Source organism: Leguminivora glycinivorella, chromosome 12, assembly GCF_023078275.1.
Source record: "Leguminivora glycinivorella isolate SPB_JAAS2020 chromosome 12, LegGlyc_1.1, whole genome shotgun sequence".
Taxonomy (NCBI): domain Eukaryota; kingdom Metazoa; phylum Arthropoda; class Insecta; order Lepidoptera; family Tortricidae; genus Leguminivora; species Leguminivora glycinivorella.
In genome coordinates this window covers 22327235-22399323 of record NC_062982.1, presented here as the reverse complement: position 1 = coordinate 22399323, position 72089 = coordinate 22327235, and the positions used below count along the sequence as shown (strand labels likewise).

Sequence of the window (72089 nt, the reverse complement as noted above, 5' to 3'; positions counted from 1 at the left end):
ATGTGGTGGCAGTGGACGGAAACCTCACGCCGCTCTCCTTGGCGAAAGAGAACTGGCGCAAACCTGTGGTACTAAGTACTGCGGACCGCAGGGCGGTATGGGAGAGCAAGCAGTTACACGGGCGGTTCTACAAGGCCCTCACGGGACCCGATGTAGACCTGCTCGCATCGGTGAACTGGTTACGATTCGGGGACCTCTTCGGAGAAACCGAGGGTTTTGCCTGTGCAATTGCCGACGAAGTTATGATGACGAACAACTACCGGAAATATATCCTGAAGGACGGTACGGTCGACATTTGTCGGGCATGCCGCCGTCCCGGAGAGTCACTCAGGCATATCATCTCCGGTTGTTCTCATCTAGCTAACGGTGAGTACTTGCACAGGCATAATCTCGTAGCCAGGATCATTCACCAGCAGCTTGCTCTTCAATACGGCCTTGTGGAACGCGAAGTACCGTACTACAAGTACATACCTGCGCCAGTTCTCGAAAATGGTCGTGCCACGCTCTATTGGGATCGATCTATTATCACTGACAGGACTATTGTAGCCAATAAGCCTGACATTGTCATAATAGATCGATCGCAACGCCGGGCCGTGCTCGTCGACATCACCATCCCCCATGATGAGAATCTCGTGAAAGCCGAGAAGGACAAGTTCAGTAAGTACCTAGACTTGGCTTACGAGATAACCGCCATGTGGGATGTTGATTCGACGATCATTGTCCCGATAGTCGTTTCAGCGAACGGTCTCATAGCGAAGAGTCTCGACCAACATCTCGAGAGACTCTCGCTAGGTGGATGGATCAAGGGCCAGATGCAGAAGGCAGTGATCTTGGACACAGCGCGGATAGTCCGACGATTCCTCTCTCTGCAGCCCTAACCACCGGCAGCTTGGGCCCTGCCCCGCTGCTGGAGGCACCCTAGGTTAGGTTTTTTATAATGTGTTTATACATTTTGTATTGTTTTGTATGTGGTTTTGTATTTTACTTTTATAATCATATTATAAGTAGCCTAACTTAAGAAGAAAGATAAATAAAGAGAATAATAATAATAAATCATTTTTTTCTCCACAACCGTGAGGTGTACAATCTCAGGAATTACTTCCTTAACAACGAGTGCGGGATGCATCGTGATGTGGTGGCAGTGGACGGAAACCTCACGCCGCTCTCCTTGGCGAAACAGAACTGGCGCAAACCTGTGGTACTAAGTACTGAGGACCGCAAGGCGGTATGGGAGAGCAAGCAGCTACACGGGCGGTTCTACAAGGCCCTCACGGGACCCGATGTAGATCTGCTCGCATCGGTGAACTGGTTACGATTCGGGGACCTCTTCGGAGAAACCGAGGGTTTTGCCTGTGCAATTGCGGACGAAGTTATGATGACGAACAACTACCGGAAATATATCCTGAAGGACGGTACGGTCGACATTTGTCGGGCATGCCGCCGTCCCGGAGAGTCACTCAGGCATATCATTTCCGGTTGTTCTCATCTTGCTAACGGCGAGTACTTGCACAGACATAATCTCGTAGCCAGGATTATTCACCAGCAACTTGCTCTTCAATATGGCCTTGTGGACCGCGAAGTACCGTACTACAAGTACTTACCTGCGCCGGTTCTCGAAAATGGTCGTGCCACGCTCTATTGGGATCGATCTATTATCACTGACAGGACTATTGTAGCCAATAAGCCTGACATTGTGATAATAGATCGACTGCAACGCCGGGCAGTGCTCGTTGACATCACCATCCCCCATGATGAGAATCTCGTGAAAGCCGAGAAGGACAAGTCCAGTAAGTACCTAGACTTGGCTCACGAGATAACCGCCATGTGGGATGTTGAATCAACGATCATTGTTCCGATAGTCGTTTCAGCGAACGGTCTCATAGCAAAGAGTCTCGACCAACATCTTAAGAGACTCTCGCTAGGTGGCTGGATCAAGGGCCAGATGCAGAAGGCGGTGATCTTGGACACAGCGCGGATAGTCCGACGGTTCCTCTCTCTGTAGCCCTAACCACCGGCAGCTTGGGCCCTGCCCCGCTGCTGGCGGCACCCTAGGTTAGGTTTTTTATAATGTGTTTATATATTTTGTATTGTTTTGTATGTGGTTTTGTATTTTACTTTTATAATCATATTATAAAACCTAGCCTAAGAATTAAAATGAATAAAGAGGAATAAATCATTTTATTGATCAAAAGGTACATGGTACATGGTACAATGGCGCCCTGGAGACTGCGTTAGTTTACACTGTGTTGCAGTCCCAGTGGATGCCCGAATTACATGCTCGATTAGATAGGTATTGAAAAGAACAATTAGACTTCATTTGTAACACAGAAACAGAAATTAACATATATTACTAGGTTGGTACAACAGCATGCATAATTGTGTGAGTGTGTGTGTGTGAGTGTGTGTGTGTGTGTGTGTGTGTGTGTGTGTGTGTGTGTGTGTGTGTGTGTTTGTGTGTGTATGTATGTATGTGTGTTGTGAGTACGTTTTTGCTTAATATCTAGTAGTTGTGTGCCTATAATCGTACTAATCCTAACACCCGAATAAACCTTCACTCAATAGTTTTTCAGTCTCATCGTAGTTCATACTACATATCCATGTCCAGATCGTCTTTTTAAAATCGTAGCCAGTTAATGTTTTTATACTCTTGTGTTTTAATTTTAGTTTATTATAAATTAACGGTGCGTTATAATTAATGTTCCGTCTTGCAAATTTAGTTTTGCATTTCGGCATGGGAACGCGTTCAATGCGCTTGTTTGATGTTGGTAACAACGGGACTATTTTATGGTGGTATCTTTTTAGGCATTGCATGATATATAATTTACGGACGGAGGGAACCATAGCTATGTTATATAATTCAGTAGTGGGATATCGAAAGGGTAGATATAGCATGACTTTTAAAAGTGCACGTGAGTAACCCGCTTATTTTTTTTTTTAAATATGTCTGAGTCTCATGGGAGTTCTATAGTTAAAATTTGGGGTTACCTTGATAGCATTTGAATGGATTTAAAATAACATTATTCATTATTTACTGAAACTGTTCATGTAACTAGTTAGATCAATAAATATTCTTGTAAATCTACCATAGAAAATCGCGAATTTACTTACAGTATGACTTTAACACTGATTTAAACTTTCACGATTATTACACATCTTTATTTTTAAAATCGGGACGTAATCGCGTAAGACTACATATTAAACTTACCCCCAACGTTTCAGGGACGGCGTTGTCCCCGTGGTCTCGGAGAAAATAAGCGAAGAAAATGAGCGAAGGTCGCGATTAAGTCCCGATTTGAAAAATAATTAGTATGACTTTAACACTAAATGTTCAAAGTCGCCCCTGCGTTTTAAAGCCACCCCTGTTGACCGAACCGTGACGTTTACAGTATCTAAATAATTATTTTGAACATATTTTGTATTTTCATATCTCGTATATATATTCGTTAAAATATTAAAATCTCTCTTGGTGATTTGTACGAGTATAATCTACCTAAGTGTCAATCACCAACCGTCAATATCGCATCAAAACTAATCAATAACGCTAAATTTGAATCGGTCTGTATAAGTTGTTAATCCAATTCGAAACAGAATACTCTTCAAGCTTAGTGAGGCTGAGTTTAGTTTGTGGTTCCGGAACCTTTGTAAGGGATCTTATTACAACACAGACCACCAGACCTCAACTACTAGACGGAGCATTCAAATTCACTACACACATATAGGTACACCTATGTTCTCCCCAGTCTCGACAGTCGATAAATCAAATATCGTTAGTAGCAAACTGCAAAAAATAATGGTTTTCTACGAAGAAAAAAAAATCCTATTTCATAACCCAGTTAGTTAAGAAGAATTATTTTTCCTCATACAAAACCAGTTATCAAACTTGGTTATCTACGAGGAACAAGGGGAAATGTGATGTATACTATTATCCAATTCTTCTATATTAAAATCGACAATATTAGTATTCTGCTATCCAGAATTCTGCCAAATGAATGATATGCGATGTGACAGTTATGCCAGTTGTACAATTATGCAAAAGTATAATTCGGGTAAAAATGTTTCTGCGAAAGCTGTTATAACAAATGTATTTCGGACAATCGATATTCTGCAAGATAAAGGGGAACCCCTTACAAAGTTTACGCGATTGTTTCGTGGTATTTGCCTGGGACTTACGTAGCGGCTTCATAACCTAGAAAATTTCAATTTATTCAATTCCTACCAGCAGCACCCTATGTAGGATGTCCCGTAAACCAACGCCAAAATTAAAAGGGGCGATAGGACATATCATTACTCATCAGGCCCCGTAGCCGAATGGTATTTCTGAAAGGTTGTCTGGCTCTGTCGCGCCAATTCGCAAGAGCGATAGAGATAGATGTCTATGTACTACCTTTTCGTTTCGTGAGCGTTTCGTGAGCGTTTGTGCCATTCGGCTACGCACGCTCATGTGAAGCGAAAATGACGTTTTTCGAGATATTAGCACTTGTTTAACTTTTTTTATTCACGTTTTATGAATCAAACGGCCTATAATTATCTCAAAACCCATGAAATTTTCATTAAGAGGGGGTCGTACGAAATCCTCGAAAAGTGCATTCGGCGTTTAACAAATGCTGCTCACATTTCTAAATTAAATGAAATAAAATAAATAGAGTTATTATCTTAAAGAGTGTGTCTACAACTTTTGACTATTCAGAATCTCTAATTATTAAAGGTGTAATAAATAAACACACGCAAAGTTGACCTAAAATGAGAAAAACGTATGTTGCCGTTTAGTAAACTTTGTTAAAAAAATTCAATACTTTAGTTATAACATTAAGTGATTCTAAAAGCCAGATAAATGGACTAGAAGTTTTGAGGTTTTTTATATTTTTCCTCTCAAAGGCAACAAAGAAATTTTACCTTAAATTTAAACTATCGTAAAATTTCCATACATTCGCCATTGCTGTCAGAATTCTCCTTTCGATTAGATGCCGTGAGCGGCTCATCGGAGGCAGACGTGTCGCCGGTCGCTCCGCGTTGACAATTAAATTTGACAAATATTTTGACAGAAAATGGTGTACGTACACGAAAAACCATACCAGTGTAAAACTGTGCTTAAAATAAATAGGGTAAATCAAATATGTCAGGTGGAGATCCAATCTCATTTAAAATTTAAAGGTGCATGGCTTGTGCATAAAAAATAAATAAAAATATATCACATTATTAAAGAAAATAACGAACACAACCGAATGAGTATAAATGATTTCATTCTAGTTCGGTTAAATTGAAAAAAAGTTTCATGTTTTGTTTTACTCATTGGAATACATTTTCATTACGCTGGTATTAACAGTACGTCATTTTAAATATATATATGACAGTACCTACGTCAAATTTTGTCAACCAAACTTCACAGGTTGTATGTAAACAATTACAATTTAATTTATTCATACATATTCATACATATTAATCGATTCTTACTTAGAAGAGAAAAAAGGGGAATGCGAGCGGGTATAGGTATAGTGCTTCTGGTTCAAATTTAATTGTGTATATAAAAAAATGACTCAATTTCATTAAAGATTTACTTTGTGCATACCGCGAACACGTAACCGTAAGTTGAAAACAATAATAATTATAAATCACCTAAATACATCGTTGTTTACAAAGCGCTTGTTTTGAATGGCACTTCTCGACTCAACTAGACCAAATATTCATGGAACACCAGCTGGTGACCAGCATAAATGACTATGAACAGCCGTGCAAAAATATCTGATTTTCTATAGGGGGCCATAAGTATATGACGACATGTTCCCGGCAAAAATTTGTGATGCTCCGTGACCGGCAAAAACATCGTCTCTCTTTCTAGCGTCTCGCGAGCGTATAGCGTCGGGCCAACTGTATGGAAAAAGACGCCGCGTCAGCGCGGCCATACAGTTGGCCCGACGCTACGATCGCAAGACGGTAGATGTGGGAGGGTCCTTATCCGCATACATATCTGATCGGGTCGCTTAAAAATATTTGATTCTTTATAAAAACCTAAATTACACTCTCACCCGCATAAATATCTATCCATTGTTAAAGCAAATATATATCTTACGGGCTAGAAATCATTAATATGTAATTAAAGTGCAATAATAAACCCTACCTGGTTGCCTTACAGCCGTAAATTGTATGAGGTGATTTGACAGTTCACAAAAACGGTATAGACTTGTGTCATTGGATATGTCTGTCTCATCTGTTCTTAAATTATGACAAGTAAACTTATTGCAAATCTAGTATCAGAAGCCTTTATAGGTACAAGCTTTTATTCAACTTGCCTTGTTAGTAGGTATGTTAGTTTGAGTCAAAACGTAGAAGCTAAATACTTTCCGGTTTCCAATTGAGCTGAAATTTTGCACACATATGTAAATCAAGTGACAATGCAATATTATGGTATCATGGAGCTAATCTGATGATGGAGCAGAAAGATGATCATAGGAACTCTGTTATGAAACGTCGTATCCTCATTGAGTCAGGGGTTTTTAGAAATGTCTCGGAGAGCAATAAATATTTTTTTTGCAAAAAAACATTATAAATTGGGAGGTGTAATTTTTTATTATCTCTTACATAGCATTAAGAAGAAAAACCGACCAAGAGCGCGTCAGTGTAGGGTTCCGTAGTTTCCGACATTTTACATTCCGTAGTTTCCGACATTTTACATAATGACAATTTAATAAATACCGTAATTTGGGGTGAAAAGGGTTCCGGGGGTATATAATGTTATTATATTTCTTGACATATTCCTTCTATTTTCCGCAATCAAAGTAGGAAAATAATATATTAGGTTTTTTTATTATTATTATTGGTATTTAGGACAACAGCCGTAAATATTCAACTTACATGGGTATTTTTACATAGTCTTAGGCCAATAACAGTTATCTGTTGAGTGAAAAGTATTATACACAATATGTTACTAAAAAAAATGTGTGAATATTTAAAATAACAGTGAAAATGTGCAAGCCACACATTTTTATTTACAGTTTCATGTCTGTCAAAGTTGACGTTAAAATTTATTGGATTTTTACTCATTTTAATCGTTCATTATCCTTTTGAATGTGTATACACTTCTAAAGTTTATGTATAACAGAAAATCATAAGACATACTCGTATTTTCATTTTTATAATGGTTTTCATGAAGAAAGCGATGCAACTGTGTTGGGGAATTTTTACGGGATGAATAAATATCCGCGGCCTGAGGGGTGAATGGGATCAGGAATGGGGGGAATCGGGTCGCAAAGGGGGTGAATAGGTTTACGAAGGGGCTGATTAGGGTCGGAAGAGGGGTGAATTGGGATGTGTGGTCAATGCTTGTCACATTGTATAAAATATATATAACTTACCTAAAGTGGTATTTTTATGAATGACCTCTCTGTATATGGACGCAATTTATACGTCAATGTATTGCTTCGTAGTTAGACTAGATACAAGAAATTAACACTTAGAAATGTTAATCACACTTCTGTCTACCTCCACGTTTCTAATTAAGTCCGCAAAAATCACCCATGGTTGCTATAATATAGACGGATTACTTTAAAATAAAAATCTTGAGTATGAAACTATACAACTAGGGAAGAAAGTCAGTCAGTTTATGTTTGATCACATCGTTTTTTTTCTGCGTACATTATTTTATTTATTTATTCCTTATTGCACATAAAAAAATAAGTACAAATGGTGGACATAATGCCTTAAGGCATTCTCTACCAGTCAACCACTGGGTTAAAAAGAAACATTTCATACTTACGCGCAGGCATCGTGACAGAAAACAATAATCCTGATATCAATTTTTTTCTTCCTTAGTTACGTTACTTTGACCAATTTTGGAATTTATACTTCTCTAACTCCTACATTTAATGGGTAAAAATACCCATTAAATGTAGAAGCTAGAGAAGTTTAAATTCCCAAATTGGTCAATGTAACCCCGGTTTACGGTAGACACCGTCAACCTATTCTAATGATTCTCTTTTTATTTGAAAGAAAATTCGTTACGACAATATGCATATAAAATATGCAATCTAAGATAAAAAATACTTTTCATATAGTTACAAACTTAGTTCAGATTTTTTTTGTACAACTTTTAAAAATTGTTCTACCTATCAAGTTCAAAATAATTTTCCTAGAAAGTCTTTTTTCTACTCCCGAACTACATATTATTCGTCATTTACAGGGTCGTGCATAGATCTTTAAAACCCTACATAAAAGTCTATTCCCCAAAGCCAGTGTCCGCCGGCTGTCCGCGCATGCGCCCAGTATCGAAAAAACTGAAAACGCATTGTTTGGCTCTGTAACCATGGCAACGCCTTATAACGATACGGCGCGCGTGCGCGGGAAGGCTTTGGGCAGCTGAGCTGACAGTGCAAACCTTTGCGTCAAAATACAGGAAACAGTGTGAATTTCACGAAAGTTATTCAAGAAACCTATTAAAAACTAAGTGCATGGTCGTAAAAAAGTATTGTATGCAACGGTGTTTAACGCCCTTATGGCCTGAAATACGGCATACGGCAGTGATATTGACATTGACATATGCTTTTTCGTATTTTGATGGTATTTTGACTGCACTGTATTTTTTGCCATGCTAATTTGAACCTTATCTCTGAGCGATGTTTTTTAATTTTCAATTACATCACAGATGTGTATGACATGACATCTAGGTATTTAGCCATTTAAAAGAAACTACAAAGGGCTTTACAGACGTAGCGACTGCAACTGGTACAGGGCCCAAGCCATAATTTAAAATTATATTGTGATTTTTATATGTATTTGTGGTTTATTTAATACTAAGTATGAGTTTCAACATTTTCAACTCAAGGAACTGAAATTAAGAGAAGGGACTCGGAAATTGGGTAAGATCAAGAGTCTGATGCAGATGCCGATGGCAGTATTGGATAAGATATGCGTCGATATTCCCTGTCTTTCTTTGTGTCTCTGACATGACTGCTGCTAGCTGTACTCTATTCATTAGGTTTTTATTTTATACACATACTTTATTTTTGTATCAAAATAAATGATAAATTGATAAAAAACCTAACGACCAAAAAGAATAAAGTACCTATCTGTTAGTCTTTAATACACCCCGCATATACGTAATGCACAGCACAGGCCTCCGAAGACCAGCAGGGCAATCATGGTCGCGCGATAAATGGTATAACATCGGGCCGTCCCTATCGCACTTACAAATAGTGTGATAGGGCTGATGTTTTATCATTTATCATGCGACCATAATAATTGTCTGCCTGGAGGTATCGGCCTTTAGCCCTTCACACACGTCTTTGAATAATGTTTGCGGGGATAGGCAGGCTGACGATTTTTAATCTAAGTACCTATAGAAAAGTAACGCAAAATGTAGTGTAAATTAATTTGAAATACACCTAGATAAACAATCAATTTAATAAGGAACGTTATCTACATATTTAGGTAAATTTAAGTCACATGAGACATGAACAGAGAAGGAAAGCTAGATGATGCGTATTTTTTCTCTGTCTTCTTGTATGCTACCTTTTTTACAGTTTTAATTTCTCAAAGGAGGTCAGTAGTTGACTACGAACTCAAAATAACACTCTTGAAAAAAATTAAGGGTCACTGACCTTTTACAGTAAATTGAGGTAGTGTGAGTGAAGGGTGTTTGTGTGTGTAATGGGGTAATTTGACAGATTCTGAAAATTCTCCCTGCTCTACCCCCTCTTAAAGAGTTAATGAGATGTGCGTCGTATCTTTTAAACTTTGGCGTTAGTTTACGGGACATCACCCTGTATGATTCCACAACAAAAAGTACAATCCATTTCACCCCCCCATTTTTTCAGTGGCAAAGTGTATACATACATATTTTTGGTGGACTTGTCTGAACGTAATGGGTTGGGTCATTAGCCTCCGGGCGATCACAGGCGATCATCAGATGACAACTGTATAAACAAATGACAAACGAGCGTTGGTTTGTCGACAAATGGATGTATACCAGTCAATGAGTGCTTTAGAAAGAATATTTGTAAGTACATAATAAAATCAAAACAAAATAAATACATACAAAAACTCACGCCTATAATCCCAATAAGTAGTTCATTTGGGTAAAAAATTCATTTTTGGCACAAGCTTATATCACCGACTGTGCCTTTCTTTCAACAGTCATCTACTGCTCTCCGAGACATTTCTAAAAACTCCTTACTCGATGGGGATACGACGTTTCATAACAGAGTTCCTATGACCACCTTTCTGCTCCATCACCAGATCAGCTCCGTGATAATATTGCATTGTCACGTGATTTACATAATTATGTGTGCAAAATTTTAGCTCAATCGGAAACCGGGAAGTTGGTCAAATTTAGCTTCTACGTTTTGATCCAAACTAACATACTAACAAGACAAGTTGAATAAAAGCTTGTAAAAACGGTTGATGAGGGTAGGTGGTGATTGATAAAACTGCTTGAATTCTGTTCACTCTTAGCAATTGAGGAGCTGCAACAAGACGAAATGTTGATATTGCTCGGCCACATTACAAATTGAACCATTATCCTACAGTGGACTTTACAACACAACACCCACGGGAAAAAAGGTGGTGGTGAAATTGTTAGTCCGTCATCACATGGCATGGGTTCACTTCCATTTTGATTTGTTTTTTTTTTTGTAATGGACGGCATTGCCTATTTAATAGTTATTTGTTATACAAGGGGGCAAAGTTGTATTTTAACGCAGAGTGTGGAATTGAAAAACGAGCAAGTGAAAGGATCCTATAGTTGAACCACGAGCGAAGCGAGTGGTTCGAGAATAGAATCCTGAACTTGCGAGTTTTTTAACACACGAGAAGTAAAATATATACATTTGCACCCGAGTGTAACACAAAACTTTTCCCCTTACTACAGCGAGGAAACTACAACGCAAAAAATGCGTTTATAACTGCTTTCAGTAGTTCCACAGGTGGTAAATCATCTTTATTACTAGATTCACCTACTTTTATCAATTTTAAAGCAGTTAATTTGACTTTATTCAAGGTCAAATTACTTTACCCACTAGTGGATAAAATGCGTTTTTACCCGCTGGTATTAAAGGACAAAACACGTGTTTCCGAGCGAGTGAGGGGAAAAATCATTTAATTTAGGTCGATGTTGCTCAAAATTGTACTTTTCGAGTAAATCAATATTCTAATCTATCGTTTGCTCGGTTATTAATTAGCAGGAGCGATTAAACAATAATTCCGTCGCCTTGTAATACAAATAATTCTCAGAACGTCTTTAGGCATTCAGTCCGCCATTTCTACTTTATTTGTTATATTGTGCAATAAAGTTTAAATAAATAAACAATTATTAACCTTTTTTCCTAGAGTATCAAACCAATAGCACTGTTTGCGAGGCGAGGCTTCGTTTATACAGGGCACTAATGGACAGGGGCATTATACGTAAATATGTCTGAGTGTGCCCTTACCTGATATGTGACATATTGCGTGTCTCGTGAGCAAATATCACATATTTTACCTCAAACAAAGATACTTTTTAGTGACAACTAGGGAACAAATCAAATTATTTTATATTTTTTGATTTGTTCTTTTTTCAAGTAGTCACACTACTATATATAATTTATAAATTGAAATAGATATCATACACGAAAGAAAAAACGACAAGGCCCACTGGTGGCCGAGCCGGGAATCGAACCCGGGTTTTCAGCTTACGCGGCTAACGTCTTTACCACTAGACCACCCGCCCGCCGTGGTACCCGACGAAATTTCTCTAGTGTATGTTATCTCTGATAAGGCTAGGCGCCTTTTGACCAACTCCAAGGGCGAGCAATTAGTGCTTGCACCTCCTATATGAATCCTTTGCATGATTACGATATAGCGAGAGAGATGATGCTGCCATCTATACAACTAGGGAACAAATCAAATTATTTTATTGAATAACTTTTCAGTAACTTAAAAAAATTTTTTTTTAGCGTTCCGTACCTCAAAAAGGAAAAACGGAACCCTTATAGGATCACTCGTGTGTCTGTCTGTCCGGTCACAGCTAATTTTCTCCGAAACTACCGAACCGATTAACTTGAAATTTGGCACACATATGTAAACCTGTGACCCAAAGACGGACATGTAATTTAAATTAAGAAAATTCAATATAAGGGCCACTTTTGGGGGGTAAAGGTGAAAATTAAAAATCAAAGTTTCTAGAACTAAGTATATTGTGTTACATATCAAATGAAAGAGCTTTTTATAAGTATTTCAATTATATTTTTTTTTTAATAATTTTTAGTGAAGTAGTTTCCAAGTAATTTAAGAAAATAGGCAAAAAATGACCCCCTTCCCCCTTATCTCCGAAACTACTAAGCGTAAAATTTTCAAAAAAATACACGAGATAGTTTTCAATCTATACAGGGTGTAACAAAAATAGTGGTGATCCCTTTAAGGGCGTATTCAGTATCGTATTCTCATCAGGAAAAAGTAGAAGAAAATTTTTTTTCGCGAAAAAAATTTTTACCTTTTTATGGCGGTTCGGCCGATTCTCGCGGCCCGGCCCATACAAAAATGAAAATTTTTTTCGCGAAAAAAAATTTTTCTTCTACTTTTTCCTGATCAGAATACGATACTGAATACGCCCTTAAACGGATCACCACCATTTTTGTTACACTCTGTAGATTACAGGAAAACGTATTAGAAATCTACAGTAAAGCGTAAGTCGGACTTAAAAGAAAAAAACTCAAATTACAAATTTCACTCACTGCCGCTGCAAGGAGTTACCAAATCTCTTGAAATTGTGTGAGCGCGTTTGAATATTATATTACATATAAACTCATTTCTGTTTCGTTTTGTCCAAAATATCGATTATTCGCAAAATATACTAAAGTTCCTACTAAAAAGGAGGCGCTTAAGCCCTTCTTGTAGTGTACGGAACCCTTGCAACTCGAGTACAACTCGCACTTGGCCGGTTTTTTTAAATTATAAATGGGTTTACTCTTGACCACAGACTAGCCAAAGGCGAAGTCGTGGCCTACGATGGACTGAACTCGCCTCGAAAATGCCTGTTCACAGTGTTCACTCTTGATGCCGCTGTAGATTTGTTTACAATTTTTCATACAATTAAATATTGGCTCCTCAAAGCTGCTCGGATTCAACTGGCTTATGGTATTTCACGCCAAGCGGACAGCGAAAATAATGTCATGTCATAGAATTTGCTGATATTTGGAAAGTTATACTACTTGATGTCAGGGTGGCTATGGCTAGCCGAATGGCACAAACGCTCACGAAACGCTCACGAAACGAAGCGCTAGTAGATATCTATCTCTATCGCGCCAATACGCAAGCGCGATAGAGATAGATATCTACTAGCGCTTCGTTTCGTGAGCGTTTCGTGAGCGATTGTGCCATTCGGCTAGCCACCCTGGAGTTTACGTATATTTTTATTTTATTTTTATTTGGCTCCGTTTCCGGTTTGGACGCATTTAAATAATGTTTTAATGTTTTAATGTTTATTTGGGCACAGACGGTACATGTTTCTTATAGCTAAAGTAAATACATAATTTATGGACCAATACAGTTGCCACCACTTAATATATCATTAAAGACTAACTAATACGGAATAACTAAATTTAAAATTAACAACAACAGTCAAATTAGGACAATGGCTTCATTAATGAGAAATAAATTAATAGTTTAAAAAACACTATAAAACACGCTTTTATAAATGCACGTAAAAGCCAAAAATAAATTATGGATCGTTCAAGTTGTCTCTATTTGTGAGCTGAAGTTTAAAAACTATGTGCTTTTAATTATAATATTTGATTGTAAAAGCGTGGGGCGCTGGAACAGGAAAGACTTTTTGTATAACCACAGAATATATAAGTATAACTTGCTGATAAATCAAATTATGCTATGTTACGGGAAGGAGGTTACACAGATTGACGCGCTAACTGGAGTTGCAGCATGACTAGTAGGTTCTACATTAAACAGTCAAATCAATTAAAAGTCAGTGTTCAAAGTAGGTACCAGTTTGTCGAACTCAGACAAAATATGCGCTAGTAGCGAGGAGAGTCGACAGTCACCGACACTTAGAACGCCGCTTTTTTCCGGTAATCAAAGTACAAAAGGGGAAAGTGTCTACACTGACAGGATGCAGAGTTCTTGTTCGTGGACGAGATATCTTTGGTTCTCTTTGGTAACCCTTAGGCGGCATATGTAAACGTTATGTTCCTATGCAACTTCATTCGCCAGGAAGTTCGAATTAGTATTTGTTTACAAGAAAGTCTTTCCTGTTCCAGCGCCCCACGCTTTTACAATCAAATATTATAATTAAAAGCACATAGTTTTTAAACTTCAGCTCACAAATAGAGACAACTTGAACGATCCATAATTTATTTTTGGCTTTTACGTGCATTTATAAAAGCGTGTTTTATAGTGTTTTTTAAACTATTAATTTATTTTATACTTTTTAGTCATTAATAATGAAATAAATACCTTTTAACATTTATACACAAAATTATTTCAAGTAGGCGGATTTTACATGCCATTTGTGGCTTAACGTGTACTTATTGCTAATTGCTACTTAATAATAACTAGCGGCTACCTTCTTATTACGGTATTATCATAAAAATGTTTATACCTAGTAAGTTATCCGTAAAAGATAGACAATATAGACATGTGCCATCGCGGACTTTTTGAAGACATTAGAGAGACATACTTTCCCCATACATTGTTTTGAAGCTCTCAGCTAGTGGGATTTTGTTTGACTTAATTAGAAAATATTGTCACATTTCAACTAATTCAAACAAAATTTAAGTATTTCTTTTTTGCCGAGCCCCCCTTTATTTGCACTTAAGGGTCACAGGAAAACCATTACCCAACATATTTTAAATACAACGTTGATCTTTCTTTTATGCGGGGGGCTTTGCCCCCCGAGCCCCCCTTTGTTTGCTCTGAAAGGTCACAAGAAAACGCTAACCCAACTTATTTTAAATACTACGTTAATCTTTCTTTTATGCTGGGGGCTTCGCCCCCCGAGCCCCCCTTTTCGTTACTCTTAAGGATCACAAGAAAACCCTAACCCAACTTATTTTAAATACTACGTTGATCTTTCTTTCATGCGGGGGCTTCGCCCCCCGAGCCCCCCTTTGTTTGCTCTTAAAGGTCACAAGAAAACGCTAACCCAACTTATTTTAAAAACAACGTTGATCTTTCTTTTATGCGGGGGGCTTCGCCCCCGAGCCCCCCTTTGTTTGCTCTTAAAGGTCACAAGAAAACGCTAACCCAACTTATTTTAAATACTACGTTAATCTTTCTTTTATGCTGGGGCTTCGCCCCCCGAGCCCCCTTTTCGTTACTCTTAAGGATCACAAGAAAACCCTAACCCAACTTATTTTAAATACTACGTTGATCTTTCTTTCATGCGGGGGGCTTCGCCCCCCGAGCCCCCCTTTGTTTGCTCTTAAAGGTCACAAGAAAACGCTAACCCAACTTATTTTAAAAACAACGTTGATCTTTCTTTTATGCGGGGGGCTTCGCCCCCCGATCCCCCCTTTTCGTTACTCTTAAGGGTCACAAGAAAACCCTAAACCAACTTATTTAAAATACAACGTTGATCTTTCTTTTATGCGGGGGCTTTGCCCCCGAGCCCCCCTTTGTTTGCTCTGAAAGGTCACAAGAAAACGCTAACCCAACTTATTTTAAATACTACGTTAATCTTTCTTTTATGCGGGGGGCTTCGCCCCCCGAGCCCCCCTTTTCGTTACTCTTAAGGGTAACAAGAAAACCCTAACCCAACTTATTTTGAATACAACGTTTATCTTTCTTTTATGCGGGGGCTTCGCCCCCGAGCCCCCTTTGTTTGCTCTTAAAGGTCACAAGAAAACACTAACCCAACTTATCTTAAATACTACGTTGATCTTTCTTTCATGCGGGGGGCTTCGCCCCCGAGCCCCCCTTTGTTTGCTCTTAAAGGTCACAAGAAAACCCTAACCCAACTTATCTTAAATACTACGTTGATCTTTCTTTCATGCGGGGGGCTTCGCCCCCCGAGCCCCCCCTTTGTTTGCTCTTAAAGGTCACAAGAAAACGCTAACCCAACTTATCTTAAATACTACGTTGATCTTTCTTTCATGCGGGGGCTTCGCCCCCGAGCCCCCTTTGTTTGCTCTTAAAGGTCACAAGAAAACGCTAACCCAACTTATTCTAAATACTACGTTGATCTTTCTTTGATGCGGGGGCTTCGCCCCCGAGCCCCCCCTTTGTTTGCTCTTAAAGGTCACAAGAAAACGCTAACCCAACTTATTCTAAATACTACGTTGATCTTTCTTTCATGCGGGGGCCTTTTCTTTACTCTTAAGGATCACAAGAAAACCCTAAACCATCTTATTTTAAATACAACGTTGATCTTTCTTTTATGCGGGGGCTTCGCCCCCGAGCCCCCTTTGTTTGCTCTAAAAGGTCACAAGAAAACGCTAACCCAACTTATTTTAAATACTACGTTAATCTTTCTTTTATGCGGGGGGCGAAGCCCCCCGAGCCCCCCTTTGTTTACTCTTAAAGGTCACAAGAAAACGCTAACCCAACTTATCTTAAATACTACGTTGATCTTTCTTTCATGCGGGGGCTTCGCCCCCGAGCCCCCTTTTCTTTACTCTTAAGGATCACAAGAAAACCCTAAACCAAGTTATTTTAAATACAACGTTGATCTTTCTTTCATGCGGGGGCTTCGCCCCCCGAGCCCCCCTTTGTTTGCTCTTAAATGTCACAAGAAAACGCTAACCCAACTTATCTTAAATACTACGTTGATCTTTCTTTCATGCGGGGGGCTTCTCCCCCCGAGCCCCCCTTTGTTTGCTCTTAAGGATCACAAGAAAACCCTAAACCAACTTATTTTAAATACAACGTTGATCTTTCTTTCATGCGGGGGCTTCGCCCCCCGAGCCCCCCTTTGTTTGCTCTTAAATGTCACAAGAAAACGCTAACCCAACTTATCTTAAATACTACGTAGATCTTTCTTTCATGCGGGGGGCTTCGCCCCAGAGCCCCCCTTTGTTTGCTCTTAAAGGTCACAAGAAAACGCTAACCCAACTTATTCTAAATACAACGTTGATCTTTCTTTCATGCGGGGGGCTTCGCCCCCCGAGCCCCCCTTTGTTTGCTCTTAAAGGTCACAAGAAAACGCTTACCCAACTTATCTTAACTACTACGTTGATCTTTCTTTCATGCGGGGGGCTTCGCCCCGCGAGCCCCCATTTGTTTGCTCTTAAAGGTCACAAGAAAACGCTAACCCAACTTATTATAAATACTACGTTGATCTTTCTTTCATGCGGGGGCTTCGCCCCCCGAGCCCCCCTTTGTTTGCTCTTAAAGGTCACAAGAAAACGCTAACCCAACTTATTCTAAATACTACGTTGATCTTTCTTTCATGCGGGGGCCTTTTCTTTACTCTTAAGGATCACAAGAAAACCTTAACCCAACTTATTTTAAATACAACGTTGATCTTTCTTTTATGCGGGGGGCTTCGCCCCCCGAGCCCCCCTTTGTTTGCTCTGAAAGGTCACAAGAAAATGCTAACCCAACTTATTTTAAATACTACGTTAATCTTTCTTTTATGCGGATGGCTTCGCCCCCCGAGCCCCCCTTTGTTTACTCTTAAAGGTCACAAGAAAACGCTAACCCAACTTATCTTAAATACTACGTTGATCTTTCTTTAATGCGGGGGGCTTCGCCCCCCGAGCCCCCCTTTTCTTTACTCTTAAGGATCACAAGAAAACCCTAAACCAACTTATTTTAAATACAACGTTGATCTTTCTTTCATGCGGGGGCTTCGCCCCCGAGCCCCCTTTGTTTGCTCTGAAAGGTCACAAGAAAACGCTAACCCAACTTATTATAAATGCTACGTTGATCTTTCTTTCATGCGGGGGGCTTCGCCCCCCGAGCCCCCCTTTGTTTGCTCTTAAAGGTCACAAGAAAACGCTAACCCAACTTATTCTAAATACTACGTTGATCTTTCTTTCATGCGGGGGCCTTTTCTTTACTCTTAAGGATCACAAGAAAACCTTAACCCAACTTATTTTAAATACAACGTTGATCTTTCTTTTATGCGGGGGCTTCGCCCCCGAGCCCCCCTTTGTTTGCTCTTAAAGGTCACAAGAAAACGCTAACCCAACTTATTCTAAATACTACGTTGATCTTTCTTTCATGCGGGGGGCTTCGCCCCCCTAGCCCCCTTTTCTTTACTCTTAAGGATCACAAGAAAACCTTAACCAAACTTATTTTAAATACAACGTTGATCTTTCTTTTATGCGGGGGGCTTCGCCCCCGAGCCCCCTTTGTTTGCTCTGAAAGGTCACAAGAAAACGCTAACCCAACTTATTTTAAATACTACGTTGATCTTTCTTTCATGCTTCCCCCTCGAGCCCCCCCCCTTTTTTCTGTTCTTATCTTCCGGCACCATCATCAGGCCTTGAAACCTAATCGTAGTCATAGTTCATTACAAGACTTTTCTAAGAAGCCCAAAAACAGCTTTGATACGATGTTCCATCATGTAGTTCCAGTTCATATCTTCCGGCTCCATCATCAGACCTTGAATTCTAATCGTAGTCAAAGTTCATTACAAGACTTTTCTAAGAAGCCCAAAAACAGCTATGATACGATGTTCTATCATGTAGTTTTAGTTCATATCTTCCGGCTCCATCATCAGACCTTGAATTCTAATCGTAGTCAAAGTTCATTACAAGACTTTTCTAAGAAGCCCAAAAACAGCTATGATACGATGTTCCATCATGTAGTTCCAGCTCATATCTTCCGGCTCCATCATCAGACCTTGAAACCTAATTGTAGTCAAAGTTCATTACAAGACTTTCCTAAGAAGCCCAAAAACAGCTATGATACGATGTTCCATGATGTAGTTCCAGTTCATATCTTCCGGCTCCATCATCAGACCTTGAAACCTAATCGTAGTCAAAGTTCATTACATGACTTTTCTAAGAAACCCAAAAACGGCTATGATACGAGGTTCCATCATGTAGTTCCAGTTCACATCTTCCGACTCCATCATCAGATCAGCTCAACAGTACCATATTATTGTATTGTCATCGGAACTACATATAGCTGCCAATTTTCATTACGCTACGACTCCTGGAAGATGGTTAAATTAGCCTCCGCAGATTCCATTACATACATAGTTACATACACGACGACCTAATAAAAGCGTGTTAAAAAAGATAACTAACTATTTCTACACACTACTTAATTACACAATAAAAGTTATAAAGGGGTTACAGCACAAATTATAAAGGTGCAATCTTAAAATTAAAATCTTATTTTATTTGTTCATTTAAAACCAAAAGTACATGATGTTTAAATTTAGTTATGGACGAAATCGGAGGAGAGGTTTTTTAAAACGCTGATAAAGGTGTCGTCGTGTAACGCCGTCGCGTCTCATACTTCCATATCGATAAGGTTTGATTTCGTATGCGTCGCATCGCCGTCGCGCGACCATCGCGCGACCGTCGCCCACGCAAGCCACGGCGTAAGAAATTGAAAATTAAGTTGAATATTGATTTTTGTAGAATTTCAATGGGGTTTTTTTATAGTTTTAATCATTCATTTTTTTTTAATTTTTTTCATACAAAAAAACCGAAAATAAAATTTTCAAATAATTTTTATATGAAGTTTGACCATTTTTAGGGTTCCGTAGTCAACTAGGAACCCTTATAGTTTCGCCATGTCTGTCTGTCCGTCCGTCCGTCCGTCCGGCCGTCCGCGGATAATCTCAGTAACCGTAAGCACTAGAAAGCTGAAATTTGGTACCAATATGTATATCAATCACGCCAACAAAGTGCAAAAATAAAAAATGGAAAAAAATGTTTTATTGGGGTACCCCCCTATGTAAAGTGGGGGCTGATATTTTTTTCATTCCAACCCCAACGTGTGATATATTGTTGGATAGGTATTTAAAAATGAAGAAGGGTTTACTAAGATCGTTTTTGATAATATTAATAGATTCGGAAATAATCGCTTCTAAAGTAAAAAAAAGTGCTTCCCCCCCCTCTAACTTTTGAACCCTATGTTCAAAAAATATGAAAAAAATCACAATAGTAGAACTTTATAAAAACTTTCTAGGAAAATTATTTTGAACTTGATAGGTTCAGTAGTTTTTAAGAAAAATACGGAAAACTACGGAACCCTACACTGAGCGTGGCCGGACACGCTCTTGGCTGGTTTTTTTTAAATTTTTACTTTTACTTTAAAATGTAGCTTATTATTAACTAAAATCACCAAAAAAGTTTGAGAATAGGATTTGCATTAGTTTCGGCGATACGTGAATTTAAGTGACAAAGTGCCGCTCCTAGCGTAGTACTAGGGATATTGGGGATTCATTAGAAACTCAGTCAAGTAAACGTTTTTACTTAGAAATGAGAAATAATAAGCTCGAAATTAATATATAACTACAGCTTGGTTACGTTGGCCTGTACATAACCTTAAGTCTCAGGAAATCTCGTGTCTGCGTCAGAAATTATTCAAGGTCAAAGTCCCCAAAATCGGTTTATGTCCTGTACAGAGTGATAAAGTTATGTTACGTACAACTAATGTGTTTCGAGTGTCGATTTTGTAGTTTTTGCGGTGGTTTGTTATACAGGGCGTCCCATATAACACACGCCAATGACACTGGAGGTAGACCGCCCATAAATGACATAAATATCTCTTCCCTAAGAGCCATTATTTTTTGCAGTTTTCTACGAAGAATATTTTTTCTTCTTTGCTTACCCGGTTATGAAATGGGATTTTTTTTCCTCATAGAAAACCATTATTGTATCCAGTTTTCTATGAAGAACTTTTCTTCTTCCTGATTTTTTTTTCCTTAGAGAAAACCGTTATTGTATGCAGTTTTCTACGAAGATTTTGTAGAGTTATGAAAACTGCAAAAAATAATGGTTTTCTACGAGGAAAAAAATCCCATTTCATAACCGGGTAAGCAAAGAAGAAAAAATATTCTTCGTAGAAAACTGCAAAAAATAATGGCTTCCTACGAAGAAAAAAAAATCCTATTTCATAACCCAGTTAGTTAAGAAGAATTATTTTTCCTCATACAAAACCAGTTATCATACTTGGTTATCTACGAGGAACGAGGGAAAAAATTATGCAAGATAATGGTAATCCCTTTGTAAGCGCTGGTGGCCTAGCGGTAAGAGCGTGCGACTTACGATCCGAAGGTCTCGGGTTCGAACCCCGGCTCGTACCAATGAGTTTTTCGAAACTTATGTGCGAAATGTCACTTGATATTTGCCAGTCGCTTTTCGGTGAATCTGGTGAAGGAAAACATCGTGAGGAAACCGGACTAAATCCAATAAGGCCTAATTACCCTTCGGGTTGGAACGTCAGATGGCAGTCGCTTTCGTAAAAACTAGGGCCAACGCCAAATCTTGGGATTAGTTGTAAAAGCGGACCCCAGGCTCCCATGAGCCATGGCAAATGCCGGGATTACGCAAGGAGGCTGATGACACTTCGTAAGCGTATCGTAGCTAGCTTTCCCCGCTCTTCTGCATGCGCGGATCCAGGGGGGGAGGGGGATCATGGGGGTCATACACCCTCGGTTGGCCATACTAATAGACCCCCCTCCCCTCGGGGCCTGGGCCTTTACCACGTGACCCGCCCCCCTTCCTGGGCACGAAGCTGGATTCGCGCTTGCTCTTCTGTCGGCTCTTTGTCTGTAGGGCACGTCAGAGCCAGACTGCGCTTCGATCGCCACGTAGCATCAACGTTTGCCACTGCGGTTAGGCCGAGTTCAGGGTCGATTGGTCCCCCGTGACATCAGTAGAGGCGTGGTAGGGCACAGCACAGCGGATATCATCTCGCTCGAATCTAAAGCAGAGCCCAACTGGGGAAGTACCTCCACCTTACAGAAGACCGCAGCGAAATAGCACTAGACCCTACTCATAGTGTTGTGTTCCTGCCGGTGAGTAAGGCTGCCAGAGCGCAACGAGGGTGCGGTGTGCTTGTGACGGAAGGACCTACCTACGGAACTAATTTATAATTTGTTTCGTCTATTTGCGGGCCCCCGCGTTTGGCCCCCATGGCTCCACGTTTCGAATCCAACTGCCGCAAAAATACATAAATATAAACCTAACATTACATACATTTTCCAAGTCGTTTATTCTATCGAGTAGTAACGTATTAAAGTGTCATAGAAGCCACACTAATCATATTTACCTTTTTGAAATGACACTCGCTTGTTCTACAAAAGTTTTGATGAATGTTTCATTTGAGTTTGAAATTTATTCATAACACTGTTGTTTTCAACAATAATAATATAGTAGGTATAACCACTCAATTGCTCTAAAATTTTCAATGGCCTCTATTGTCAAGTAAAATAAAGTTGACAGCAAAAGTCATTAGTGCGCAAAGGTCATTAAATTTTTGAAATGTCACATTACCTTTATATATATATGTATAGTCTACGGTTGTACTCACGTTATAAATGGCCACTGCTGCTGCATGTTTGATGCTCGGAGTTTAGCCGTCGCGTGAACTCCTATATGCCTGAAGAGTGGCCTCCAAAATTGGCCCGAAACATGTCGCAGCAGTAGCGATATAATAACGTGAGTACAACCGTAGTTTCATTAAATATTTGAATATGACTCACGAAAGTCTATTAGTCACATTACTTCCTATATTTTTGGGTTCTTGTATCTAAAACATCGTTTAATGAAGCAAAATACTTACTTGTTTAAGGGCGCAACATTGTTAAATAACAACAGCGCCTTTTTCAAGCGTCGTAACGAATAGCTGCGAAGTTTCAGGCGCCCATAGGCAACGGCAACTGTTTAAGTTACGGCAGTATGCTTGTTTGTCAGCGGCGTGGTAAAGGTAAAATAAAAAATTGAGTAGTTCGAAAAATAGAATCTTGATCATTGTGAGGGTTTGAAGCCACAAGGGTTGACCAATTTTATTATGCACCCGAGTGATTTTTTTTTACAACACAGGCCAAAAAATAACTGTAAGGTACACAAGATTGTATCCACGTGGATAGGGATAAGTGAAGCCGTCATGTCCTTTTCTCAAACATGCATATGTTATAAGAAAAAAATATGATGATGAAATGAAATTTCTTTATTATCAATATCAGAACGGGTTTCAAAATCAGAATAATGTCTTCTGGGATTCATTACTCTAAGGTGAACAATAAATAATCCTTAGCAAGGGCCGATCCTAAACACATAAATTAATTAAAGTATAGGATTTGCTAAAAAGGGTCGCATAAACAAATCCTTATTGGGATAATGAACAAAACACATTTATATGGTAAGTAGCCTCTGGAAAAGATAGACATAGAAAAAGAATAGATGGATATTTTTAATCACAATAGCATGGAGTGCAGAAAAGGAGAAACAACTTTATAAATGAGAAGTGACTTATATAAAACTACCAGCTTTTGCCCGCGGCTTCACTCGCATTAATTACGACGGAATACTCCATACAAACTTCCAATCCCCATTCTAGGTAAGTGGGGGGTTAAAAGATACAAAATGTATCCTATAACACTCTCCATCCATAGAAATGAGTGGCATCATGAATTCATGACAATCAAAATGTATGAAACTGCCAATTTTTTTTGTGATTTAAGCTTCTTCTTCTTCTTCTTCTTCCTCCTACCCTTATCCCACGTTATGTGGGGTCGGTACAACACGTCTTCCTCTTCCATTCTCCTCTATCTTTCGTCATCTCAACACTCACATCTTTCTTCCTCATATCCTCTTTCACACAATCCATCCAGCGTTGTTTGGGTTTACCCCTCCCTCTCCATCCATCAACCTTCATCTCCAACATTCTTTTGCCTATATGACATTCATCCCTCCTCATTACATGGCCGTACCACGCCAACCTGCCACTCCTCATCTTTTCCGTTATAGGCGCAACTTTCAAACTTCCCCTAATATACTCATTCCTGATTCGATCCATTCTGGTCACTCCACACATCCATCTCAACATTCTCATTTCCGCTACGTGCACTCTCCTTTCATCCTCCACCTTTGTCGCCCAGCATTCAGATTTAAGGGGCATCCGTCGATCGCATGTTGTCCCTGAGACCTGTCGCCATTTCATCCATCCCGCATTTATTCTGTTTTTCACGTCACGGTCGATGCTTCCGTCATTTTGGAATAATGACCCAAGGTACCGGAAGTCGGAGCAGACTGGTAGGTATACACCATCTAAGGCAATAGGGGAAAAACTGGATAGACCACCGAAATCGCAGAACATATGTTCAGTTTTGGTTCTACTGATTTTCAGTCCCACACTTTCCAGTATTTCTTGCCATTTTCCCAGTCTGCTCTGGACCTCAAGAGCATTTTCCCCAACAAGAACAATGTCATCGGCGAACAGCATACATCAGGGTGCTTCCTCCTGTATGTCCAATGTCAGAGCATCCATAATCAGGAGGAACAAATAAGGACTTAAAGCCGACCCCTGGTGTAGGCCTACCGCCACATTGAACTTGTCGGTGACTCCAGCTTCAGACCTGACGTGAGTACTAGCTCTATCATACATCGCCTGAACAAGCCGCACATACTTCTCTGGACTCCCTCCTCTCTCATACACCACCACAGAACCTTACGCGGAACTCTATCGTATGCCTTTTCCAGATCCACGAACACCATGTGCCTTTGCCATGTGCCATGTGTCTTTTTTGCTCTTCTGTATTTTTCGCATAGTTGGAGAAGTGCGAATATGGCGTCCGTGGTTCCCCGGCCCGGCATAAACCCAAATTGGTTCTGTGTTACCTCACTCTCTTCTCTTATCCGTCTCGCTACCACTCTTTCCCATATTTTCATACTATGTGACATGAGCTTTATTCCTCGGTAGTTGTTGCAATCCTGTACATCACCCTTATTCTTAAAAATGGGCACCAAAGCACTGTTACACCATTCATCAGGGATCGCCTCTTATTGCAACTACTTATTGAAGAATAAAGTCAGCCACTTCCAACCATCCGCTTTCAGAATCATCCATACTTCCACAGATATATCGTCTGGCCCAACCGCTTTTCCATTCTTCATACCTTGCATTGGTACCATAATAAAGATTGTTCATTATGACCTCAAAAGTCAAGTGTAGAGAAAAGTGGTGTCAGGATGACGACATATTTGACATCTAGGACACAGTATAATAAAGAGTACTATCGTACATTATGGCCACTGCCGCTCCCCGCTGATAGTGCCGCCCACCCCCTCTCGGTTACCTCACAGTTACCGCCTGTCAAAAACGCGAACAGTCAACCTGTCATATTTCACTCATACACGCATGGTACGCGTTCACCTACACGAGCTTAGACTGTGTGCTAGGAACGCGCCTCTTTCATATATTTGATCGCCAGTGTCCGAGGTGTGCCTAGGAGTTTATACACTCTGTGTTGGAAGGGTATGGTTGCTTAAATTTTGGTTGCGCTTGAATAAGAATGGATGCCTAAAGATAACTTATTCAGAAAGTCAGCCAATATTGGTTTTTAGAAACGGAATTTAATTTGCGATTTTAAGAAATAAACTGAGGTTTTTGAACTCTTTTCTTTTTATACCTACTTACTCACTCAAATTCAATTTATGTATAGGGCAGTCGATCTGCATAAATATTTATCTGTGTATTTAGTGGATAAAACTACACACCAAAATAATCTGATGTCCTGAATAACTTTTCTAAATATGACTAGTTATCTCTGTACAGTTTATTCCTTTTAGTTGATTTCAAACCGAGTTAATATATACATACAAATACCATATTCTGCACTTGTATCGAAGAATATGAAGTCCTGAAGACCTACACACGTGTATAGTAGTATTTTTTCAGTTGATATGGCCCTTTGAAAATAAAGCACTATAATAGAATAGAATAAACATTTGTGAACACAGGCAAGAAAAAATACACATAATAACAATAAGACAGAAAGGAATAAAGTGCCACGAAATGGCCTAATGTAGTGAATACCTATTTTATACATGCGTCAATTGCTTATAATTGTCTAGTATTTAAAGTTTTATCCAGTTCCAAATCGATATCCGTGAACCCAATTACGGATAAATATCGCTTTTGCCAATCTCGACAATTACGCTCGCTTTGATCAATCGTTTTCTGAGCACTAGATTTTCCTTTTAGAAAATCTACAAGGAATACAATTTAAGTGCTTTTTTTACTGACGGGTCTCAATAAAATTTTCGGATACCTATCTGTAGAAAATTTGAGGATTTTTTGTTTTTATGAAGTTTTCTTACAAATCTAACTATATTAAAACTTTTTTTTTTTTGAAAATAAGGATGCATATCTATTCTACTCCCGTACTGTTATTCGCGAGTTACAAGGTCGTGCATAGAACTTTAAAACCCTACATAAAAGATGTCAGGACAAGTTTATCTAGTCTATACCCTGAAAACATTTCGTAGCAGTAGCGCGTTATTATAGCTGTTAAAGTTCTGTAATACATTGCTACCAACTTAACAAACCAATCACTTCATCGTAGAGAATTAAAATATTGTATGAAATACATTGTCGCCAACCTTAGAATGTCAGATAAAGCCTGGCATTCGCAGAGTCGAGTCTCGTTCGTTTTCTGCTGCGTTCATTGGCGACGCGTCGAATCGCATTCAAATGTATGAGAACTCGATTCGACGCGGCTCATTCGATCGTCTTAGTGGCCAGGCTTCAGAGAACCATACCATAGATAGTTTTATTTTCATGTTTGCACTCAAACTGCATATTCAAAATGGTAGGTGGTCCACTAGATAACTAAGATGACTGAAAGTAGATATTTGTTGAATTTCTAATTTTCTTTCAAAGTAAGTGCTGGGTCGTAGAAAAAGTATTGTATGCAACGGTGTTCAACTGAGTCAAAAAATGCTCGTGGCGTCTTTATTAACAATTTTCGGCTTCGGCTCAAATTGTTACCCACGCCACTCACTTTTTTGACCTCTTTTAATACAATAATACTTAGCAACAATAATACTATAGATTAACATAATAAAAATAGAGACTATTTTTTTAGTTCTTCTTCTTTGTCGAAACCTCATGACTGAGGGTCGTGACCACCATAAGTCGCTGTACGTTGCAGTTTTTTAGTTAGTTCTCGTCCCGGTCGAGGCAAGCGAGTTTTAGAAAATCATTAAATACTTTTTAAAAATAAAGGAATGTCTTTTTTATTTAAATAATCCATCCCATCTTAAAGGCCGGCAACGCACCTCCAACACCTCTGGTGTTTCGGGTGTCCATGGGCGGCGGTGATCGCTTACCATCAGGCGACCTGTCAGCTCGTTTGCCTCCTATCCCATAAAAAAAAATTGAGCCAGCTTAAAGATTTAAGGTAGTTTCCCTCCAGGGCCCGACTTATCTTTCCACCCTGTATAATTGTAAGACACTTTCAAAATAATTCCTTTAGCACATGTAATTCAACAAACACTGAACCCGAAACCGTATGACAAATTAAATTCCACACGCTCGAATAAATCCTCGATCAGAACATTTCATATTATTGAAAATGATTCCCCCACTCAGCAGTTGGTGTCATATTTAGTGATGTACCGTACAGTGGGATATTCCCAAAATATTCTCAGGATTCATTTTTAGCAGATTTTTTTATACTACGGCTTTGGCAAAGAAACATATAATACTAGCTTTTGCATGCGGCTTCGCTCGCGTTAGAAAGAAACAAAAAGTAGCCTCTATGTCACTCCCCATCCTTTCTTCCACTATCTCCACTTAAAAAAATCACGACAATTCGTCGCTCCGTTTTGCCGTGAAAGACGGACAAACAAACAGACACACACATTTATAATATTAGTATGGACTAGTAAAGGGTCTCCCTTGCCTATACAGTGTTGTGTGTGAATCTAATACGGGCGAATCTTTAGCGGTGGTTGGTATAGCTCACTTCATAAGAAATATAACAAACATTAATAGTTATTTGTTATACAAGGGGGCAAAATTGTATTTTTACGCCGAGTGTGGAATTGAAAAACGAGCAAGTGAAAGGATTCTATAGTTGAACCACGAGCGAAGCGAGTGGTTCGAGAATAGAATCCTGAACTTGCGAGTTTTTTAACACACGAGAAGTAAAAAACATTTGCACCCGAGTGTAACACAAAACTTTTCCCCTCACTATAGCGAGGAAACTACAACGCAAAAAATGCGTTTATCACTGCTTCCAGTAGTTCCACAGGTGGTAAATCATCTTTATTACTAGATTCACCTACTTTTATCAATTTTAAATTTGACTGTATTCAAGGTCAAATTACTTTACTCACTAGTGGATAAAATGCGTTTTTACCCGCTGGTATTAAAGGACAAAACACGTGTTTCCGAGCTAATGAGGGGAAAAAATAATTCTGCACGCAATGTATAACTGAAAAACACTCTTGATTACAACAGACGAGGATAAAATGGTAACTTCATCCTCCTCCTTGCGTTACCCTGGCATTCACCATGGCTCATGGGGTCCGCTTTGACAGCTTATCTCAAGATTTGACGTAGGCAGGTAGGCACTAGTTTTTACGAAAGCGACTGCCATCACACTCATTGCCCTATTGCAATTAGTCCGGTAATAACCTAACCACAAAATTTAAATTTTGAAAAAAAAACCCCGACATAGTAGACCGATTTTCATGAAACATGGCTAAGAACACCCCCGAATAATTCAGCTTTCAAACAAAAACTCTAAATTCCAATCGGTTTATCCGTTCGGGAGCTACGATGCCACAGACAGACAGACACGTCAAACTTATAACACCCCGTCGTTTTTTCGTCGGGGGTTTAAAAATGGTAACTTATTCCGTAAATATTCCCGGTAATATTCTTCTTTCTCTCACTAGTAACGAAATAATCGCGTAAGTGGTTAAAAGGTTTGTTTATATTACCGGATACGAAACGGTGTTGTAAACTGAGCCACGTTTTAGTAGTTTAACCGGATTATAGCGATGAAAGCCTGTTCAAATTATGCTAAGATATTAAGCCTTTAGAGAGATTGCAAAGCGTCCTTGCTGGCCCCGTAGCCGAATGACATTTCTGCTACGCGAAATGCCACTGAAACGCCGCAGAAATGTAGTCTGGCTCTGTCGCGCCAATACGAAAGAGCGATAGAGATATAGCTACGAAAGAGATATTATCGTGAGCGTTTGTGCATTCGGCTAGGCACACTTAAGTGACGTTGACGCTAGTGATAGGGAGGGACTATAAAAGGCTTGTGAAGCGTAAGCGATTTTGAAGCTGGGTATATAGGTACTCTCTGCACCCTTACGCCGTGGCTTGCGTGGGCGACGGTCGCGCGATGGTCGCGCGACGGCGATGCGACGCATACGAAATCAAACCTTATCGATATGGAAGTATGAGACGCGACGGCGACGGCCGCGCGACCGTCGCACAAGCAAGACACGGCGTTAGCACATGATTGGGGCGAGAGTATGTCGCCGCGAGATAAAGATCACACATCTTCTAATCGTATTAGTGACATAAGGACGGGTAGTAACGTCTATCTCTAACGCGACATACGTTACGATTTGACGACCGGTCTGGCTCAGTCGGAAGTGACCCTGCCTGCTAAGCTGGCAGGGTCACTTCCGACTGAGTCGTGGATGTTTTCTGTGTATAAGTATGTATTTATCTATTTAAGTATGTATATCGTCGCTTAGCACCCATAATACAAGCTTTGCTTAGTTTGGGGCTAAGTTGATCTGTGTAAAGTGTCCCCAATATTTATTATTTATTATTATTTATACTATCGCGCCAATCATGTGCCAACCCTGCTGCCAGGCTTAGCTGAATGACAATCGTTGACCCTAGACGCCAATCGAAACACAGTCTGGCTCTGTCGCGTCAATACGGGAGAGCGATAGAGATAAGCGATTTGCGTAAGCGTTTGTGCATTTGGCTAAGTGCTCCGTGATCGTGGCCAGATATTCAGACTTAGTTATTTGTTAGAGGCTTTTAGGATAATTTAGACAAAGGAAAGGCGATTTATACAATTTCGACTGAACAATTGAACATTCTTGTATTATAGGACATTCTTACACAGATTGACTGAGGCCCACGGTAAGCAGCTTACCGTGGGCCTCAGTCAATCTGTGCCCACAACACAAGCCTTCTTGAGCTGCTCAAGAAGGCTTGTGTTGTGGGTACTCAGACAACGATATATATAATATATAAATACATAGAAAACATCCATGACTCAGGAACAAATATCTGTGCTCATCACACAAATAAATGCCCTTTTCGGGATTCGAACCGCGCCTTCGGGATTCGAACCGCCGCGAATCGCGAACTGCGCCAGACCGGTCGTATAAGCTAATTATTATGTATGTATGTATAAGCTTTATTGTACATAATGGAAACAAAAGAGACACAGTTACAGAGTCAGTAATATACAATGTAGGCGGACTTATCCCTTAATGGGATCTCTTCCAGTCAACCTTTGAGGAAATGAGTAGAAGCGAATTAACGATGAATGACAAATAAATTTAAAAACATACAACCACGAAATCCCTGCACGAAATCCAGACTTGGTGTCATACAATAAAATGATGCTTTGAGTAAGGCCTTTCAAACGAGGTATGTTTGATGCGTATACATTCATGGGACAAAATGCCCATTCTCCTTTAAAAATGTACAACCCCTAAAAGAACGCTCTTCGTCTTATTTGACGCTTCCTGTTCGAATGCTACGGGTAATGGTTAGAGATATCTCATGCGAGTTACATTACAATGCACAGTGTGGCATAGTTGACTTCTAAAAGTCCCACCAATCCCACGGAAGGAAAAAACGTGGTGAAATTCTTAACCCGTCACCACACAGGCTAGATTTTAACCCCCGACGCAAAAACGACGGGCTGTTATAAGTTTTACGTGTTTGTCTGTCTGTTTGTGGCATCGTAGTTCCCGAACGAATGAACCGATTTAGATTTAGTTTTTTTTTGTTTGAGAGCTGAATTAGTCGGGAGTGTTTTTAGCCATGTTTCATGAAAATCGGTCCACTATGTCAAGGGTTTTTTCAAAATTTTGATTTTCTGGTTTTTGTAACTATTGGTATTATAATGTAATTTAATTTCAGGTAATATCGAGGGTAGGTTGCACTAAACCGTCTGTCAATGAGTCACTGAATTTAGCGTTCGCGATTATTTGTATGGGAATTTCCATACACTGTTGCGTAACGATGAGGTGTCTGTATTTCTACTTTTTCAAATAAATAACACAGCTTAGCTGCAGAACAGCGAACTACAAAGACACTTAGAATAATTGATAATTTTGCGGTACATTTTGTTTTTATACAGAATAAACGCAGATATCTTAGCTAGATAATGTGATACTTAGAAACAAATGTCTGCTTCAAATTGCTTTCAATCTGAGTCTAAGTGCATGTGATCATTTACTTCGATGACTGTTTTTCTTTTCAATCAAAAATCATTTCAACTTTGAAACAATGTATTAACGTTTGTCTGTCTGTATGTTCATGTTAAATCCAAACACGACTGAACTTTTTACACTATTATTTCCATTATTACATTATTATTTATGTTGAGTTCTAAATTTTAATACTACCTAAAATTTTAAAAAGTGTGAAAATCTCGAAAACCAGGCGACTTTTACTAAACCTTAAAGTCGATTTTCTGGATAAGGTGCCCTCTTGGTGGTTAAAAGGTTGTCCATTAATTACCGGGCACCCTGTATAACCGGTGTACACTCTATTTTAATAATGCAAACATGGAATAAATGGACCAGTTACAATTGCCCCTCAGTCGAGATTTGTCTCGTCCCTAACATATTTGACGACCAGTCTGGCTCAGTTGGCAGTGACTAATAACTCATTATGATTTTAATATCTATCTATAGGAGCCTTTAAAGCGTCCGTCTTCGGACATAGTCCTCCTCCCCATTCCTCCACGCTTGTCGGTCCATTGCCGTCGTCTCTCCATCCAAGGGGCGGCTTGCCACGACCGCGGGTGTTAGCGGGCTTCCACACCATAGTTCGTCTCGCCCAGTGACTATGGTCCTTCCTGGCAATGTGCCCAGCCCATCTCCACTTTCAATAATGTATAATAGGCCTTTGCATCTATAACAGATGATTCAAGCAGCATCCTTGCGACACTTACGTTCGTGGCTGTATAGCCCAATTCGAGAGAGGATCCTTCGTCCGCACACATGGCAGGTGTATGCTCCCCCAGATGGGCGGGGGTTAGAGGCCTGCTCGTGACGCCTCATGCGTTTATCATTCAAGGAGGAGAACCAGGCGTTGTCGTGCTTGGATTGACCGTCATGGACAACACGGCGCCACGTGGGTCGGTCTTCGGCCAGCCGCTGTCACTGGTTGCATGGAATATCAAATGTGACCATGTCACGCTTCACGCAATCTTTAAAGCGCAGCATTGGCCGTCCGACCGGTCTCTTTGCACCTGCAACCTCTCCCAGTAGGATTTGACGTGGTAAACGAGTCTGCTCCATTCGATACACATGCCCGAGCCACCTAAGTCGCCTCTTCTTTAGTATGGCTGTGATACTAGGAAGCTGTGCCTCGGCTAGAACAGACTCGTTTGTCACGCGATCCTTCCATGTGATGCCTAGTATGCTCCGCACACAGCGCATGTGAAAGGAGTTCAGCCGGCGTTCTTGTTTTGCGTACGATGTCCAGGTTTCCGCTCCGTACAGAAGTGTACTTAGGACACATGCTTGGTAAATGAGCATTTTCGTTATTACCGTGAGATGTTTATTGTCCCAAGCCCTTGTACGGAGCCTCCCGAACGTTGTGGCCGCTTTGCCGATGCGGGAGTCGATCTCCGCGTCAAGCGAAAGATTGCACGACACAAGCGAGCCAAGGTAGCAAAACTTGCTGACAACCTCTAGAGGTGCACCGTTAAGCACGATAGTTGGCTGTTCTGAACATCCTTGCGTGATATTTTAAATTTTTAACCCGATACTCGACGCCAGTAGGTACTGGCGTCGAGTCTCGGGCTACGACCCCATACCACGAGTTTGAGACACGTGGACTTAAGGAGGCAGGGTACAATTATCTCTAACGACCAATTAAGAATATCTACGATTCAATACGTGCCGCCGGTTGGAAAATTAAATTTTAGGTTGAAACATATACCATCCCATACATTAACATGCGGCCGCCTAAGAACGCGCATACACTACACCACATATAATCGAAAGCTGCAAGACATTTTTTGTGGCGCCATCTATGTGTAGCGCGTTCTTAGGCGGTCGCATTTTAATATAAGGGATGAGTAGCTATATATTGGGAGTTCTAGACCACTCCTAATGCTCCAGCTTCGCTTCGCTCGCTGTCGCAGTCGTGGTCCAGAAACCCCCAATATATAGCTCGTATCAGTGGGGTAGAACCCGTTTCCCTATACGTAGTCGTATCATTGGGGTAGAACACCGAGATGCATTTGGATTTTCTCGATACGTAGCCGTTAACGTTGTATTCTTATGTTAAGTGAGGGTTGATTTTATGTTACGATAAAAAAATGCAAAAGGCTTAACACAACGGGTACTGCTAGCATTGCACCCACCAGATCTTGTTCTATTTGAGAACCAGATCTCGTAACGCACCATCATAGCCCAGATTTGCATCGGGTAGAGGTTTGCCGGGCTAGGTTTATTACGGTGTTTTTCACACTCTCACAACACAGACTTGGCCAGAGACTGTAATGTTAGAGTATGGATGGGATCTCCAACGTTACTACGACCGTCTAGCAACATGGATCACCCGTGTAATACAGCACCTACCATGAGACAGGAATTTATCGCTGTATACGTCATCACGTATGTGTTTAACCGTCATCACGTTGTAGTGTGTCATGCATACATACCCTGCCCAAGGTAGGGTTATTAGAACCAAGTATGTTGCACACGCCACCGCGTTACCAAGTCAATGTCACAAGGTTGGCCATGCCTCGCAACATCGAAGAGGTAAGAGTACCTGAGACTATCGGTCGGTATAGCCACAGTCACTCCGACATGCCTTTCATTGTAAATTGTATATATACAAACGAATACAAAAAACTTCAATAGCGCGATGTAGACCTGACAATGTGATTGGTTGTTAAATGTGACGTTGGTGTTACGAGATTTAACGTAATTTGCCTTTACTAGTACCGATTTCAACCATAGTCCGATCGTATTCAAGTTCAAAATACATTTATGTAATTTTATCTTCATGTAAACTTAGTTCATAATGTAAAACCAACAAAACTTAAAGTAAGGTTAAATCAAAAAACAATGTTATCCACTGAAAATAAAGCATAATTTTTATTTAAGTCTATAGTTACATACATACATATGATCGTAAGACTAACAAAGTACGTATGTATTAATACTCTAAACTGTTTATGAAACGTAAATAGTCGAACCTGCTATGCTTTGTCTTTGTCATACTTTGGATATAATATATAAATAAACAAGTGACGGAACATGCGATAACAGGTAGTCGAGTCCGATATGTTGATATGTAATAATCCGATTAAAGAATAAAATAAGAGATTGGTTACTGTTTCTACCTAAGTCATATACGCATCTAAGTTTATGAACATAATACTGATAAGCTTAATGAATGAAAAGTAATGGTAATACAGACTGATTAAATAAAAGATAGGATTTAAACCCTTATTTTTGAAATGATCTACAGGAAAGACGCGAACCTTTTTGCTTTTCACTATCGCAAATTCAAATTATTTTGACAAATAAGTCTATTGAAAAGAATAGTGTATTGAATTTAAGTTAATTACATTTATATATATATATAATAGTAATAATTTTTTTCTGCATATCAACAACTATTATTCGAAATGACGCTTCTGTTGTGTTAATCACAATGTGTCGAGGTATTTTATTTCAATCAACAATGTCGCTGATATGAGAATTGCATGTTACTTACTGAAAATGATGACGCTGTGTTTATTGTCCTATACCATGATATTATTTAACCAACATTCTAAAAAGGTGAGTTGTGTTTTATTGTATGAAACATTGTTGTTCTTTAATGATTTTATAATAATTTAGTGTAAATAATTAATGCATATAATATGTTAATACATATTATATGCATTAATATGTTAATACATATTATATGCATTGAAGAAGGTTTGTTTTTAAGTTGTTTTCCATAAATGTTCAAAAATATTATAAGTAGTCTTGTCCTTGTATAGTGTGTCACTGACTTTCTTAATTACTCTGTGCCTTTAATTGTATAATAATTATTGTATTGCACTATCGCCCGACCCAAGGCTCCACGGAAGACCAGCGCTGTGCCACCATCAGTGTCAGAGCATATGTCGAGTGGTGTCCTTTTGCAACCACAAACCAAACCCAATGTAACTGATTTTGTACTGTTTAGTATGTAAGCCTCATATTGTATATTTTATTTGGCTGCAATTAATGTCTTTATTTTCTTACTTTCTTTCTTCTTTCAAAAATGTTTAATACTTACGTAGGTAGCACCCGAACTAACGAAAAACGATAGTGTTGATGGTATTTGTCATATATATATATACTGAAATAAAAAATAAAAAAACATTTTGAACTTAATCGGTAAGTACTCGTGGTAGCGGTCATATTTACACGTGTTGCAAGACTTGCGGTATTATTTGTTAATTCGATACTTTGTCGGCGCTTTGTGAAATACAAGTGGTAATATACTTTGAATATAAATTATGTGCTTCAATTTATAAAAACGATAATATTTATTTAAATTTATAATATTTAGATCTAAAGTTGAATGTCAGAACTTGGTTCTTTAGTCATATATTTATGTTTCGATTTAATATTAACTCATCAAATATTTCACTATAAAATAATGCGTTTTTATGCAACAATTTCTTTACTATTCTGTATTGCGACGTGAAGCTGCTCGTTATTTTTGTTAAGTGAGGAATCTGCAACTTTCAACTTCATTTAAAATGTTAGTAAGTATTTATAACCCTATATATCGAATCTCTTTAAAACTTTGATTTAAGTATTGTTGGTATATTTTTATTCTTTTTGAAGGTCTGACTCCGAATGTTCAGTATACACGCGCACGCCCTCACCTGAACCGAAGAAGATTGCTACAAAGAATATCAAGAAAAGGAAATCATCCTCAGCCGCAAGGTAATTCATTTATTTTATATTAATTAAAATAATCCTTAGAGTTATATTTAACAGTTCCTGCTAGTCTAGTCGTTAGTGACTCTGTTTTCTAAGCTTGAGGTTACAGGATTTAATCCTGGTAAGGCATATCTGTGTGTTTATCACGTTAATTTATTTCTCAGTTATCTTATTCTCATCTATTTATAACGTTGTCAGTCATAACTATGAACTTGGTTTAGTTTTGTGTCAACATAATTATTATTAATTGACATATATTTAATATTGTTTTTCTTATTTAAGGTCCGAAGTTGAAACAGAAAATCGACGGGTACTACATTCATCATCACCAACACCTTGCGCGCAAAAGAAAAAAACAACCAAAAAAGCACGAACGTCAACCAGTGAAAATAAGAATGTTGGCTCTAGGTACTACTTATTTTTAGTTGTTTTTAAAATTCAATTACTTTATTGTGATTGTGCAACTATAACATAATGTATTTGCTTGAAATATTGTAATTCTGTTTTATTTTTTCAGTTCTTCCAAAAAATCGCCTGAAACCGATATCTTCAAAATCATAAGAGAAGAAGAGAAGATCACCAGCGAGGGCAGTTCGAAAACCGTCAAGACAACATCATCGTTTACCAGCCGCGTATCGACAGGTTCTAGTCGACGCACTACGATAACAGACGGTAATTTTTTCATTGATTTAAAAGTGTATAACATTAATGATTACCAAAAATCTGAGCCTGAAGAACGTTATAAAAAGCATTAGCGTCGGTTAAATTGCAATGTCAAGAGAATTCCTCCGAGTGGAATCAAATACAAACGTTCTTAGGTCAAGCCTTTAATATTTTTGGAGAATGTGAACCTGTTTATTATAATAATTATAAAAAAAATTAGTTGAATATTTTCAAATCTCCCACAGTAAGAGAATTCTATTTAAACAAAATTTTGTTATTTTTTATTCAAAGTTGTTGACAAAATCAAGTTATAGTTAACAGCAAAGGTAGATACCTACGTCTATAACTAAATCTCGAATATGGTTTTTGCATTAAGAATATATCGTACGCTTATATAAATAGTTTGTGTACAAAAATAGATACTTAAATATTATAGGTTTTCAATATTTTATGTGCGAAAAAGTTTTAATGAATAAATACAGAAATTAAATTTTGTAAGATAAAAGGTTACTTTCTGTTAAATTTAAAGAATATTTTCGAATGCGATAATTTAATACTGCGACTTTATTTGATTTATATTTATAGACTTATACTACCATACTTTGCATAGTGTTAACAATTCATTGCATTCTTAATGAGAAGTCAGTCGAGTCAACTGTTTTGATTAATACAACGTATGCTAATAGTAAATAGATGTATTAAATTAGTGTTTGACAAATTACGGTTTCAAAATAGCCTAGTGAGTTTAGCTACATCTTTTGCATTAACATAATTCATTATGCCTTTCTGTGTACCGTGTAGTTCATCTGTAGACAAAAATAAATGGACAGGTCATCTTCGAAGCACTGCACATAAAACAACTGTATGTTCTAACAAATTACTTAATGATGGTGTTGAAGTAGTAGAGTCTGCATTTCGGATGCGCATTGCCACTTATCGTATATCAGCAACCAACGACCAAAGTCTGGCGTCTGTCGATGCGTTTATGAACTCTATTCGAAACAAAATAAAACGGCTTTTAGATAATTCACTTACGAAACATACGTGCGTAAAAGTAAATTTCGAGCTCTTTGGATTGTTTTTAATGTTCAAAGATAATAGTCAATCAATAAAATCATTTGGAACTAAAAATAAAATTTTATACTTAAGTTATGATTTTGAGTCACTGTTTTGCGAAGTTGTTAACTGTCTAAAGAAAAATTTGAGGAATTTCAAGACCGTGATAGTGGATGGGCTTTTGTTAGTAACTCTCATTTAGAGATCAACATTAACAAGTATCAACCATTACGAGGTTCAAGCTATGTTGACCTGCCAAAGTTCATAAAAAACAAAAAAGCATGTATAAATATACAAAACAACGATCAATGCTGTTTTTTATGGTGTGTAACAGCGGCTTTGCATCCTTCTACAAAACACCCTGAAAGAGTATCATCTTATCCTAATTTTCGAGACGTTTTGAATATTTCTCAAATTTCTTTTCCAGTCACATTTGATGACATAAGAATATTCGAAAAAAATAACCCTATGATTTCATTGACGATTTTTGGTTTGAAAAATAATAAAATTGTTGTGGGCCCCCTTTACAAGTCTAAAGTATCTAGTAATCAGAAATGTAGAAAAAATATAAACCTACTTTTAATAGACGATGGTAGTCACCCACCACATTATGTTCTAATTAAAGACTTGAGTCGTCTTGTGCGCAGACAAGTAACAAAGCATAATAGTAAGATATACTTTTGCGAAACCTGTCTGTTATTTTTTCTCACGCAGGAAGAACTCGCAAATCACTTGTGTACTGGAATAGTTACCGTTTTACCAGAAAAGGGGACAGTAATTAAATTTAAACATTTCGATCGTAAACAGAATGTTCCATTCGTTATATATGCAGATTTTGAATCGTTACTACAACCAACTGAAACTAGTGACTCTGATACTGATACTAGTGATAGTCTTACCCCTAACACTACAACTTTGCATCATCATATACCAGCTGCCTTTGGGTATCATATTGTTTGTAACGCAGATCCGAGTCATAATCGTTATTTCTCTTATCGCGGTACTGATTGCGTCGATAAATTCATTGAGGCAATCTACAAAGATGTTGCTAAAATTTATAAAATTGTGAACAAAAATACCCCAATAATATGTAATGAGAATGACGAGCAAAACTTTTTGAACGCTAAACGTTGTCATATTTGTAACCATTTTCTATTTTCTGATCGGGTTCGAGATCACTGTCACATTACAGGAAGATATCGGGGAGCGGCACATAATATATGTAACTTACAATATAAACGTCCTTGTTTCGTACCTATTTTTTTTCACAATCTGTCTGGTTATGATTGCCATCTATTTATCAAAAAATTGGGGGAGGCACCTGGAAACGTCAAAGTTATACCTAAAACCAAAGAAAACTATATTTCTTTTACTAAATTTATCCCTATCGAGAATGAGTATTTTCAGCTTCGTTTTGTAGATTCTTTCAAATTTTTAGATACAAGTTTAGAAAAACTAACTACAACTATGCAGAAATCTGACTTTGTTCATTTACATAAATATTTTTGTAATGATGAGGAGTTTGAATTACTTACACGAAAAGGTGTGTTTCCCTATGAGTATATGAATAAATGGCAATGTTTTGAAGAAAAATACCTGCCAAGTATTGACTGTTTTCATAATTCGCTCACTGATGAGAACATTTCTGTAAAAGATTATAATCATGCGCAAAAAGTATGGCAACAGTTTAAAATTCAAAATTTAGGTGAATATACAGACCTATATTTGCAAACGGATGTTCTTCTGCTAACCGATATTTTTGAAAAGTTTCGCGCTACTTGCAAACAACACTATGACTTGGATCCTGCTTTTTATTTAACTACACCTAGCTTATCATTTGATGCCATGCTTCTGAAAACTGGTATTGAATTAGAGCTTATAGATGACTTTAACATGCTTAAGATGATCCAATCTGGAATAAGAGGGGAGTCTGTATGACCTCTCTACGATATGCAAAGGCTAATAACATATACTTACCTCACTATGACTCATCCCAGATAGACTCATACCTAATTTATATCGACTGTAATAATTTATATGGTTACAGCATGTGTCAGTATATGCCCCTATCAGACTTTAGGTTTCTAGAAACCAATGAAATAAGTGCTTTAAATATCACTCAAATCCCTGATGACTCGGATTATGGTTTCATTCTAGAAGTTGATATTATTTACCCCAATGATTTACATGATAAACATAATGATTTACCATTTTGTCCCGAAAAATGTGTTCCACCAGGTGGGACGCATTATAAACTGGTACCTAATCTATATGACAAATATTTGTATGTGATTCATTATGTACATTTGAAAACGTGTCTTAAACATGGTTTAAAATTAAAAAAAGTACATAGAGTAATTACGTTCAAACAGTCCCCTTACTTAAAACAATATATTGATATGAATACAAGGCTACGTCAAGAGGCAACGTCTGTCTTTGAACAAGATTTTTGTAAATTGATGAATAACAGTATATTTGGTAAAACTTTAGAAAATACTGAGAAAAGGGTTGATGTGCGCTTAGTTAATCAGTGGACAGACAATGATAACACAACAAAAAAGAAAATCACCGCTGACAGATTAATTGCAAGGCCAAATTTTCACAGTGTATCAGTTTTTACTGAAAATTTGGTGGCAGTTCAATTGAAACCAGATCTAATAATTTTAGATAAACCGATCTACATTGGTTTCGCTGTACTAGAGTTATCTAAAAGTCATATGTATGATTTTCATTATTCAGTATTTAAACGTTTTTATGATACTCGTCTACAAATGTGTTACACGGATACAGATAGTTTTGTTTATTATATACAAACAAAAGACTTTTTTAAAGATTTAAGAATGCATTTTTTAACATATTTCGATACTAGTTGTTACGATATTGATAATAAATTTTTATTACCTGTTCAAAATAAAAAAGTGCCAGGACTTTTTAAGGATGAAATGAAAGGAAAAATGATTAAAGAGTATGTTGGACTTCGTTCTAAAGTGTATTCTATCAAAACAGTTGATAAAATTATTAAAAAAGCTAAGGGTGTGAGAGAACCTGTAGTATGCAAATTTGAGTTTTCTCATTACGTGAAATCATTATTTCAAGGAGATGAAATAAAAAAAGAAACATATTATTTAAGTCGATTAAGCACAATATATTTACCCAAAGTGTAAATAAAGTCGCCCTTTCAGCTAATGATGATAAGCGTATGATATCTGACAACCAAATAGTGACGAAAGCTTGGGGGCATACCTCAATACTTAATGTTTAATTTGTAATCAATTGTCATGTTTTGTATAAAATAAATTGTACTATATGCAGTCAGAGGTCATTAGTAAATTGAATAGCACATATAATTGAAACAACATTTTGATATTAATTTTATAAATCTATTAAAAACTATAAATATAAGTTGAAGATAATAACTAATTCAATTATATGTCCTAAAAATAAATCTTTCTTCTACTTATTATACTTATTGTGTTTTTATTTTAACAATATTATTCAGTGATGTCTTATGATAAATAAATATATTATCTTATTATTTTCTTGTTTTCATTTTAATTTACCTTAAACATTTCTATAGATAGTTTATTCATAAACGTGTTCATAAAACAAGTTGTGACTTGTTTAGGTAAAGACATACACACGTGTAAAGTTAAAGCTATCATATAACAGGATTGCGCATTTATATTTTGCTGAACAAACAATAGCTAACCTTTATAAGCGCAAAGTAATTTTTAATTGGTTACATTCGAATAGCATCAACGCGTCTTTATTATCCACTCGCAGACATAGACCTGGTAAGTTGTTTTTTAACTAACTACTTATTAAAATTATATATATATATATATATATATTATATATATATTTATATTATATATATATTAAAATTATATATTATATTTTACAAATCAAATAAACATTAAAATTAATTTATTTGTGGTTATATACATTTTTGTTCGTTGTGTAATCTGATTTATCAATATTATATAATTTTTCGTTTTGTCTTAGGTTTTCAAAAAATGGCAGACAGCGAAGACATCCCAATTCCATTTTCGCAATATGCACAAGAGTTTGAGCTACCACAAGAATTTGACGATAGCGACTTATATAAAAAAATTAAAAAGAACATCGAAAACCCTAAAGCCAAGAAACGTAATAAAGTTAACATTCATAATAAAGTAGTGAAAAGGACTCAAGGACACCCACCATCTTTTGTGATAAATAATCATGAGATCAAAGGCAATAAACTGATCAAAATTCAAATAATCAACATAACAGAGGATGTAAGGGATCAAAACGATGAACAGAACGAAAATGTATTACTGAGCGCGCAGTATGTTGCAGGCGATAATTTTGATGAAATTATTGACAGCACAGAGGCTTTAATAAATAAAATTTCAAAAAAAATTTGTGGATACAGTACTAGTTATTAAAGTTGTATTTTAAATATTATATAAGTAATAAATATTATATGAGTAAGTTGTCGTTTTATTTATATCCATACTAACTAATAAGTTTTTCTTATGCAAATTATGTAAAATCTAAGCTAAAAATTAAAAATATAACATTTACTATAAAAAACTTATTAGGTAGTTATCAGTAGTTATATAGAATGGTATAAAAAAAAACTAATATAATTAATAACAAACATTTATTTTAAGAAACACATTTTGAATACAAATTAAAATTAGATTTGTCGATTGTCTAAATACCATTTTTTTATACATAAAACATTTTTTAATGCACAAGATTTTTTATGATACACACAGTTAAAAATACATTCATTAGTACAATATTTTTTATACAGTTCTTTTAAATTAGGCACATCTTTTTCACCCAAATCTAAAATAGTGCATTTTGGATATAAATCTTTAATCCATTGAACTTTTTCCAAACCTTTAACGTAGATTGTCTTATCTTTTATATGGTTATCAATAAGTCTTCTAAATTCTCTATAATCAACATAACCTTCGTGCCATAAAATACCTAAATGTTTTTCAATCCATCTTGTCTGCCTCTTTTCACTTTCCGCCAATTTAGAAAAACGAAAAGGGGGTTTTATTAAGAAAACTTGAGTGTATTCTAGCGTGCTGTATGCAAATTCTTTGACAATAAATTCATTTTCTTTTGTTTTAAATCCTTGAAGGTCTACAAATATATGCTGCATTACGATACTTTTTTCGTAATATTACTTAAGGGCTTATATTCAAATATACTATCATTTAAAATCAGACAGTAAGCTGCAGTGTTCTTTGGTATATCAGATTCACAATCCAATTCAACTCTCACATCTACCGATCCGGTTTTTAAGGTTTCGTTTTGACGAGAACAGTTGATAACAAATAAAGGAGCTATATCTTTAAAGTCTTGAGGACTTAACAACGGCGCTTGTAGACGGTTATAATAAGACTGCTGAAATTTCGCATACTGCTCGTATAATATAGCAAACTTTCCACCCGAAAAACTAACATCAAAACTTTCGTACGGAAAGTAGACTGAATTCAAAAAAACTTTAACATCTCTCAAATTACAGTGATCAAAATGTGTTATGTCTTTATTAGCGTCATTTTTTCGTCCCGTTTTCAAACCAATTATAATATAACGCGGCTTTTCAATTTGAGATGAAGTTTTGATAGACCAAGAATGTTTTGACGTCTCAGGCAAGAGCGGATATTCATATAAATCCCAAGTCCTAAATGCTATCTGAATGGCACGATCACTTTCCAAACATTTGAGTAAGTTTAATCTTTCTCGATCAGACACTTTAACATGAGGCATGCGCCATACTATTTTAGATATAGTAATATTGTCTATATATTCATTCGCATTTAGTTTAACGCTATTCAAATTAGTATTGGATCTTAAAATAATGAGTTCATGCTTGCAATTAATTATGATTTTGTTGTAATCCTCAGCAAACCCGAGAATCTTGTTTAAGGGTACAGACACGGAAAATGAACCTTGCGTGTTTTTTATGCCTTTGACATCAAATCCCCATAACTTAGACATAGATGCTTCCAGTTCATTCATAGATACAAGAGATTTCATAGTTGTTGTAACTCCTGCGTTTTTAATTTTGTCAATTTCGATTCCATTTAATTCATATCGAATATCTTGAAATAGATGAAGTATGGGGTTGTTTGTAAAAAGAACACTTTTTACCTCGGCTTTTGTTTCTCTATTGAATGCGGTTATAGTACCTTCTATGTATAAAGAACTTGCTGATGGTAGTACATAAAGATCTTGTTGGTTTATAGGTATACGTATTTCATCGTTGAAATTAAAACTTGTTACGTACGGCTTATATGAATGATATTCAAAGCTCTCGATAGAATTATCAAAGACAAAAGGTTCTGTTAAGTTTAATATACTCATTTTAATAGCCGTAAGCTTTGGAGGAATTGCTTATTTTGTTTCGTAAGTTTCACTTTAGGTCTTCTTTTTATGATTGCAGGATGAGTACTGATAGTTTTTTTAAGAGAGATTGAAGTTTTATTGAAGTCTATCATTTTTTCCTAAGATGTAAGTATATCTGAATTTCTTCACCTCGTAAATTAACTAGATTATTTTTAACGTCTAAAATTCTTATCGTAATTGTATTTAAGCTGTTTTGGGTTACAGGGAAATAAATAACGTTTTTTGGTGTTTCTATAATCCGATAACCAGGTGCCACATTTGGTACAAACTCGTGAATTATATGACTAGGTTTTCCGTTAACAAATGAACCGCTCACTATGTCACATTCAATGCGTACTATAGTTGTCGACAGAATGGAAACAGGATAAGGGGATTCGGTTAATATATTAGCTTGAATGGATTCTGAACCGAAGCCAAGTAAATTACCGATAGAGCCTTCTTTGTTGAAATGAATATTTTCAGAGCATAAAATAGATGTTTTTAAGGTATTATTATTGCATGTTAATGCAAAAGAGCATCCTTCAATATGTTCTTTAAGGTAATCGTCAATATCTTGAAGTTCATATGATCCTTCAGGAATTTTAATTACTTTGTTTTTACCATAATATAACTTATTATTTCTGTTGTCTATGTTGGGTATAGAATTAAAAGTTGACATATACAATAGCCCACACTCATATTCACCATCCAGTTGAAGAGCTGGTGAATAGTTTGTTAACAGAGTGGAAGATGTTCCAGTTATAGACAAAGTGAAAGACATTGTGAGAATGATAAACTGTTTATTGTGCGATGATATTTAAACGGTTATACCAATATTGTTTTAAGTATTTTAGACATAAATGACCACAATTGACAGTGTTAAACTTTTGGTACGTGTCATAATTATAGTAAATATCATATTTTTTTAAATACCTCTTTAATTCTAGCGGAGGTGGAAGGTCTCCATAACTATTAAAATATTCACAATAATTATTATCTTTTACATAGGCTACCCAGTGTGTACCATTGTTTTTAGAACTGTCCAAATTAACAATTCCACATTCTACTTTTTTAGGACTCTTTGGTAAACTGTCTCTCATATAAACTCCTCGAAAATATGGAATATCAGATGAGTGTTTTAAAATATCAATATTTGAAAGAGCGCGCCTGGGTAACCTCTCATTTAGTTTTTTGAAATTTTCAAACATAATCCTTTGCCATTTTTATATGGTTTAATGTGTAAGCCTTTTCCTAATGCAATAGATTCCATCATCTTGTTATGTCGCTCTGATTCCGCTAATTTTTTCTGGCGGCTTTGTAATCACCTACAGCTTTAGCAATTCCGGCAGCTCCTCCTGCTAATGATCCCAGCGCAGACAGACCGGCAAAAATAGGTATCAGCGGTAAGAAGCCTCCAGTTTTTGGAATTGGTATAATACGAGGTACCCGTACCTTGGAATTGGTATTGAAAATTTTTGTCGCAGCAATAAGAGCTCGATCAATTATATTACGTTTTGTTTTTGGTTTCTTTTTTAATTCAGTGCGTATCTTGGACACAAAACGTTTAAAAGGTTTTATACCCGCACCGGCCTTTATTTTCGATTTCATCACTTTGCTAACTAACCATGAAGCAATTTTTTCTCCTCTCCCTGCATCTTTCGACTTTCTTCTTTGTTTCGCCATTTCGTATAGTTCTAAATCAGCACGATGTCTACCAGCTAAATCAGAATAATTATCATATGCTATGTCGTGTTTCATACACGCATTATCTAGCGCATTAATTCCTTTATCACCTCTTTGTAACCTTTTGCGCAATTTCGTTCCCGGACCACAATAGTTATAACCAGGTAAGTGTAATTCGAAGGGCAAATTATTAATAGCGCTGTTTAAGAGTCCTCTCCCTTTCATATCCCGTAAGATAATAACACTATCATTAAAAGGATATTATATAAATAACATTAAACAATGGCACTTTTATCAATCCAACTGTTTTCGCTATCATCAAGGCCTAACCATTTAACATACAACTTTCTACCCTTTTTTTAATAACCTTTTCTACAAGGTAAACGTTTGGATGGTTGGTTTTCAGAAGTTCTTCTTCGTAAAATGTACCGAGTATAGTGTTTTTATGCTGGTCTTGAACGTGATACGTAACAGGTTGAGTGCGATTCACATGAGTAATAGTGAAAAGTTCTGTTGACCAATTAGGTGTGTAACCTTTATGAAAGGCATTTTTATACTTACTAATGCGTACACAGTCTCCTTTATTAAATTTGTTCAATTTATAAGACAAAGTGGCTTGTGATCTTTTAATATTTTTTAATACTTGCATTTCATTATCAACATTTACATCAATAGGTTTCATTTTTGTTGTGCGATGTACGGTCTGATTATACGATTTTACTACATCGTCTAATGGCTTACCAACCCATTTATAGTTACCAACTAAACTGAAATGTTTATAGAGTTTAAACTTAATGGTCTTTATCAGCCTTTCAACGATAGATGCCTTTTTAATTGAATAAGTTGAGTAATGATTTACGTTTAATGATTTTAAATAGAAATCAAATTCATGATTGTAGAATTCTTTTCCTAGATCAGTTTGTAAGTTATTAGGTCTCCGTTTAGATGTTTTGATTATTAGTTCGAATGCATCTTTGACTTCTGTTTTAGTTTTAGACTTAATAGGTGTACACCATGCATACTTTGAAAATGTGTCAATAACGACTAAAATATATTTATATCCTCTGTTAACAGTATGAAGCTTTTGTAAATCTATCAAATCAGCTTGCCATAAATCATCAATTTCTTTTAGTACAACCGATCGTCGCTTAAAATTTCTTCGCGCTGACCGGTGGATCTCGTTCACTATTTGTTGTTTTGCCATTATTTATTTTTTTTAAAATATCATCTACCTCCTTCTTCGTGTAAAAGTTCAGTTTTAACTGAGTTACGAGTTGGTGAATTTGATTATTTATTGTGTTAAACAAAGAGTCTATATACTTCTTTTCGTACATGTTTTGAATGTATTCATCAACGTACTGTTTGTTAACTGCATCATCGGAAGATAATGGTTTAACAACTCCTTTTAATCTAACAGTTTTTAGATCAAAATTTCCTGCTTCTGTTCGAAGCAAAGCTTTGTACTTGAGCTCAGAGATTTCATCAGTACGCAAACGTTTATGAACATGGTGTCCGAATTTGTCTATATTCATTTTTTACTTGAAAGTCAAACTTCGACTGATTAGAAAGGTAAGAGTATTCACTTATATATTATTTATCAAGCCTGCTTCACGTAATTCTTCAATTATGGATATGATTTCGTTATCTAACCCAGTATTACCAGCGTCTCGCGATGCCATAAGCAGTTTTAATCTGTCTACTAATTCGTTTGGATCATCCCAATATACATATGAAATATCTCTTTTTACTTTTTTCATTGATGGTAAACCTTCACCGGATACACATAATTCTTCACTTACTGTGCGTTGTTTGGATAATTTGAAAAGGGGTTTTATAACGTTTAAATATTTCATACCCTTGTTGCTTTTTATGGGTTTATTTGGATCAAAGTCACGTCTATGTGCATTCGTTTTCAATAACAATGTTTTATACAATCGTTTATCATCTTCAGTTACTAGTTTTAAGTCAGGTACTTTCTTAAACAACAAATCATTTAAGCCTCGTGTTAAAAAATAGCTTTCTCCACCTATTACGAGTTTGTCATCATTAACAGAAATTGGGTAAGATCCAAGCATTAGCTTTCCGCGCTCATTTCGTACACCGAATGGAATATTCATGATAAAATATTGTTTTTGCCAAGCAGGATCATCGCGAGGAGAATAAAACGAGTCTGACGTTCTAAATGATACATTATTTGTTGTATCAGAATCACTTTGGTTCCCACTTCTTTGAGATGAAGAATCACTATATTCACTATCATTTAATTCATTTTCACTATAATTTGGTTCAGATTCAAATGACTTTCTCAGCATTGTTTTATTATCCAAACTTTCTTTCATCCCATCTTCTGAAGGACTATATTTCAAAGTTTTTACCGACTTATTCCATTTAAACCTATCGTTATCGAAATCTGAGGCACTAATATTAAGATTGTTATCATTACTACTATGTTTTTTTACCATTTCACCAAGTGGGTCTGTGATTGGTTTTAACATTGCTTCCAACATCATATTATCGTTTGTTTTAACATCACGAATGCGTTTAACTTTTTTTCTTACTGCTTCAGCAGATTTGAGTACTTTATGTTTAAATATTTTTTCTTCGTTAATTTTATGTTCCATGTCTGAACTGGATGGTTTCATTTTCAACAATAAGTTTTTAATGTAATACTATCCTTTATATATCAAGTTAATCTAGAATTATAAATGTATCAAATCCTTTTCTATAACATCCTGAATTTCTATTACAATCTTTATTTATGACTAAGTAATCAAACGGTATCTTCCATACTTGTGCACACATTTCACGAAATTGAGACCATGACATATCACTTCCTACATGTTCATCATAAACATGCTTTAAATTAATATCATCCTGTTTAAAAAGAATGATTAAGTTAGCATTATCTCTTATTAATTGTTTAGGTATTTTACTATACGTTTGATTCAGATAAAAGCTATCTATATTTTTATGTCTTCCCATTGCGAAGTAATCTCGTATATTATTTTGATTTTCACACGCAACATCATCAAATATTATAATGGAATTCATGTTTGCTATATGAGGACTTAAGATTTCATCATTTACACTATATTTTTTAAATGAAACTGATGGAACTAGTTTTAAAACTTGCTCAAGAAATTGGTACATTGGTTGAAATAAGGTTTTAGAGTATACATAAACATTTTCAAAGCGTAGACCTTGTTCATGTAGCAGCAAACCAACAATTAAATTTGTTTTTCCACAGTTGGATGGGCCGCATATTATACAGCGTATGGTGTCAGGTAAAAGTGAGCCATGTCGAAAATAGCGTTTCTTGGACAAAGAACAAACAGCATCCAACTGCAATTTCTGAGACTGTTTTACAAACTTCATATTATCAATAGACACGTGCAACTAACTTGAAAGACAATATGCCAGTAGTATATTTTAATAAGCTTTAGAGTATATATTTTATCCCAACGTTGCAAATGATGGTTATATACTGAGAGTTTCTGAACCACGCACGTAGCTATATATTGGGAGTGTCTGGACCACGACTGCGACAGCGAGCGAAGCGAAGCTGGAGCATTAGGAGTGGGCCAGAACTCCCAATATATAGCTACGATTGCAGTAGCTATATATTGGGAGTTCTAGCCCACTCCTAATGCTCCAGCTTCGCTTCGCTCGCTGTCGCAGTCGTGGTCCAGAAACCCCCAATATATAGCTCGTATCAGTGGGGTAGAACCCGTTTCCCTATACGTAGTCGTATCATTGGGGTAGAACACCGAGATGCATTTGGATTTTCTCGATACGTAGCCGTTAACGTTGTATTCAGCTAAATCCAAAATATTATGTTAAGTGAGGGTTGATTTTATGTTACGATAAAAAAATGCAAAAGGCTTAACACAACGGGTACTGCTAGCATTGCACCCACCAGATCTTGTTCTATTTGAGAACCAGATCTCGTAACGCACCATCATAGCCCAGATTTGCATCGGGTAGAGGTTTGCCGGGCTAGGTTTATTACGGTGTTTTTCACACTCTCACAACACAGACTTGGCCAGAGACTGTAATGTTAGAGTATGGATGGGATCTCCAACGTTACTACGACCGTCTAGCAACATGGATCACCCGTGTAATACAGCACCTACCATGAGACAGGAATTTATCGCTGTATACGTCATCACGTATGTGTTTAACCGTCATCACGTTGTAGTGTGTCATGCATACATACCCTGCCCAAGGTAGGGTTATTAGAACCAAGTATGTTGCACACGCCACCGCGTTACCAAGTCAATGTCACAAGGTTGGCCATGCCTCGCAACATCGAAGAGGTAAGAGTACCTGAGACTATCGGTCGGTATAGCCACAGTCACTCCGACATGCCTTTCATTGTAAATTGTATATATACAAACGAATACAAAAAACTTCAATAGCGCGATGTAGACCTGACAATGTGATTGGTTGTTAAATGTGACGTTGGTGTTACGAGATTTAACGTAATTTGCCTTTACTAGTACCGATTTCAACCATAGTCCGATCGTATTCAAGTTCAAAATACATTTATGTAATTTTATCTTCATGTAAACTTAGTTCATAATGTAAAACCAACAAAACTTAAAGTAAGGTTAAATCAAAAAACAATGTTATCCACTGAAAATAAAGCATAATTTTTATTTAAGTCTATAGTTACATACATACATATGATCGTAGGACTAACAAAGTACGTATGTATTAATACTCTAAACTGTTTATGAAACGTAAATAGTCGAACCTGCTATGCTTTGTCTTTGTCATACTTTGGATATAATATATAAATAAACAAGTGACGGAACATGCGATAACAGGTAGTCGAGTCCGATATGTTGATATGTAATAATCCGATTAAAGAATAAAATAAGAGATTGGTTACTGTTTCTACCTAAGTCATATACGCATCTAAGTTTATGAACATAATACTGATAAGCTTAATGAATGAAAAGTAATGGTAATACAGACTGATTAAATAAAAGATAGGATTTAAACCCTTATTTTTGAAATGATCTACAGGAAAGACGCGAACCTTTTTGCTTTTCACTATCGCAAATTCAAATTATTTTGACAAATAAGTCTATTGAAAAGAATAGTGTATTGAATTTAAGTTAATTACATTTATATATATATATATATATATATAATAGTACTAATTTTTTCTGCATATCAACAACTATTATTCGAAATGACGCTTCTGTTGTGTTAATCACAATGTGTCGAGGTATTTTATTTCAATCAACAATGTCGCTGATATGAGAATTGCATGTTACTTACTGAAAATGATGACGCTGTGTTTATTGTCCTATACCATGATATTATTTAACCAACATTCTATAAAGGTGAGTTGTGTTTTATTGTATGAAACATTGTTGTTCTTTAATGATTTTATAATAATTTAGTGTAAATAATTAATGCATATAATATGTTAATACATATTATATGCATTGAAGAAGGTTTGTTTTTAAGTTGTTTTCCATAAATGTTCAAAAATATTATAAGTAGTCTTGTCCTTGTATAGTGTGTCACTGACTTTCTTAATTACTCTGTGCCTTTAATTGTATAATAATTATTGTATTGCACTATCGCCCGACCCAAGGCTCCACGGAAGACCAGCGCTGTGCCACCATCAGTGTCAGAGCATATGTCGAGTGGTGTCCTTTTGCAACCACAAACCAAACCCAATGTAACTGATTTTGTACTGTTTAGTATGTAAGCCTCATATTGTATATTTTATTTGGCTGCAATTAATGTCTTTATTTTCTTACTTTCTTTCTTCTTTCAAAAATGTTTAATACTTACGTAGGTAGCACCCGAACTATCGAAAAACGATAGTGTTGATGGTATTTGTCATATATATATATACTGAAATAAAAAATAAAAAAACATTTTGAACTTAATCGGTAAGTACTCGTGGTAGCGGTCATATTTACACGTGTTGCAAGACTTGCGGTATTATTTGTTAATTCGATACTTTGTCGGCGCTTTGTGAAATACAAGTGGTAATATACTTTGAATATAAATTATGTGCTTCAATTTATAAAAACGATAATATTTATTTAAATTTATAATATTTAGATCTAAAGTTGAATGTCAGAACTTGGTTCTTTAGTCATATATTTATGTTTCGATTTAATATCAACTCATCAAATATTTCACTATAAAATAATGCGTTTTTATGCAACAATTTCTTTACTATTCTGTATTGCGACGTGAAGCTGCTCGTTATTTTTGTTAAGTGAGGAATCTGCAACTTTCAACTTCATTTAAAATGTTAGTAAGTATTTATAACCCTATATATCGAATCTCTTTAAAACTTTGATTTAAGTATTGTTGGTATATTTTTATTCTTTTTTGAAGGTCTGACTCCGAATGTTCAGTATACACGCGCACGCCCTCACCTGAACCGAAGAAGATTGCTACAAAGAATATCAAGAAAAGGAAATCATCCTCAGCCGCAAGGTAATTCATTTATTTTATATTAATTAAAATAATCCTTAGAGTTATATTTAACAGTTCCTGCTAGTCTAGTCGTTAGTGACTCTGTTTTCTAAGCTTGAGGTTACAGGATTTAATCCTGGTAAGGCATATCTGTGTGTTTATCACGTTAATTTATTTCTCAGTTATCTTATTCTCATCTATTTATAACGTTGTCAGTCATAACTATGAACTTGGTTTAGTTTTGTGTCAACATAATTATTATTAATTGACATATATTTAATATTGTTTTTCTTATTTAAGGTCCGAAGTTGAAACAGAAAATCGACGGGTACTACATTCATCCTCACCAACACCTTGCGCGCAAAAGAAAAAAACAACCAAAAAAGCACGAACGTCAACCAGTGAAAATAAGAATGTTGGCTCTAGGTACTACTTATTTTTAGTTGTTTTTAAAATTAAATTACTTTATTGTGATTGTGCAACTATAACATAATGTATTTGCTTGAAATATTGTAATTCTGTTTTATTTTTTCAGTTCTTCCAAAAAATCGCCTGAAACCGATATCTTCAAAATCATAAGAGAAGAAGAGAAGATCACCAGCGAGGGCAGTTCGAAAACCGTCAAGACAACATCATCGTTTACCAGCCGCGTATCGACAGGTTCTAGTCGACGCACTACGATAACAGACGGTAATTTTTTCATTGATTTAAAAGTGTATAACATTAATGATTACCAAAAATCTGAGCCTGAAGAACGTTATAAAAAAGCATTAGCGTCGGTTAAATTGCAATGTCAAGAGAATTCCTCCGAGTGGAATCAAATACAAACGTTCTTAGGTCAAGCCTTTAATATTTTTGGAGAATGTGAACCTGTTTATTATAATAATTATAAAAAAAATTAGTTGAATATTTTCAAATCTCCCACAGTAAGAGAATTCTATTTAAACAAAATTTTGTTATTTTTTATTCAAAGTTGTTGACAAAATCAAGTTATAGTTAACAGCAAAGGTAGATACCTACGTCTATAACTAAATCTCGAATATGGTTTTTGCATTAAGAATATATCGTACGCTTATATAAATAGTTTGTGTACAAAAATAGATACTTTCAATATTTTATGTGCGAAAAAGTTTTAATGAATAAATACAGAAATTAATTTTTGTAAGATAAAAGGTTACTTTCTGTTAAATTTAAAGAATATTTTCGAATGCGATAATTTAATACTGCGACTTTATTTGATTTATATTTATAGACTTATACTACCATACTTTGCATAGTGTTAACAATTCATTGCATTCTTAATGAGAAGTCAGTCGAGTCAACTGTTTTGATTAATACAACGTATGCTAATAGTAAATAGATGTATTAAATTAGTGTTTGATAAATTACGGTTTCAAAATAGCCTAGTGAGTTTAGCTACATCTTTTGCATTAACATAATTCATTATGCCTTTCTGTGTACCGTGTAGTTCATCTGTAGACAAAAATAAATGGACAGGTCATCTTCGAAGCACTGCACATAAAACAACTGTATGTTCTAACAAATTACTTAATGATGGTGTTGAAGTAGTAGAGTCTGCATTTCGGATGCGCATTGCCACTTATCGTATATCAGCAACCAACGACCAAAGTCTGGCGTCTGTCGATGCGTTTATGAACTCTATTCGAAACAAAATAAAACGGCTTTTAGATAATTCACTTACGAAACATACGTGCGTAAAAGTAAATTTCGAGCTCTTTGGATTGTTTTTAATGTTCAAAGATAATAGTCAATCAATAAAATCATTTGGAACTAAAAATAAAATTTTATACTTAAGTTATGATTTTGAGTCACTGTTTTGCGAAGTTGTTAACTGTCTAAAGAAAAAATTTGAGGAATTTCAAGACCGTGATAGTGGATGGGCTTTTGTTAGTAACTCTCATTTAGAGATCAACATTAACAAGTATCAACCATTACGAGGTTCAAGCTATGTTGACCTGCCAAAGTTCATAAAAAACAAAAAAGCATGTATAAATATACAAAACAACGATCAATGCTGTTTTTTATGGTGTGTAACAGCGGCTTTGCATCCTTCTACAAAACACCCTGAAAGAGTATCATCTTATCCTAATTTTCGAGACGTTTTGAATATTTCTCAAATTTCTTTTCCAGTCACATTTGATGACATAAGAATATTCGAAAAAAATAACCCTATGATTTCATTGACGATTTTTGGTTTGAAAAATAATAAAATTGTTGTGGGCCCCTTTACAAGTCTAAAGTATCTAGTAATCAGAAATGTAGAAAAAATATAAACCTACTTTTAATAGACGATGGTAGTCACCCACCACATTATGTTCTAATTAAAGACTTGAGTCGTCTTGTGCGCAGACAAGTAACAAAGCATAATAGTAAGATATACTTTTGCGAAACCTGTCTGTTATTTTTTCTCACGCAGGAAGAACTCGCAAATCACTTGTGTACTGGAATAGTTACCGTTTTACCAGAAAAGGGGACAGTAATTAAATTTAAACATTTCGATCGTAAACAGAATGTTCCATTCGTTATATATGCAGATTTTGAATCGTTACTACAACCAACTGAAACTAGTGACTCTGATACTGATACTAGTGATAGTCTTACCCCTAACACTACAACTTTGCATCATCATATACCAGCTGCCTTTGGGTATCATATTGTTTGTAACGCAGATCCGAGTCATAATCGTTATTTCTCTTATCGCGGTACTGATTGCGTCGATAAATTTATTGAGGCAATCTACAAAGATGTTGCTAAAATTTATAAAATTGTGAACAAAAATACCCCAATAATATGTAATGAGAATGACGAGCAAAACTTTTTGAACGCTAAACGTTGTCATATTTGTAACCATTTTCTATTTTCTGATCGGGTTCGAGATCACTGTCACATTACAGGAAGATATCGGGGAGCGGCACATAATATATGTAACTTACAATATAAACGTCCTTGTTTCGTACCTATTTTTTTCACAATCTGTCTGGTTATGATTGCCATCTATTTATCAAAAAATTGGGGGAGGCACCTGGAAACGTCAAAGTTATACCTAAAACCAAAGAAAACTATATTTCTTTTACTAAATTTATCCCTATCGAGAATGAGTATTTTCAGCTTCGTTTTGTAGATTCTTTCAAATTTTTAGATACAAGTTTAGAAAAACTAACTACAACTATGCAGAAATCTGACTTTGTTCATTTACATAAATATTTTTGTAATGATGAGGAGTTTGAATTACTTACACGAAAAGGTGTGTTTCCCTATGAGTATATGAATAAATGGCAATGTTTTGAAGAAAAATACCTGCCAAGTATTGACTGTTTTCATAATTCGCTCACTGATGAGAACATTTCTGTAAAAGATTATAATCATGCGCAAAAAGTATGGCAACAGTTTAAAATTCAAAATTTAGGTGAATATACAGACCTATATTTGCAAACGGATGTTCTTCTGCTAACCGATATTTTTGAAAAGTTTCGCGCTACTTGCAAACAACACTATGACTTGGATCCTGCTTTTTATTTAACTACACCTAGCTTATCATTTGATGCCATGCTTCTGAAAACTGGTATTGAATTAGAGCTTATAGATGACTTTAACATGCTTAAGATGATCCAATCTGGAATAAGAGGGGGAGTCTGTATGACCTCTCTACGATATGCAAAGGCTAATAACATATACTTACCTCACTATGACTCATCCCAGATAGACTCATACCTAATTTATATCGACTGTAATAATTTATATGGTTACAGCATGTGTCAGTATATGCCCCTATCAGACTTTAGGTTTCTAGAAACCAATGAAATAAGTGCTTTAAATATCACTCAAATCCCTGATGACTCGGATTATGGTTTCATTCTAGAAGTTGATATTATTTACCCCAATGATTTACATGATAAACATAATGATTTACCATTTTGTCCCGAAAAATGTGTTCCACCAGGTGGGACGCATTATAAACTGGTACCTAATCTATATGACAAATATTTGTATGTGATTCATTATGTACATTTGAAAACGTGTCTTAAACATGGTTTAAAATTAAAAAAAGTACATAGAGTAATTACGTTCAAACAGTCCCCTTACTTAAAACAATATATTGATATGAATACAAGGCTACGTCAAGAGGCAACGTCTGTCTTTGAACAAGATTTTTGTAAATTGATGAATAACAGTATATTTGGTAAAACTTTAGAAAATACTGAGAAAAGGGTTGATGTGCGCTTAGTTAATCAGTGGACAGACAATGATAACACAACAAAAAGAAAATCACCGCTGACAGATTAATTGCAAGGCCAAATTTTCACAGTGTATCAGTTTTTACTGAAAATTTGGTGGCAGTTCAATTGAAACCAGATCTAATAATTTTAGATAAACCGATCTACATTGGTTTCGCTGTACTAGAGTTATCTAAAAGTCATATGTATGATTTTCATTATTCAGTATTTAAACGTTTTTATGATACTCGTCTACAAATGTGTTACACGGATACAGATAGTTTTGTTTATTATATACAAACAAAAGACTTTTTTAAAGATTTAAGAATGCATTTTTTAACATATTTCGATACTAGTTGTTACGATATTGATAATAAATTTTTATTACCTGTTCAAAATAAAAAAGTGCCAGGACTTTTTAAGGATGAAATGAAAGGAAAAATGATTAAAGAGTATGTTGGACTTCGTTCTAAAGTGTATTCTATCAAAACAGTTGATAAAATTATTAAAAAAGCTAAGGGTGTGAGAGAACCTGTAGTATGCAAATTTGAGTTTTCTCATTACGTGAAATCATTATTTCAAGGAGATGAAATAAAAAGAAGAAACATATTATTTAAGTCGATTAAGCACAATATATTTACCCAAAGTGTAAATAAAGTCGCCCTTTCAGCTAATGATGATAAGCGTATGATATCTGACAACCAAATAGTGACGAAAGCTTGGGGGCATACCTCAATACTTAATGTTTAATTTGTAATCAATTGTCATGTTTTGTATAAAATAAATTGTACTATATGCAGTCAGAGGTCATTAGTAAATTGAATAGCACATATAATTGAAACAACATTTTGATATTAATTTTATAAATCTATTAAAAACTATAAATATAAGTTGAAGATAATAACTAATTCAATTATATGTCCTAAAAATAAATCTTTCTTCTACTTATTATACTTATTGTGTTTTTATTTTAACAATATTATTCAGTGATGTCTTATGATAAATAAATATATTATCTTATTATTTTCTTGTTTTCATTTTAATTTACCTTAAACATTTCTATAGATAGTTTATTCATAAACGTGTTCATAAAACAAGTTGTGACTTGTTTAGGTAAAGACATACACACGTGTAAAGTTAAAGCTATCATATAACAGGATTGCGCATTTATATTTTGCTGAACAAACAATAGCTAACCTTTATAAGCGCAAAGTAATTTTTAATTGGTTACATTCGAATAGCATCAACGCGTCTTTATTATCCACTCGCAGACATAGACCTGGTAAGTTGTTTTTTAACTAACTACTTATTAAAATTATATATATATATATTATATATATATTAAAATTATATATTATATTTTACAAATCAAATAAACATTAAAATTAATTTATTTGTGGTTATATACATTTTTGTTCGTTGTGTAATCTGATTTATCAATATTATATAATTTTTCGTTTTGTCTTAGGTTTTCAAAAAATGGCAGACAGCGAAGACATCCCAATTCCATTTTCGCAATATGCACAAGAGTTTGAGCTACCACAAGAATTTGACGATAGCGACTTATATAAAAAAATTAAAAAGAACATCGAAAACCCTAAAGCCAAGAAACGTAATAAAGTTAACATTCATAATAAAGTAGTGAAAAGGACTCAAGGACACCCACCATCTTTTGTGATAAATAATCATGAGATCAAAGGCAATAAACTGATCAAAATTCAAATAATCAACATAACAGAGGATGTAAGGGATCAAAACGATGAACAGAACGAAAATGTATTACTGAGCGCGCAGTATGTTGCAGGCGATAATTTTGATGAAATTATTGACAGCACAGAGGCTTTAATAAATAAAATTTCAAAAAAAATTTGTGGATACAGTACTAGTTATTAAAGTTGTATTTTAAATATTATATAAGTAATAAATATTATATGAGTAAGTTGTCGTTTTATTTATATCCATACTAACTAATAAGTTTTTCTTATGCAAATTATGTAAAATCTAAGCTAAAAATTAAAAATATAACATTTACTATAAAAAACTTATTAGGTAGTTATCAGTAGTTATATAGAATGGTATAAAAAAAACTAATATAATTAATAACAAACATTTATTTTAAGAAACACATTTTGAATACAAATTAAAATTAGATTTGTCGATTGTCTAAATACCATTTTTTTATACATAAAACATTTTTTAATGCACAAGATTTTTTATGATACACACAGTTAAAAATACATTCATTAGTACAATATTTTTTATACAGTTCTTTTAAATTAGGCACATCTTTTTCACCCAAATCTAAAATAGTGCATTTTGGATATAAATCTTTAATCCATTGAACTTTTTCCAAACCTTTAACGTAGATTGTCTTATCTTTTATATGGTTATCAATAAGTCTTCTAAATTCTCTATAATCAACATAACCTTCGTGCCATAAAATACCTAAATGTTTTTCAATCCATCTTGTCTGCCTCTTTTCACTTTCCGCCAATTTAGAAAAACGAAAAGGGGTTTTATTAAGAAAACTTGAGTGTATTCTAGCGTGCTGTATGCAAATTCTTTGACAATAAATTCATTTTCTTTTGTTTTAAATCCTTGAAGGTCTACAAATATATGCTGCATTACGATACTTTTTTCGTAATATTACTTAAGGGCTTATATTCAAATATACTATCATTTAAAATCAGACAGTAAGCTGCAGTGTTCTTTGGTATATCAGATTCACAATCCAATTCAACTCTCACATCTACCGATCCGGTTTTTAAGGTTTCGTTTTGACGAGAACAGTTGATAACAAATAAAGGAGCTATATCTTTAAAGTCTTGAGGACTTAACAACGGCGCTTGTAGACGGTTATAATAAGACTGCTGAAATTTCGCATACTGCTCGTATAATATAGCAAACTTTCCACCCGAAAAACTAACATCAAAACTTTCGTACGGAAAGTAGACTGAATTCAAAAAAACTTTAACATCTCTCAAATTACAGTGATCAAAATGTGTTATGTCTTTATTAGCGTCATTTTTTCGTCCCGTTTTCAAACCAATTATAATATAACGCGGCTTTTCAATTTGAGATGAAGTTTTGATAGACCAAGAATGTTTTGACGTCTCAGGCAAGAGCGGATATTCATATAAATCCCAAGTCCTAAATGCTATCTGAATGGCACGATCACTTTCCAAACATTTGAGTAAGTTTAATCTTTCTCGATCAGACACTTTAACATGAGGCATGCGCCATACTATTTTAGATATAGTAATATTGTCTATATATTCATTCGCATTTAGTTTAACGCTATTCAAATTAGTATTGGATCTTAAAATAATGAGTTCATGCTTGCAATTAATTATGATTTTGTTGTAATCCTCAGCAAACCCGAGAATCTTGTTTAAGGGTACAGACACGGAAAATGAACCTTGCGTGTTTTTTATGCCTTTGACATCAAATCCCCATAACTTAGACATAGATGCTTCCAGTTCATTCATAGATACAAGAGATTTCATAGTTGTTGTAACTCCTGCGTTTTTAATTTTGTCAATTTCGATTCCATTTAATTCATATCGAATATCTTGAAATAGATGAAGTATGGGGTTGTTTGTAAAAAGAACACTTTTTACCTCGGATTTTGTTTCTCTATTGAATGCGGTTATAGTACCTTCTATGTATAAAGAACTTGCTGATGGTAGTACATAAAGATCTTGTTGGTTTATAGGTATACGTATTTCATCGTTGAAATTAAAACTTGTTACGTACGGCTTATATGAATGATATTCAAAGCTCTCGATAGAATTATCAAAGACAAAAGGTTCTGTTAAGTTTAATATACTCATTTTAATAGCCGTAAGCTTTGGAGGAATTGCTTATTTTGTTTCGTAAGTTTCACTTTAGGTCTTCTTTTTATGATTGCAGGATGAGTACTGATAGTTTTTTTAAGAGAGATTGAAGTTTTATTGAAGTCTATCATTTTTTCCTTAGATGTAAGTATATCTGAATTTCTTCACCTCGTAAATTAACTAGATTATTTTTAACGTCTAAAATTCTTATCGTAATTGTATTTAAGCTGTTTTGGGTTACAGGGAAATAAATAACGTTTTTTGGTGTTTCTATAATCCGATAACCAGGTGCCACATTTGGTACAAACTCGTGAATTATATGACTAGGTTTTCCGTTAACAAATGAACCGCTCACTATGTCACATTCAATGCGTACTATAGTTGTCGACAGAATGGAAACAGGATAAGGGGATTCGGTTAATATATTAGCTTGAATGGATTCTGAACCGAAGCCAAGTAAATTACCGATAGAGCCTTCTTTGTTGAAATGAATATTTTCAGAGCATAAAATAGATGTTTTTAAGGTATTATTATTGCATGTTAATGCAAAAGAGCATCCTTCAATATGTTCTTTAAGGTAATCGTCAATATCTTGAAGTTCATATGATCCTTCAGGAATTTTAATTACTTTGTTTTTACCATAATATAACTTATTATTTCTGTTGTCTATGTTGGGTATAGAATTAAAAGTTGACATATACAATAGCCCACACTCATATTCACCATCCAGTTGAAGAGCTGGTGAATAGTTTGTTAACAGAGTGGAAGATGTTCCAGTTATAGACAAAGTGAAAGACATTGTGAGAATGATAAACTGTTTATTGTGCGATGATATTTAAACGGTTATACCAATATTGTTTTAAGTATTTTAGACATAAATGACCACAATTGACAGTGTTAAACTTTTGGTACGTGTCATAATTATAGTAAATATCATATTTTTTTAAATACCTCTTTAATTCTAGCGGAGGTGGAAGGTCTCCATAACTATTAAAATATTCACAATAATTATTATCTTTTACATAGGCTACCCAGTGTGTACCATTGTTTTTAGAACTATCCAAATTAACAATTCCACATTCTACTTTTTTAGGACTCTTTGGTAAACTGTCTCTCATATAAACTCCTCGAAAATATGGAATATCAGATGAGTGTTTTAAAATATCAATATTTGAAAGAGCGCGCCTGGGTAACCTCTCATTTAGTTTTTTGAAATTTTCAAACATAATCCTTTGCCATTTTTATATGGTTTAATGTGTAAGCCTTTTCCTAATGCAATAGATTCCATCATCTTGTTATGTCGCTCTGATTCCGCTAAATTTTTTCTGGCGGCTTTGTAATCACCTACAGCTTTAGCAATTCCGGCAGCTCCTCCTGCTAATGATCCCAGCGCAGACAGACCGGCAAAAATAGGTATCAGCGGTAAGAAGCCTCCAGTTTTTGGAATTGGTATAATACGAGGTACCCGTACCTTGGAATTGGTATTGAAAATTTTTGTCGCAGCAATAAGAGCTCGATCAATTATATTACGTTTTGTTTTTGGTTTCTTTTTTAATTCAGTGCGTATCTTGGACACAAAACGTTTAAAAGGTTTTATACCCGCACCGGCCTTTATTTTCGATTTCATCACTTTGCTAACTAACCATGAAGCAATTTTTTCTCCTCTCCCTGCATCTTTCGACTTTCTTCTTTGTTTCGCCATTTCGTATAGTTCTAAATCAGCACGATGTCTACCAGCTAAATCAGAATAATTATCATATGCTATGTCGTGTTTCATACACGCATTATCTAGCGCATTAATTCCTTTATCACCTCTTTGTAACCTTTTGCGCAATTTCGTTCCCGGACCACAATAGTTATAACCAGGTAAGTGTAATTCGAAGGGCAAATTATTAATAGCGCTGTTTAAGAGTCCTCTCCCTTTCATATCCCGTAAGATAATAACACTATCATTAAAAGGATATTATATAAATAACATTAAACAATGGCACTTTTATCAATCCAACTGTTTTCGCTATCATCAAGGCCTAACCATTTAACATACAACTTTCTACCCTTTTTTTAATAACCTTTTCTACAAGGTAAACGTTTGGATGGTTGGTTTTCAGAAGTTCTTCTTCGTAAAATGTACCGAGTATAGTGTTTTTATGCTGGTCTTGAACGTGATACGTAACAGGTTGAGTGCGATTCACATGAGTAATAGTGAAAAGTTCTGTTGACCAATTAGGTGTGTAACCTTTGTGAAAGGCATTTTTATACTTACTAATGCGTACACAATCTCCTTTATTAAATTTGTTCAATTTATAAGACAAAGTGGCTTGTGATCTTTTAATATTTTTTAATACTTGCATTTCATTATCAACATTTACATCAATAGGTTTCATTTTTGTTGTGCGATGTACGGTCTGATTATACGATTTTACTACATCGTCTAATGGCTTACCAACCCATTTATAGTTACCAACTAAACTGAAATGTTTGTAGAGTTTAAACTTAATGGTCTTTATCAGCCTTTCAACGATAGATGCCTTTTTAATTGAATAAGTTGAGTAATGATTTACGTTTAATGATTTTAAATAGAAATCAAATTCATGATTGTAGAATTCTTTTCCTAGATCAGTTTGTAAGTTATTAGGTCTCCGTTTAGATGTTTTGATTATTAGTTCGAATGCATCTTTGACTTCTGTTTTAGTTTTAGACTTAATAGGTGTACACCATGCATACTTTGAAAATGTGTCAATAACGACTAAAATATATTTATATCCTCTGTTAACAGTATGAAGCTTTTGTAAATCTATCAAATCAGCTTGCCATAAATCATCAATTTCTTTTAGTACAACCGATCGTCGCTTAAAATTTCTTCGCGCTGACCGGTGGATCTCGTTCACTATTTGTTGTTTTGCCATTATTTATTTTTTTTAAAATATCATCTACCTCCTTCTTCGTGTAAAAGTTCAGTTTTAACTGAGTTACGAGTTGGTGAATTTGATTATTTATTGTGTTAAACAAAGAGTCTATATACTTCTTTTCGTACATGTTTTGAATGTATTCATCAACGTACTGTTTGTTAACTGCATCATCGGAAGATAATGGTTTAACAACTCCTTTTAATCTAACAGTTTTTAGATCAAAATTTCCTGCTTCTGTTCGAAGCAAAGCTTTGTACTTGAGCTCAGAGATTTCATCAGTACGCAAACGTTTATGAACATGGTGTCCGAATTTGTCTATATTCATTTTTTACTTGAAAGTCAAACTTCGACTGATTAGAAAGGTAAGAGTATTCACTTATATATTATTTATCAAGCCTGCTTCACGTAATTCTTCAATTATGGATATGATTTCGTTATCTAACCCAGTATTACCAGCGTCTCGCGATGCCATAAGCAGTTTTAATCTGTCTACTAATTCGTTTGGATCATCCCAATATACATATGAAATATCTCTTTTTACTTTTTTCATTGATGGTAAACCTTCACCGGATACACATAATTCTTCACTTACTGTGCGTTGTTTGGATAATTTGAAAAGGGGTTTTATAACGTTTAAATATTTCATACCCTTGTTGCTTTTTATGGGTTTATTTGGATCAAAGTCACGTCTATGTGCATTCGTTTTCAATAACAATGTTTTATACAATCGTTTATCATCTTCAGTTACTAGTTTTAAGTCAGGTACTTTCTTAAACAACAAATCATTTAAGCCTCGTGTTAAAAAATAGCTTTCTCCACCTATTACGAGTTTGTCATCATTAACAGAAATTGGGTAAGATCCAAGCATTAGCTTTCCGCGCTCATTTCGTACACCGAATGGAATATTCATGATAAAATATTGTTTTTGCCAAGCAGGATCATCGCGAGGAGAATAAAACGAGTCTGACGTTCTAAATGATACATTATTTGTTGTATCAGAATCACTTTGGTTCCCACTTCTTTGAGATGAAGAATCACTATATTCACTATCATTTAATTCATTTTCACTATAATTTGGTTCAGATTCAACTGACTTTCTCAGCATTGTTTTATTATCCAAACTTTCTTTCATCCCATCTTCTGAAGGACTATATTTCAAAGTTTTTACCGACTTATTCCATTTAAACCTATCGTTATCGAAATCTGAGGCACTAATATTAAGATTGTTATCATTACTACTATGTTTTTTTACCATTTCACCAAGTGGGTCTGTGATTGGTTTTAACATTGCTTCCAACATCATATTATCGTTTGTTTTAACATCACGAATGCGTTTAACTTTTTTCTTACTGCTTCAGCAGATTTGAGTACTTTATGTTTAAATATTTTTTCTTCGTTAATTTTATGTTCCATGTCTGAACTGGATGGTTTCATTTTCAACAATAAGTTTTTAATGTAATACTATCCTTTATATATCAAGTTAATCTAGAATTATAAATGTATCAAATCCTTTTCTATAACATCCTGAATTTCTATTACAATCTTTATTTATGACTAAGTAATCAAACGGTATCTTCCATACTTGTGCACACATTTCACGAAATTGAGACCATGACATATCACTTCCTACATGTTCATCATAAACATGCTTTAAATTAATATCATCCTGTTTAAAAAGAATGATTAAGTTAGCATTATCTCTTATTAATTGTTTAGGTATTTTACTATACGTTTGATTCAGATAAAAGCTATCTATATTTTTATGTCTTCCCATTGCGAAGTAATCTCGTATATTATTTTGATTTTCACACGCAACATCATCAAATATTATAATGGAATTCATGTTTGCTATATGAGGACTTAAGATTTCATCATTTACACTATATTTTTTAAATGAAACTGATGGAACTAGTTTTAAAACTTGCTCAAGAAATTGGTACATTGGTTGAAATAAGGTTTTAGAGTATACATAAACATTTTCAAAGCGTAGACCTTGTTCATGTAGCAGCAAACCAACAATTAAATTTGTTTTTCCACAGTTGGATGGGCCGCATATTATACAGCGTATGGTGTCAGGTAAAAGTGAGCCATGTCGAAAATAGCGTTTCTTGGACAAAGAACAAACAGCATCCAACTGCAATTTCTGAGACTGTTTTACAAACTTCATATTATCAATAGACACGTGCAACTAACTTGAAAGACAATATGCCAGTAGTATATTTTAATAAGCTTTAGAGTATATATTTTATCCCAACGTTGCAAATGATGGTTATATACTGAGAGTTTCTGAACCACGCACGTAGCTATATATTGGGAGTGTCTGGACCACGACTGCGACAGCGAGCGAAGTAATCTTCTTACATTTAATCTATGGTTGAAAGGAAAATTATGTCAAATAAATAATTACCTAAGAATCAAAGACATACGTAACTCCGTAAGCATGTGTCGAGAGAAAAATGTGTAATCACAGTCCATGCACTGTGATTACACATTTTTCTTTGGCAGTAACTCTCTAGAAACTCGATCCTCTTTGCTAAGAATCAATGCCCCATGAAGGTATTTCTATTTATTAAGTTATCTTGTACTTTGCGTATAGTACATAGAAAGTTATCGTTACCAAAGCACCATTTATTTTATAATTACAACGATTTCTTTTATAATGATGACCGGTCTGGCATAGCGTGTAGTGACCCTGCCTGCTAATCTGCGGTCCCGGGTTCGAATCCCGGTCGTTTTCGTCTCGTGGGTGTCGTAGAAGTTGACTATGGGATTAATGGGATATACATATAGGTTTGGGAATACAAACAAACTCACGTTCATGTAATTATTTCACAGCGCGTCAAATTAAAAGAAATACTTAGCTCTAACTATTCCCATTAAGGACTAAAACTTATAACACTAATTGTAATGTTTAGGTTTCGCGCTTAAAGGCTTTATTCAGGTTGAGACTACAGCAGAATTACTTGTAGGATTTTTGGGTCTAAATCTTCTTCTTCAACCTAGCGTTTTCCCGGCCTAGCGCCAGGGTCCGCTTTCCTGCTCAGCCTTCTCCACTTTGCCCGGTCTTCGGCATCCTGAGGTGAGAGATTGTTCTCTTCCATGTCCGCTGTCACGACGTCCAGCCAGCGCTTCTTAGGCCGTTTTCACATTATCCGATCCGATATCGGATGTAGGAAGGACGTAAAATGTAAGATTTATGCGCTTCCAGGTCTTCATTTATGTATTTAATAGATCATTATTACTAAAAAACGATATAAAACGCAAAAATTGCGGATTTAATGCCAATGGCACTCTCCTACAACAGTTTTTGTCCGAGGCACCATCGAACTGCCGATATCGGCAGGACGCTTCCGACTATTTTTGGCATGCCGGACCCCCCGCCAGTTGTCGGCCGATAATATTTGTTTGTGTGCGTATATAATGTAGGTATACGTATGTAGTAGTGTGCGTGACAAAAATGGCGTCTATTAAACAGCTGTTAATTGATCGAAATTCAAATTAGTTGACAATTTCCATTGAAAAAAAAAAGGTTGTAATGCATCGGTCCGAATTGCGGATACTAGTTTTTTCATCTTTTAGTAGATAGGTATATTTATTTATTTATTTATTTATTTAAACTTTATTGCACAATTGGAAAAAAGTACAAATGGCGGACTTAATGCCTTAAGGCATTCTCTACCAGTCAACCATAGGGCCAAACAGAAATTCGCGAATGTGGGTGCAGTGAGAAAAATAAATTTAGAAAGCATGACAACCATTGACAAGTATAGCAATATTATTTACAATATATAATATTGAATATAGCAATTAAAATAATTGTATTATGTATAGAGGACACAGTTCAGATAAGAAAGCACATCAAATATTTTATATTTTATGTTGTGTAGGTAAATTACATATTTAATGATATTGAGATCATATCATATCATATCATTCTTTATTGCAATCATGTTCATTTTACATAGGATGGTATTCAAATATTATAAGGTAGGTACATGATACCCTGTTAGGGCATGGCAATAATCTTAAGGACTACTTAGTGAACTAAAACTAAAGTAAAATTAGTCTTAATATAATTCTATACATGGAGATGATAATTGAATAATAATTTTTATAATTGACAGTTACTGACAAAATATAAATATAATTTGTGATCATAAAATTTTGAAATAATAGGTAGTCAATAATTTAGTACAAAGTAGGTATAATAGTAAATAATAAATAATTGAAATTAAAATTAAATAATTGTTATGTCCTTCAAAATCAATTTGGCAAAGTGTCGTCATTTAAATATTCTTCGATTGTATAGTAACATTTGTCTTGGAGAAGTTTCTTTAAATTACTTTTAAATACTTTGATGTTTTTTTCCTGCAATAACTGTTGAGGTAGCTTGTTGGCTATGGTAGCGCATCTATAATGGGGGCCGTTTCTATACATAGCTAGATTTGAAATTGGTAAAAGGTACTGAATTCTGTTCCGTCTATTTGAGGTGATTTTTTGTAAGGGAAATAAGTTTGCGTTATTTCTGACAAACATGGCCGCTTCCATAATGTACATACTAGGTAAAGTTAGAATTTTATGCTTTATAAAGTGAGGACGGCTGCTATTAGGTATTCGCGTATTAGTAAGGATGCGTATACATTTTTTCTGTAAAACAAACAGTTGGTCTACTTCTGTGCTCGCACCCCACAATATTATTCCGTAATTAAGCCAAGAGTTTGCGTACGCGTAATATGCAGACAACGCCGTTTCAAAGTTAGTATTTATTTTAAGCACGCTGAGAGCGTATAGCGAGATCCATATTATCTTTTTCTTCTATGACAATTTGATATGTTTTCTCTGAAGAAGAACGACGTATTATTAAGCAATAATATAATTTATTGAAATTGATTTCCATAGAGTACCTAGTCTGTTCATATTCTTTGATGAATACTTTTGCATGTTAAATTGTATGTTGTTATTTAATGCATGTTAATTATAAGATGTAATGTTTTGAAAAGAAGTTGCCCGCCGAGTTTCTTGCCGGTCCCATAGTGGATACCCCCTCCCAACTGAGGGGGACTGAAATCTTCTCGAGGCTGAGGCGTAGGGTTAGAGCCGGCGTAGCTTTATTTGACGTTCATATGCGCATTGTAATATGCCTACTTGAAAAATAAATATTTCATTTTCATTTTCATTTTCATTTTCATTTATATATATAATAATATATATATTTATATAGTTGAATGTAAAATTATTTATTTTGCCTGACACTCTGAATATTTTTTATGTTCGTTATTTTAATTTTACAATATAATATTTGGAATATAGTGCTTATAATTATTAAATATAAATTATTTTTTAAATATTTTTTTGATACAAAATCATACTTCATTGATTTGGAACAAAGCGTTTTATCGGACCTACATCCGACATTATCGGAAGCGTTAATCGGATGTAGAATGTCGGTTCGACATCCGATATCGGATCGGATAATGTGAAAACGGCCTTAGGCCTACCGCGGCCGCGTGACCTAGGGCCTTGGATGGTGAGGTTGAGGCATCTGTTTCCGGCATCATTTTTGGGTCTAAATATTAAACAATATTTTAACGAAAAATGTATTGGTAAGTATATATAGGTAATAAGGTACCTACTGAAGTTTGCTCATACTCGTAATAAGACTTTTTCTATGTACCTACATATACAGCGTGTGGATTCCATACGGGCGAATAATGTATCCAGTTATAGTATCTGATCATACGAATCGTGTACTATAATCATTTTGTTAAAAAGTGTTTTTAATTAAGAGTAATTATTTTTTTAAATCTGACCAAGCAGCAATGTACCCCGTCCAACTTCATACGTTGACATAAACGTCACGTCGTAGTGACGTTTAGGTAAATACGCTAATTGATGTGGACGTAATACATTGCGTGCTGAATGTATGAAAAAAAAATTTCATCTATTTAAAAAAAAAACAAGTAGTTAGGCTCCTTAAGGCCGATACTAATCGTTACTAAGATATTCGCCCGTATGGAATACACACGCTGTATACGTTCTTATTCAAATTCAGATTCAAATTAATAGAATAGACTATGTTCTACATCACACACAAACAGATTATCTATATTATGTAGTTTACCACGAAACGGTCGCGGTTCAGCCAAATCAACATCATCATCAGATCACCTCTCTTCCAGAACACCACTAACATTATAGTCAAACGCCAACTGTATGGCCCAGTGACATTAGTGTAAGGTGTAAAGTAGAGATGCAACGAATAGTTGTTTGGCCGGATACCGGATATTCGGCCTAACTATCGGCCGAATATTCGGTATCCGGCCACCGAATATTCGGACAGCAGAATTTTACCTACAATAGGTACGTACAATTTAAGCAGGGAGCGGACGCGTCGTGCAGGTTTTGACTTGTTTCGTAGTGAACTTAGCGCGGAGTCCGATTTTGTTTAAATGTTTATTTTTTTTTTAATAATGAAAGGCTTATGATTATAAGTATTATAGCCGTAACTGTTTTTTTTTCACATTTAATTTGTTTACTCCAAAATCATTCAATCAAAAATAGCACATCCGGTATCCGGCCGGATAGTACGTCACTATCCGGTATCCGGCCGAATATTATAATAAGGGCCGAATAGGCCGGATACCGAATAGTAACCGAATATTCGGTGCATCTCTAGTGTGGGTGGACGCTCGGTCGGCGGGGCGTGCAGCTGCTGCAGCGGGGCAGGCTCTCCCGCGTCCACCCTATGCGGCGTCGAATCTATATAAACACTTGTATGAGCTTCAATCATTTGAAATGTACGCTGCATGCCCCGCCCTGCACGCCCAATATGAGCGTACTCAAGCCTTAAGTACACTTAAGAGCAGCAATACAGTACTCACACCCAGAATATGACCTTTACTTAACAAACTTGCGCGCAGGTGCCTTTAAATCCCTACTTAATTACACTAACTTAGACATTAGTTTAATTAGACACTAGACAAGTCAAGTTAAAGTTATAAATATTATCATAATCTGTAAGACATGCAGCTGTAGCCAATTCTTAAAGTTGTAGATAGATGCGAGCAAAGTGCCAAAAATCCATACTAATATTATACATGGGAAAGTGTGTGTGGCTGTTTGTTTATCCGTCTTTCACGGGAAAACGGGGCGACGAATTGACGTGATAATTTAAGTGGAGATAGTTGAAGGGATGGAGAGCGACAAAGGCTACTTTTTGTCTCTTTCAAAGCTAGTATGTATACTCTGTCAAACAAGTCTGTTAGTAAATAAGAACAAAGAAAACTATATGCATCCTTTTCTTTAGGGTGCTAGAAAAAGGATACCTATAGTTTTCTTTATTCTTATTTACTGACAAACTTGTTTGACAGAGTATATATTAAACCTTAATTTATTAGGAATAAAGTCGTGTAATACATACCTACTTTTGGCCCTTTTTTCGTATATCATAGAAGAATAAGTAAGGAAAGACTGGTAACTCCATACAACAGTAAATAAAAGTTATTTGTAGCGACATCCATCGTCATCCACGCGTCAACTAGCTTAAATTATCAGTACTGCTACTTGTCAATTATAGATGTCGCTACGAACAAAAAGTATAATGCTCAACAATTTTAGCTAACATTACAATTAGTGTTAATCAGGGGGGTTACCATGACGTACTAAAGACGTTCAGTTTAGGTTGAGATAAAGGGACACAGCTATAGCAGTTACATATGTAGCTCCGTCCCTCTCTCTCAACCTAAACTGAACGGCTTTAGCACGTCGCGTCATGGTAACCCCCCAGTACTCTGTTTTCAATTCCTTCTGCTAATATAAGTTGTAAACTGTTTTAATATTACATTTTTGGCGTATGCGACATTGTTGTAATTCTATTCACCTACTGTCGAATAGTGGTACTGATAATTTACGCTATTTGACGTATGATTGACGCTATATGTCACTACAAATAACTTACATTTACTGGTGCATGGAGTTACAAATTCTTTCCTTACTTATACTTATTCCTCTATTGTATCTATATTCAATACTTTTACCAATTTTTACCGTACACTATCAAATTCGCCATGTGGAAATAACCTCAAAATTGGTGAAACAGACAGTTCTTAGCTTTATTGTTTCATGTGTTGTCCATTTAAGTTCGCAATGTTCAATAGTCTCTGTATTCTGTCTATTGGAAACTGGCGATTCGTCCTCTATTCTGGTTTCATGCATGACAAATTCACACAATTTTGGTCAGAATTGTCTCGGTCTGAACTCAATACTGATCAAGCCTCGAGCACTTCCAAGTGGTTCGCAATGGAATTAGAAATAGGATTTAAAATATTGTCTTTGGTTACCGCGATAGTTACTCATGAAATAAAACTATGGAAACGGATTATATCGCGTATGATGAATTTACAATTCATCTCGACGTTTCGAATACTTTACAACATCCGTGGATTATTCGCCCGTATGAAATCCACACACTATATAATAGAAAAAACCCAAGACATCCTACATGTACCTAGTACATTTTTTCACTATTTAACAGCTTAGGTATATATACGCAAAATGCAATACAGCTCGCTGCCTCCATCCGGATTCTAGCCCACACATTCTTTTCACTTGACAGTGACTGCCTGTTCCATTTAAATGTCATGCTGTCAGTCCCCGTCTATCGGGAAAGAATTGCGAAAGTGTGAAAAACCTTTACAGAATCTAGCGCTAGCTATCATTCGTCCTAAACCAGAAGTATTTTTATTAACCCCCGAAGCAAAAACGACGGGGTGTTATAAGTTTGACGTGTCTGTCTGTCTGTCTGTCTGT

At 35.7% G+C, this 72089-nt stretch overlaps 2 protein-coding genes across 2 annotated transcripts; both read left to right on the top strand.

Moving 5' to 3' along the window:
- The first annotated feature begins 36385 nt into the window (after positions 1-36385).
- On the top strand, positions 36386-42242 carry LOC125231546. The gene is made up of 3 exons (XM_048137001.1): positions 36386-36461; positions 36571-36725; positions 41778-42242. The coding sequence occupies exon 3, from the start codon at positions 41789-41791 to the stop codon at positions 42200-42202; it is 414 nt and encodes a 137-aa protein (XP_047992958.1). The 5' UTR covers positions 36386-36461; positions 36571-36725; positions 41778-41788; the 3' UTR covers positions 42203-42242.
- Positions 42243-51850: 9608 nt separating this feature from the next.
- On the top strand, positions 51851-58469 carry LOC125231547. Its single transcript, XM_048137002.1, has 5 exons — positions 51851-51862; positions 52221-52322; positions 52602-52727; positions 52837-52991; positions 58005-58469. Exon 5 carries the CDS (start codon positions 58016-58018, stop codon positions 58427-58429), a length of 414 nt encoding a protein of 137 aa, XP_047992959.1. The 5' UTR covers positions 51851-51862; positions 52221-52322; positions 52602-52727; positions 52837-52991; positions 58005-58015; the 3' UTR covers positions 58430-58469.
- Positions 58470-72089: the final 13620 nt, after the last annotated feature.

Excerpts from the sequence above, each read along its gene's own strand:
- LOC125231547 (XM_048137002.1), top strand. The coding sequence starts at position 58,016 with ATGGCAGACAGCGAAGACATCCCAATTCCATTTTCGCAATATGCACAA.
- LOC125231546 (XM_048137001.1), top strand. The coding sequence starts at position 41,789 with ATGGCAGACAGCGAAGACATCCCAATTCCATTTTCGCAATATGCACAA.